Source organism: Desmodus rotundus, chromosome 1 (assembly GCF_022682495.2).
Source record: "Desmodus rotundus isolate HL8 chromosome 1, HLdesRot8A.1, whole genome shotgun sequence".
Taxonomy (NCBI): Eukaryota; Metazoa; Chordata; class Mammalia; order Chiroptera; family Phyllostomidae; genus Desmodus; species Desmodus rotundus.
In genome coordinates this window covers 145,247,861-145,319,949 of record NC_071387.1, presented here as the reverse complement: position 1 = coordinate 145,319,949, position 72,089 = coordinate 145,247,861, and the positions used below count along the sequence as shown (strand labels likewise).

The following is a 72,089-nucleotide window of genomic DNA, read 5'->3' as shown; positions in this document are numbered from 1 at the left end:
TGACTTCCATGCAAACATTTGTATTTATAACACAATAGCACATTAGGAGCATATAGGAAGTTTAGGTAGTAGAAGAAGCAGGACTACAACACAGGGGGGAAACAAAAGAGAAAAAGTTTAAAGGAATTGTAGTATAGAATCAATTACCTTAGGGTAAAAGATCTTCTTCAACATCGGTCAGTCCCACATAGGATTTACCAATGATAATGCCACACGTCTCCCAGGAAATGTTAGAGTAGATGTAGTATTCCTATTGACAAAGGTATGGAATTATATAATCCATTTCCAAAGACTTTTGTATTTCATTTTTAGAAAGCTCAAGGCTTACACAGTTTAGTTTCCCATTTTTATGGTCTTATATAAATAGAAGTTTACTTCAGTCATATTTGCTGAAATTAAGTTTACCTGTCTTTCAAAATACAGCTCCACCAAAAGAAAAAACATACACTTTTGCAACCATTATAACTCTAATATTTATGTCAAAATAACCAATCTACATCATTGAATTTATAGAGAAAACTGCATAATTATCAAATTAATTCTTAATTAATAGTATAAAGTCCCAAATAATAACAATGTATGAGAGCTACAAATTAAATGATTTTTCTGTTCTTTGCAAATTTGGTGGGTGTTCCTATCAGTTTTTACTTTCTGCACTTTCTACACACCTCTTTGTTCTTCTCTTAGCTAAGGTCTACTTTGCTTCTTCCATAAATGTACTTAACCGAATTGTCCAAAATATGCCTCACACTACTACACTTCTTTTCCTAAGAAACCCAATTTTTCTAAAGAGGATAAAATCCCAGCCTCATCAGGGCCTGTGCAGTCAGAACGCTGTTTTGACTGTTGAGGCCGTTACTGGCCCTCTTGTTTCAATTACCTTTTTTGGTGGACTCATTTCATTTGAAGATAAAAGTGGCATAATTTCATATTCATTTGACATCTGAGACACTGCAACCCAGAGCCCTACCCTGCTGGTCTTCCCAGTTTAGCTGCAGAGACTCTAAGAGCTCCAGCAAGATTATCAGCTTTATATTTAGCATCAGAAAGTGCATATTTAAGTGACAGACTCCATAAATTCAAGGGAAGACAGCCCCTGTAGAACATGATACCTCTAAGATCTGGGCTCTTGCTCAAATCATCTCTCTCTCTCTCTCTCTCTCTCTCTCTCTCTGTGTCTGTCTAAATTCTAGCAGATATAGACCTGATCCTAAAATGGTAACACTTTTTACAGTATAACAATTGGCACAGTCTTTCTCTACCTAATTTTAAACTGTAAGCAAAAAATGCAATTTCAAGAAGGTCAAATGTCACAGTATGAATACAAGCTATATACAGGCAATAAGCTTTTCCATATTTTTTCGTGGGCACCTGGCACATAATAGGTCCTCAATAAATAGGTATTTGTTGGACAGATGAAATACTGAATCTCTGTTTACTTCTCTAATCTGTTTCACAGTCTATGTGTATTTGCCACAAGTATCTTTTTCTTTAATTAATTAATTAATTTTTGTGGACACTGAGCTGTGTCTTCTTGTCTCTTTGTTGAACAGGCTTTCCTAAGCCCCCACTATCCATCTGAGCAGTACAGACCCCACTGGTTCTTCATGTTTCCCTTCTATTACCTGTTTTTACAGTGGGGATAGCAAACCCCTAATCACAGTTTGGCAGTTGTTTAGTGGTTTTGTGCCAGGGGAAACTATCTCTGGAGTGTGATGTTAAGCTTATTGAGAGCAGGGAAAATACCACAGACCCCTTTGCTGTGCCTATAGTTCATATCAAACTATTAGTCAGTAGGTGGTTTATATTCTGAATGTTTGATAGACTAAGTCAAGTGAGCCATCATTTAGCAGTTATTTCTTCATTTACCAAGCCAGATGGTGACACCAGTGTGGGCTTCGAGTAGGTGTTTCTTTCAAAGTACTTCCCTTTGCCATGACTGTCCTTGTGACCTGCAACTCACAATGTGATGAAAAATAAGAATCATGTGACCAAACAGCAGATCTGAGTCTGGTCTTGGCTCTGCTCTCTCGGCTCAGTGACATTGGGATTCCAATTAATGCAGTGGTTGCGGTGAACAGAATACATGCCCCTCAAAGTTGTTCACACATAATTCCCAGAGCTTGTGAATGTGTTGCCTCACACAGCAAATGGACTTTGCACATGCAATCACCTTAAGGTTTTAAGATGGGGAGATTATCCTGGATTGTCCAGGTGGGCTTGGTGTAATCACAAAGGTCCTTAAAAGATGGAAGAAGGAGGTAGAAAGAACAGTCAGAGAAGGAGGTGTGATGACAGAAGCTAGAGGTGAGAGAATAAGAGAAGAAAGAGGGAGGGTGGATGGGGGAGAGAAGGAGAAAGGGAGAGAAAGGGAGAAAGAGAGAGAGAGAGATTTGAAGATTTTTTTTGCTACTTTGAAGATGGAGGAAGGAGCCATGAGCTAAGGAATGTACTTGACTTCTTAAAGCTGGAAAAGGCATTGAAATGTTCTTCCTTAGAGCTTCCAGATGGAGCATAGTGCTGTGAGTATCTTGCTTTTAGCCCAACGAAAGCCACTCCACTTCTGAACTCCAGAAGTGCAAGATAATAATACATTTGTATGGTTTTAAGTTTGTGGTAATTTGTTACAGCAGCGACAGGAGACGAATTGAGGTTTTATTGTTCAAAAACCTGACTTTGCATCAGTTCTTCTATCTCCAAATGGGAATGATGAAAGCACATTCCTCTTAAAATGATTGCTTACGTATGTTTCAGTTTTAATTAATACTTCTCTGAACCAAGCATTCTATACATTTTCAATCGATTTTAAAATATCAATTATAACTGTCATTTATATATTTTTGGCCCATTTAATTTGCTGTTCCTAGAAAAATTAGCCAAATTTTACCAAAGCAATATATTCTCAAAGTACTTAGTATATTTCAATGCATAAATAATTTCTTAAACAAAAAATATAAATGACTGGATTTCAGAGTTAAATGATAGGAATTATTTTATTCAAATATTAATCACAATAGTAAAAGAAATTTTACACCTGTAGAGTTTGGTTAAAAGTTTCTTAGATTAAAGATTAAAAATTTCTTAAAAATCAGAGTCTATAAAGTGGAGCCGAAGCCAAATCAAGCAACTGTGGAAGAGCGTTGATGTCAAGAGAAATGGTTCAGAAAATTCAGATTGATAGTCTACACAGCTTGAATTGGCCTAATGAAGGCCAAGTTTCCACTACATTCCACTGTGCAGGGCTTCCTTGTGAAGCAGCATCAGCAAAATCATCTTGAACTTTCCTACAGGAATCAGCAGTCTTGAGTAGAAGATGGCCAGCTCCATCTCTGCCTGCTGACATCTTCAGCTTGTTTATTCCTGTGTATTCATTTAGTAATTGCCCATCTGTGCTTCCCCATCTATTTACACAAAATAGAAAGATTAAAGGAGAGCGAACTGACGATACAGTAGGGTAGAATGTGAATGTCTACTTATAAAGTCATGATAACGCTACTGGGATCAAAGATACGTAAACAAGCCAACTCTTTTAAGACAAAACAATTCAATTACACTTTTGTATTGAATTCCGAATAGAAACACTTACTAATTTCTTTTCTGTTTGTTAAAGAGACTGTCAATTGCACTGGGACTTGAGAAAGTTTTTACAATAGACACTCACTCATCAACTTTCCTTATCACTCATCAGGTGTAAAACAACGCAAGAGAGTGAGGAGGGTTCCTAAAACCTAACACTTCTCAAAGTCAAAAAAAAAAAGGTAATTCAGTTGGGAAATGCCCACATTTCACTTGAGTTCACAGCACCCACTTGACTGAGGGGCTTGTGGAGAGCTCTGGCATTTGACGTGCCTGGTTATAATTTTCAATCAGTACAACACATCCCCTTCCAAGGCCCATTTGTATCTTTTTTATAGTGGTGTCCAACTTTGAAGAGCTAGAAAAACTAGAAATAATAAAGAAGCGAATAATAAGAAACATCATCATAAAGGAATTTTCACATCCTGCTGTGGTTTGACTTTGTGCCAGTTTAGACAGTTGCCAACCACACCACAAATGACACGCGCATAAAACAAAGCTATGGTTGAATCACCAGCAGAACTAGCTTTTGTTTGTTCATTTCACTGAATAAGGTTTTGCTATTTTTCTATTTTTTCCCTCTCCCTTCTCTTTTCTTTTATTTTTCTGTCTTCTTTCTCTCATTATCAGATGCTATAAAATTGCCAAATGCTTTTTCCTACTGGTTCTGTCACATCTATTCATCTTCCTTTCCAGTGTATGGTAGATATTATTTATAAGCAAAATGTCTAGGAGAAAACCGTGCTTTGAAGAGTAGGAGTAGCATCCAGTTGTTATCTGACTTACTAAGACCACATCCTTTTCTTGGGATATCAGGCCATTTATTTTTGGTTGTACACTTAAGTTTAATCTGCACAATCTTTATAGTACCTTTCTTTTAATTTTAAGATGTTGGTAACAAGATAAATATTGTCTTTCCCCAAAATATCATAAAATTGAGTTAGTTGGTTATTTAATTGTGGCCTATGTCATTCTGTACAGGATATATAGGGCAGTGTATGAGACTCTCAACAAGACACCACAAATTAAAAAATCAGAAATTTGGCAAAGAGAATGAGCCTGTCAGGGTGGCAGGCTGTAAAGGCTTATACGATTATAAAATCCGGGCCATGAAATGGGCTCTAAACTATCAACTAAATGGGAATTTCTTACTGTCAATTCATTTTAAAATTATGTATTTGTTTGTTCAGAGAAACAAGTAGTTTCTTCATACCTGGGTCCAAAGCAAGTTTTTATGGGAAAATAATAATAATTTCATCTCTCTCTCTCTCTCTCTCTCTCTTTCACACACACACATATACACACACACACAATAAAGCATTGGAGCTGATGTGTATGTGGTGTCAGAATCTTTTCCTGCTGAGACCACTGAGGAACACCAGTGTCCAGTGAGGAGCGGCTGTGGGATCTTAAGCAGAGAACACCACCTATAGGGACTTGAAAGAAAGCGCAGTGAAGGAGTATCCCACAGGGTTGAGACTATGAGGCCCGGACATTTCGTAAGCCCACAGGTCTAGTGGTGTTGCTGGCTCCATGTGGTCCACTCCAATATACAAAAATCTGACCATTTCCCCCCTTAGGGGAGGTTAACATTACCAAATCTCTAAATATCCTAGTTCCCTGAAAGTGCTATCTCTAGATGCACCAGCATTCATTGTGTATACTATATTTATTATAATTTCTTCATATTGAGCTTTCAAGAACAGCATTGAATACCTTACATGTATTCAGAGGAGACTGACAAGAATGCAGGAGTTTTCTCAAATCTTCATATCCATGGATCATATTTGGAGAAGAAAATGAAAACACTTAGTGAGCCCATATTATCTTTAAATATTTAAAACAGTCATGTTGAAGATTTTTCTATACCACTTAGGAGGCCAGGAGGGTAACAGAAGGAGAACCAATAAATGGAATAAGCACCAAAGACAGATATCTAAACAAATAAAGAAAGGCCCCTCTAGCAATTAGAGTTGTTTGAAAAATCGAATGAGCTACTTTGATAACTGCATAAGCACCCTGTCATTGGAAGCCCGTGATCACACACTGAATGAAGATTAATGAAAGATAGGGGCTCTTTTAAAAGAAATTGGACAAGGTGACGTTCAATGCCATTTCTGACTCCTCACAAACTTAATAAAAAAATAGCAATTTATCCTTATTTCTCTCTCTAGCCTGTGCTCTCTCCCCCATCCTCCCTCTGCATCTCCTTCCTTCTCTCTATCCATCTCCTTCATATAGTTTCCATAACAAATATGGAGACTCAGAAAGACATGGGAGTGCTTTAGGCCTCGCTCCTGTCCCAAAGTTGCCTCTCTCATCCTCCTCGATTCCCATTCATTGCTATCGATAGTGGATGTTTTTTCCCAATCTAATAAAATGTGCTAGGCAAACACAATTTCAAGTCCTCTTTCTTCTCCCTTCCACCAACTCACCACCCCAAACCCCTTTTTATAAGTGAATTCTGGAATCACTACAGCATGCTCATATTTTTACCAACAGTAGCTACCCAAACTTGGAGTAATGATTACTCACTTGAAGACAGAAATGAATCATGTCTGAGTTCAGCATCTCTATGTTTCACAAAGCCATGCTTCTTGTTAATGAAGAAAATCATGATGGATATTTTGTGGTCCAAAGAGTATTAAAGGGAGAAATTAAGCAGAGATCCCAGTGATGAATTACTGTTGGGAACACTTGTTCTTTTTTCTCTCCAGGAAGACAGAACAGATTCTGGCCTACAGTTCATACACATATCTGATATTCCCTCTAGGCAAGTCATTCATAACTCTATAGCTCCAAGCCTGATAATGGCACCCCAGGTGCACTGGGAATGCACAACCCTTCCCTTGGCTGGGGCTATTTCCCCATGTCCCAGGTACACCCTACCTGACTTCGTGGAAAGTCATCTCATTCCCAGATAGCATTATTATATCTCACTTATAAATATAAGTGCAATGAGTGATGATTAAGTATCTTGAAAAATATAACTTTTTATTTAATTGCTGTCATTGAATATTGACTGCCCTAGATTTCTCAAACCCAGTCCTAGAATCTTCATACATAATTTGCTACCAAATAAGGTTTGGAAATGCTTTATGTTCTTGCATCCTTGAAGAGTCAAAATGTTTATTAATATATTAAGGGCTCTGCGAAGTCCTGCAGAAAAGAAACTTATTTAAATATATTTAAACTAACATTTCTCCAGCTTATTTTGTCCATAAAAACCCCTTTCCCCAAAAAACTATCAATGGGAAGGACTTCACTACTCTGCTGGACATAGTTTGAGAAATGCTACCCTATCACCAACCAAAGGTAGTACAGCATCTGTGTAGTCCAGGACCTGACCTAGAATGGGTGCTTAATAAATACAACTTTCTTTTCCTTTTTAAGGCTAAGATAACTAGCTAGCCACTAAAAACTCATGCTCCTCTTCTTTACTGTCGTTTTGCAGGGCAACAGCTACAGGAATAGAGACTATATTTCCAGCCTCCCTTACATCTGTGTGGGAGTATGCACAGAGTTTTGGCCAGTGAAATGTAGACAAAAATTAACTATAGGATATATATACCTAACCTGTAAAGACAGTCTATGACATGCTTTACTCCTTCCCCCAGCTCTTCGGCTCACTGTATTTTCTTGCATAGGATCGTATTAAATGTTACATGTTAAGGTTAGCAAACTTTCTATCAACTTGAGTTCCTGAATTATTTGTGGAGCAGAGTCCTCCCTTCTGTCATCTACCCTCCACAGCACATGCATATCAACTGGACTTTATATGAGATGTAAAAATAGTGCCTTATCCCAGATTTATGTTTGTCACACAGGTTACTGAGTTACCACTATTTATATAGGAAGATTTTATCCTTGCCAAACAGAAATATGAGGCCACACATACTGGATGTCTGGAGTCATTAATTCATTTATTCAGTCATTCAATGAACATTTATTGTTCATGTACACAAAGTGCCACAGTGCCAGGTTTAGGGACACAAAGATGAATAGGATAGTCTCCATTAAAAGTAGACAGATATTAATGCAAATGAAGTCACAAAGTTTGGAAATTTCTCAGATGGTTATATTAATAGAATGTAAAGGAAAACCATATGATCATTTTAATGATGTTTGTATACTTGACAAAATCCATTATCATTCAAGGTTAAAAAAATGTTCAGCAAACTGGGAATAGGAGGGACTTTCCTCACATGGATAAGAGCATCTGTATAAAAACAAACAAACTACAGTGAATGTCATACGTAAGTGCTGAAAGAGTCCCTCTGAGACCAGAAACAATGCAAGGGTGCCCGCTTTCATCATTTCTGTAAAACATAGTTTTAGATGTCCCATCCGGCGAATTAGGGCAATAAAATGATAGAAGATGCAGAAAGGTCAGAAAGAAAGATTTAAAACTATCCCTATCTGCAGATATGATTGTTATGGAAAATCCTAGGGAATTCTAATAACTAGAATCTAATTCTAATTATTAGAATTAGAACTAATAAATGAATTTATTAAAGTCTTAAGGTACAAGGTTAATATACAAAAAATCAATTGTATTTTATGCATTATCTGAAAACAATTAGAAAAACAAAATTAAAAATATCATTTATAGTAGGAATTTATTCCTAGGAATAACCCTACCCAAAAGTCTAATATCTAAACACTAAAAACTAGAAAACATCTAATAAATGGAACCATGTTCATCCACTAGGAGACTCAATATGTAATTCTAACCAAATTGATGTACAGACTTAATGTAATCCAACATCTTATTTTTGTGAACATAGACAAACTGATTCTAAATGCATAAGACCTGAATAAATAAAGCAATTTTTCTTTTATTTTTATTTATCTTACTTTTTACTTGTAATAAAGCAATTTTTTAAAGGATAAACAAAATTGGAAGACTTGCCCTACCAGATTTAAGGACATATTATAAAGTTGTAATAATAAAGACAATGTTGTATTGGTGAAAATATTGATATATAGATCAGTGAAACAGGTATAGAAATAGATCTGCCTGTATGTATGGCCACTGATGTTTGACAAAGATGCCAGGACAATTTGATGTAGAAACAAATGCCCATTCAACAAATTGTGTATGTCATCTTTATGGGAAAAAATGGACATTGATCTTTACCTTATTCTATGTGCAAAATTAAATCAAAGTACATCATAGACCTAAACCTAAAACCTAAAACTATAAAACTTCTAGAATAAAACATAGGAGAAAAATCTTTGTGACCTTAGAGTAAGCAAAGTTTGTTTAGATTGAATCCAAAAATTATAAATCATAATTGAAAAAAGAATAAATTGGACTTTACCAAAATAAAAATATTTTTATTCTTCATAAGACTCATAGACGGAGAGCAGGATGACAGCTACTGGTTTGGGATGGGGGCGTGTTAGGAGGTGGAGGGATTGAGTGAAAAGGAAAAAGGACTTGTGAACGTGGACAACCATGTGCTGATTGTGGGAGGGGGTAGATAGGGGTCTAAATGGTAATGAAAAAAAATGCAATAAGTCTTTTACCCATAATAAGAACACACAAAAATAAGTAAACAAAATAAAGTGGATAAAATAAAAGTAAAATAAAATAGAAAAAAGACAAAGACTGAAAGAAAATGTTTGTAACATATATCAGATAAAAATACTTGCTCTATATATTTAAATAACATTAACAACCCCAAAATAAGAAAACAATCTAGTAAGAAAATGGAATGAATGGAACAACATAGAGAGCCCAGAAATAAACCCATCCTATATGATCAATTAATATTTGACAAAAGAAGCAAGAACATACAGTAGGGTAAATGCAGTCTATTCAATAAGTGGTGATGGGAAAGTAAGATAGATACATACAAAAAAATGAAAGTAGACCAACTTCTTACACTAAATAAATGAATAAATTCAAAATGGGATGAAGACTTAAATGTAAGGCTTGAAAGCATAAAACTCTTGGAAGTAAAACAGTAAAGTCTCAGTCATTTCTCTGTCAGCAAAGGAAGCAAAAGAAAAAGTAAACTGATGGGATTACATTAAACTAAGAAGTTTTTGCACAGCACAGGAAATGATCAACAAAATGAAAAGACAACCTACTGAATGGGAGAACATTTTTGCCAGTGATACATTTGGTAAGGGGTTAATACCCAAAATTTATAAAGAACTCATCCAACAACACCAAAAAGACAAACAATCCAATTAAAAATGGGCAAAGGACCTGAACAGACACTTATCCTAAGAGGACATGCAGATAGACATGAAAAAATGTTCGAAGTAACTAATCAACAGGGAATGCAAATGAAAACCCAGTGCTGCCAAGGGTGTGGAGAAAAGGGAACTGTTGTGCGCTATTGGTGGGAATGCAGACTGGTGCAGCCACTGTGGAAAACAGTACAGAGGTTCCTTAAAAAATTAAAATTGGAACTGTCTTATGATCTAGTGATTCCACTTCTGTGTATGTATCTGAAGAAACCCAACCACTAATTTGAAAGAATATATGCACCCCTTTGTCAATTGCATCATTATTTGCAATAGCCAAGCTATAGAAGCAACCCCAGGGCCCACCAATAGATGAGTGGATAAAAAAGTGGTGGTGCCTATACACAAAGTGCTATTACTTGGCCATAAAGAAGCATGAAATCTTACTCTTCGTGGTAGCATAGATGAACCTAGAAGGTATTATGCTAAGTGAAATATGTCAGAGAAAGACAAATATCATATGACTTCAAATATCATATGACTATCTATGTGGAATCTAAAGAACAATATAAATGCACAAACAAAACAGAAACAGACTCATAGATACAAAGAACAGACTGACGGTTACCAAAGGGGATGGGCTTGGGGGTCTGGGTGATAAAGGTGTACTTTTCAATCAAAAAGTACAGATTGGTAGTTACAAAATAGTCATGGGGATGTAAAGTACAGTATAGGAAATACAGTCAATAACAGTGTAGTAACCATGTATGGTGCCAGTGGGCCTGGAAATATTGGAGAGAACACTTTGTAAAGTATATGATTGTCTAACCACTATGCTGTACACCTGAAACTAATAAAAATAATATCAAATGTAAATTGTAATAGAAATACTTTTAAAACTTTTTTAAAATTTTTAAAAAGGAAAGAAAAAAATACATCAAAAGATTTTAATAGACACATCACGAAAGAAGATACATGGATGATCAACAGGCATATGAAAAGCTGCTTAACATTATTAGTCATCAATGGCCTGCAAATACAGTGAGATACCACCACATACCCATTAGAATGACTAAAAATTTTTTTAAATCTGGTATTGCCAAGTATTGACAGGGATGTGGAGCAACTGGGGCCCTCCAACACTGCTGGTGGCAGTTTTTAGAGTTAAACTTACATCTACCATAGGACCCAGCACTTTTGATCCTTAGTATCTACCCAAAAGAAACAAAAGCATATGTCCACACAAATATTTGTAGACAAATATTCATAGCAGCTCTATTTGTAATTTCCCTAAACTGGAACCAACTCTAATGTCTACCAACAGGTAAATGAATAAACTAATTCTGTTTTATCTACATAATGAAATATTACTCAGTAATAAAAAGGAAAGAACTATATATATATATCCATGTATAATGATATGGACGAATTTCAAAATCATGCTAATTGAAAGAAGGCAGGCAGAAAGGAGTACATACTCCTTTCACATAAATACACTTTAAAAATCTAAACTTATTAGTGACAGAAAGGAGATCTGTGGTTGTCTGTGGATGGGATTAAGTGGGGAATCATTACAAAAGGTCATAAGTAAGTTTTCAGGAGTGATAGAAAAGCTTCTTATCCTGATGCTGGAGATGATTTTGTTGGTATATACGTATGTCAAAGTAGATCAAATTGCACACTTTAAATGTTTGCAGTTTCATGTTCTTTAATTATGTCATGATAGAGTTGAAAATAACTAAACATAAAAATTTGACTTGGTTATTTTCCACCTTATTTTACCTCATGAATTTCAAAATCAATTTGTTAGGGTATGTGAAAAATCTGCTGGAATTTGGACACATTGAGACGTCTTTTGAGTAAAATCGGTTTCATGATGTATAGATTTAATGCAATTCCTATTAAAATACCAATGGCATATTTCACAGATATAGAACAAATATTTCAAAAATTTATATGGAACCACAAATGATCCCAAATGACCTCAGCAATCTTAAGAAAGAAGAACACAGTTAGAGGGATCACAATACCTGATATCAAACTTATTATAAGGTCACTGTATCAGAACAGTCTGGTACTGGCATAAAAACAGACACATAGGACAATGGAACAGAACAGAGAATCCAAAAATAAGCTCATGTCTCTGCGGTCAATTAATATTAGACAAAGGGTTGCCCTGCCTGTTCTGGCTCAGTGGATTGAGCACCAGTCTGTGAACCAAAGGGTCACGGGTTTGATTCCCAGTCAGGGCACATGCCTGGGTTGCAGGCCAGGTGTCCAGTAGGGGGTGCTCAAGAGGCTACCACACATTAATGTTTTTCTCCCTCTCTTTCTCCCTCCCTTCCCATCTCTAAAAATAAATAAATAAAATATTTTAAAAATATTTGTAAAATGGGGCATGAGCGTAAAATGGGGCATGATCATAAAATGGAGTAAAGATACCTTCTCCAATAAATGGTGTTGGGAGAACTAGACTGGTACATGCCTAAAAATGAAACTAGACCACCACCTTACACCATACACCAGAATAAACTCAAAATGGATAAAAGACTTTAATATAAGTCATGATACCATAAAACTCCTGGAGGGAAACAGGAAAATTTCAGGTATCCCACATACCAATATTTTTGCCAATATATCTCCTAGGGTAGGGGAAATAAAAGAAAAAATAAACAAATGGGACTACATCGAACTAAAAAGCTTCTGCATGGCTAAAGAAACCATCATCAAAATGAAAAGGGAACTGACTGTATGGAAGAACATATTTGCCAATGATTCATCAGACAAGGGTTTAATCTTCAAAATATACAAAGAACTCATATGACTCAACACCAGGAAAACAAACAATCCAATTAAAAAATGGGAAAGGACCTGAACAGACACTTCTCCAAGGAAGACATACAGAGGGCCCAGAGGCACATGAAGGGATGCTCGGCATCACTAGCCATCAGACATCTTAACCAATTCTTTCATTTTGTTACCTCCACCTGGCTGGTAATATGAGAGAGAACAATAACAAATTGAATTGAATATTTGAGCCAAATGATCTCCTCTTGCATATTTCCCCCAACATGTAGCATATAAGAGCTAATCTTAGGAAGATTTTTAACTTTTTAAGAAAGTTAAAATGTCAAATTATAAGACAGTAAAACAGGAATTCACATAGAGCATCTGAGCTACCTCAGGGAGTCAGTGCATCTTCCCTGCTCCATCTCTCCTGGGAGCAGTCAGCATAGAGACTTTAACAAGAGATACTGTCACCAATATTGTAGTAGTTAAGTCTGCTGAAAGTGTCAGCTATAGTTTAGGGGTTGTTTCCTGATGATTTTGTGGTACAACTAGGCCTTCCTACCATGAGTTCACCCAAAGCTTTTAAAAAGTGTCTATTAAAAAGGCTGTGTGTTGGGGGAGGGGGTGGTGAGGATGGGCAGGGTAGAGGAGAGCAATGGGGAAAACATTAGGACAACTGTAATAGAACAGTTTAAAAAATTCCATGTGGTTCTTTGTTTTTTTCTACACCCACTTTCTTGAATTTTCCACTTATTGTATATATTATGGGAACTTTCTGGTTTTTCTCTGCTTTACTCATTTAGATCTATCAGATGCCCAGAGAATCTATTTTCTGCTTTATTTTACAGAAGAGTTAAAAGTTTCATGTAGTCAAGTATAAATGAAACTAAGCACTCAAAATGTAAGAGACTAATTTGAAATACAGATTCTCCAAGTTATAAATATGTTCCAAGGTTGGCAGAATTTATGATTGCATCTCTAAGGATTGCCATTTATATTCCAACGCAGGCAGAGATGAATCAATGCCTTTTTAGGCTGGTAGCTAACAAATTGCGCTAGGTTGGGGCATTCTGAGTGAGTTCCATTTTATGGAGAGCTTACGAGTAGCACTGATAAGCTGACATTTCCATATACTACAGAATTTCTTGTCCTTTCCACATGGGAATTCCAGGGACACAGCCATGGAAATAGGAATGCAGAATTTAGGGATATGGATTAGCATGTTAGAATAAATATTTGGAGCACCATAATAATTGCAGCTATCATTTTTAAGTGTTATACACTGTGTTAAACATATTATTAATAATAATAGCTAACATTTATAAAGTGTTTATTCTGTACAAAACACTAAACACTTCAAGTGCATTTTATTTATTAATTCTCACAATTATAAACATGGATTAGCCTCACTTATAGATAAAGAAACTGAGGGGGAAAAGGAGTAATTTTCCAGTCACATGGTTAGTAAATAACTGAATCTGGAGGAAAAATATTTTTTTAAAGATTTGTATTTATTTTATTTTTAGAGAGAGGGGAAGGGAGGGAGAAAGAGAGAGAGAAAAACATCAATGTGTGGTTGCCTCTCCTGCAACCCAGGCATGTGCCTGACTTGGAATCAAACCAGCGACCCTTTGGTTCACAGGCCAGTGCTCACTACACTGAGCCACACCAGCCAGAGCTGGAGGAATTCTTTAGTGTGTCGAGCCACTTGCTTTCTCCTTGACCTCTGCCTGAAAGTCCCACTTCTGTCTTAGTCTGTTCGGGCTGTCATAACACAATACCATAGACTCGGTAGCTTATCAACAATAGGAATTCATTTCTTACAGTCCTGGAGGCTGGAAGTCTGAGATCATGATGGCAACATGGGATCCTCTTCTGGATCACAGACTTGTCTTTTTCCTATGGTGGGGCAGGGGGTAGGGGCTAGGGATCTCTCTGGAGCCTCTTTCATAAGGCCCTAATCCCCTTCATTAAGGATCCACTTGTGACTTAAGCACCTCCCAAAGGCCCCACCAACTAATACCATCAACTTTAGAGATTATATTGCAACATATGAATTTTGTAGGGACTCCACATTCAGATCACAGCACCTCTCATCCTTCTCTGCCCAGGAAGCTTTTGTGTTTCAGACTACAGAACTCTTGAATTGCAAAGAATAATAGTACTTGAGATCTAACAAGTACCATGAGAACAGATGCGATCCAATTCTTTAAGCCTCAAATAGAATTAGTTTGAATTTCACAATGTTCCTAATTATTTCTGTAGATACTGGAAATGAGGATATATTATTTATCAATTACAGCATAATTTTCCCAAAACTCAGTGGTTAAAACAATAATAATTATTGATTACTTTTCACGGTTTCCTTGAGTCAGTGAGGATAAGGTAGAGAAGGACTGCCCATGCTGTACAGTGTGCGGGCTCTCAGCTGGAAAACGAGAAGAATGAGACCAGGAATCCTAAGAAGATTTGTTTGCTCAGTTTTTGGGAGTTGATGCTGTCTGGGTGCTTAGCTGGGACTATTGGCCAGAATATACATACATGGCCTTTCCATGACTCATAGCTTCCTCACATAATGGTGGTGTGGTTCCAAGGTTACGCATGCTAAGAGAAAGCAGGAGTCAGGTGGAAGCCCTATTGTCTGGTTTGACCTAGAAGTGATGAAGTCATGCATCACCACTTCTACCCATTCTGTGGGCTGAGGCATTTATAAAGATCCACCACGTTCAAGGAGAAGAAACATAGACTCCATTTCCTGATGGAGCTGTGTCAACGCACATTACACAAAGAGCATGAGGTATGGGGGTTTACATTGGTGTGGACTTCTTTGTAAGGTAAAGGTTGCTACAGGAATCAAATTAAAATTTTTTCCAAGTTGCTACTAATGACCCTTAGCTCCTTCTTTTGCTGAGTTATTTCATGAATGAATTGTGTAGCTATTTTATCTCTTCCTATCCTCTACATGTAATAAGACTTGAATCTAGCCTCCTCCCATAATTTACACAAAGAAATACACCCCTGCCAAACAAACACTCACAAACAAAAATACTCATTAAAGTCTTTTCTTTATAGCAGACTTGATTGAGGCTTGTAGCTCTGGGTAGGATTTACACTGTAGCTAAATAATTAAAAATAGAATATTAGAAACTCCTAATTTGAAAAGTCAGTGAACTCTTCCCTACTTTCCAGGGCTTATTTTTCTTTCCGTTCCCCTCTCTTTTCTTATCTGCCTCTTCTCCATCAGGAGTAAAAACTTGAAATACCTTCTGTTTTCTCATAAAAATAATTTTGCTTCAGCTCCCCATACTTGGTGCATGGGCTCTCTTTGTATGTACAAAGACCCGCTAATGTATTCTGCTAAACCATAGGCCATCCAAAGCTAAGCCTCACCATTTCTCCCTCTTTCACCTCTTTCTGCAAGGGCAAGGATCAGTGAAAAGAGTAGTCCTTCAGTTGTATAAATTATTCCCTATTTCCACCCCTGTCTTCTCCATGGGAAAGGAAGAAGTTGCTACATTCAGTTGTGGTTTGAAATAACATTTCCCCCTCTGCATTGCATTGGCCTGCCTGCATTGAATTGCAGCCAGCACTATCCACTTAAGTTTTCCATCTCTGATTTCCAAAACATTCAGGGAAAGCTTCAGCTCTGACATTATGTGTATGCCGAAGATCAGAGCTTCTGAGGCAAAAATTGCCCTCAATCAAAGGAGAGCCTCCAAGTCCCCATTTATATCTAAACCAAATAGGTAAACCCCACTTTTGTCCTCTGTCCTCTAGCACAATTCTGGGTCTGTTTGGTTCCCTTTCCAAGGCCTATTCTTAAATCCTATGAACTTTTAGAAATAAATTGACTCAGGAGAGCCCTTTATGGAAATATCTAAATATAATAGAGATGCTCTCTGAGTAGTCTCTATATAATCAGGTTCTGGAAAAATACTGCTTCCCACATGGCAGCTATAGCACTAATTCCAACTATTTTCTCCACAGTCATGTCTTCACTACTCCCCTAGCCCTCTTCTTGGCAAGTCTGCCCAGACCCTGTCCTCTCCATTCTGGCCCTGCTGAGAGGGAGTGCACCCCCCTACAGCTGAGTGGATTGTAGGGGACGACTTGCTCAAACCAATCCAATCACATAGTTTTCCTAGGACAAAGGGATAGGACTTAAAAACAGTAGGTACGAGAGCCTGAGCAAAGCAGAGCAAACCTCTCAGCAGAGGCTGCAGCACAAAGTAGATGCTAAGAGACTTGACATGAATGCAAACCATCTGGCTTTCAGGGCTGGAGAAAGAAATCTAGTTCCCAGATGCTATCTACTTCCTGCTTCCAGGCCCTTGAGAAGTCTGATGACTCCTCTTACCCCTGGGCTTGGCTGAGAGATCCCGTCAATGAAACAATATGCTGACCTTATTGCCTCAGCTACTTTGCAACCAAGTGAACAGAGATTATTCTGCACAGAACATGAGAAAGAAAATGGAAAGTATTTTTACTTTCTTTAATTTACTTACCTACCATTTTCTGGGTATATGTGGTCTGTCCAGAAGGTATCCATCCACGCACTATGAAAAAGAGAGACATTTATTGAAGAAGATACAAGATACAAGAAATATTGTACATAAGACAATGATGCCTCAGTCCTCTTCAAAGTGGACACCTTGGGACCTCACACAGTTCTCCCAATTGCCCTATGAACTGCCCCATCATATCTCATTGATGGTCTGAAATCTCATCCCTTTCCAGGGTGACTTTAGTTTTGGGAAAAGCCAGAAGTCGCAGGGTGCCAAATCTGTGCTGTGGGGGAGCTGAGCCCTCTGGGTAATTTGATGTTTTGCCAAAAAACTCTGCACAAGACATGATGCATGAGCTGGTTCATTGTCATGATGAAGCTACCAATCACCAGCTGCCCATAGCTGTGGTCTTCTGAATCATCTGAATAGTTTCTGTGGAGGAATGTTCAAGCTTAATGCAAGATTTGATGCAGATTCATTGCTCTACTTGCTCATTCATTTTGAATGCAATGGCCACACAGTACACATGTTCACTCAACGGTGTCTACCACCCCCACTGACTAGTACAGTGAAGTCCTCATTGTTCATGCATGTACATTCCAGTCTACTCTCCTTGACTGTCAGGTTACATCAATGTCACACAAACCATTCTTGTTATATTAACAAGGCTCAACTTCTTCTGGACAGACTTTGTATATGTTGTAAGTAGTACAGAATTATAAATCAAGGAGTTTAAATAAGGTATGACTGATGTTCTTCTCTGATATTCTAGGACCACTAAAAGGATAAAATATACTTTAATACTGAATGAAATGTTGTCATTGTGAACTTATCCTAAGTAATCTAAGGACTTTCTCAAGAAATGGTATGCTATTAAAGTGTCTCTGAAGGTATTTTCCATGTATTAACCCTTGAATAGTGAACTTTGTATGAGGGAGCTCCAGAGCAGGGCTTTGTAAGATGCTAAAGAATATACTATTTGTCAATGTTTTTACAAGAAATCTCTATCTGCTCCTTAGGATGAGTGTACCAGCAAAACAAACAAGCAAACAACTAAAAACAAACTTGCAAAGTATTTCTGAGAAATTTGTGCCCATTTCAAGAAATGGGGTAAAACGTATTAGCAAAATTTTTGGTTTTTTCCATTATGACTGGAAAAAATCTACATCACAATTAAGTAAATATGGAGTTGAACTGTGTATAAAGCTGCATGTGTAGTTCTTTACATAAGGAAGTCATTCCACTGACTGACAATGGGCCACGTAATGCACAAGCAGGGCATCAGAAGGAAGGAAGCAGGCTCCACACTCACTCTTTGTTAAGCCAGCTCCTTGATGTCCTCACTGGTAACACGAGGATACCAGCACTATTTACTGCAATGGGATGTTGTGAGGGTGTAACAGTATGGCTCATGTGAAGCACTTGGCACGTGCACTGATGTGCTCAATAATCTCATGATCCTTGTGTGACAGTTGTTATCTTCATTATTACAAACATATCTGGAAATTCTGGTGCAGCCCTCCTGGTATGTGAAGAGTCTGATGTGCAGCCTGGAAACCGGCACACCTGCCTCTGCTCACGAAGACCATTCCCATTCCTCTGTGTAAGTGTGTGTGTTGCAAACACTAAACTGATCTGTATTAAATCTTACGGTTTTGGCTATCAGGCTTCAATTTCTTTGGCTGTTTAAAAAAATCCTTGCCCACCAGCAAAACAGAGAAGCTAGGTTGCTGCCCAACCTAGCAAAACAGTCAGATTCCTGGACCTCCCCTACCCTAGTTATCTCAGTCTTCAACCTATTTCACCTGAGGCACCACCCAGGCAATTGGGTGACGACTGGACTAGATGGAGGAAAAAGTGACCCAACTGGCCGGAACAGTAGAGTGTTATTGGAAACCTGCCATACTTTATGCTCCTGACAAATTTCCCTTTTTCCCTCCACACCTACAATTTGTGGAACTTGGATAGGCTTAAGTCATTTACCCTGCCCTCAGAAATTTTGCTTTTTCTTTCTTAGGTTCCTCAAAGTTAGTATAAATAGCATTTTGGACTTAAACATTAAGCTCACGTCATTTTTGTTCTAAAGACCACTAGCATACGTACCTTGGTTAATGCGCAGTCTCATGGACGCACCGCTGCTGTTCCTCCGGAGCATCCCACCCCTCCTCCACTCCCACAGCCCGGGTTGACACATGCACACAGGACGCCCTTCAAGTGGTACACCCGGTTCCCTCGCCAGAGACAATCACTGTTAGTTTCTTGTGATAAGTTTAATTTATATACTTACATGCTTTAAGTATATATTTATATGCTTAAAAAAACAACACAAAATGTCCACAAATAAATATGCTCAGCTTGGATTTCCGGAGAGAATTAAGCTCTCATATGCTAAGGGACCCATGGTATGTAGTAAAATAACATTTCGCCTGGGCATCAGGAATGGTGTTACGTACCATTGTTGGGAGAATTGAGGAAATAGTTACACATAATTTTCTGTGTGCTGTGCCTCAGATGAGGAACTCTAGTTGAGAAATATTTTTATTTCATCTAGCTTGCAGATTACACGCATGGTACAGAGGGTCTGCTCTTCTCCTCTTAGCCATCCTCATTCTTTTTCCTGTGCTTCCTCTTTTACTTCTTATTGAGGAATAACATAAATTAGGAGGTGTGTAAAGTGCATCGATCTTAAGTACACAGCACAAAGAATTTTGTAGCTGTTTATACCCACGTGATCACCATTTGATTATGATACAGAACATTTCCATCACTGCAGAATATTTCCTCTTGCCCCCCAGAGGCAACATATAATCTCACTTCTGTCATTACAATGATCTTTGCCTGTTTTGAAATTTCCTATAAATGAAACCATATTTGTATCTCCCTTCCTGCCCTCACCATGTCACAGAGATTTTCCATGTCATTGTATGTATCCAGTTATTTTTATTGCTGAGCATTATTCCATTATATGAATAGATCACTATTTATTTACTCATTCTCCTGTTGATGGATATCTGAATTGTTTCCCTTTGGAGGCTATTTTGAATGAAGCTACTATGGCCAGGCTAGACTTACAAATATCTTCTAACGGAGATAAGTACTCATCACTCTTGGGTGTGCACCTAGGAGCAGACTGGTTCATGAGGTAGGCATATGTTTAGCTTTAGTGAACGTCACCAGTTTTCCAAAACGGTTATCCCAGTTTGCTTATTCTTTGTAACAGCTGTGCGGTGTTATATGGATTTTTCATGGTTTATTTAAACTAGGCTACTATTAATAGAAATTCAACTTGTTTCCAAACATTTGCTATTATAAAATATGTTCCAAATATTACCCTTTTACATAAATCACTTGGCACATGTACAAGTTTACCTACAGGAAACACTGTAAGAAGTGAATTTGCTGAACCTAAGGATATGTGCATTTTTTATTTCAGTAGATTTGAAAAAATTGTCTCTGTTGTGTTTCAACCAGTGCATACACGCACAGGTGCTGATTCCGTCAGTATCTGACCTTGTTTCACCTCTTACCTATGCATGCTGTAAGTCATTGGGTATTTTAAACTCGTCTGTCCCATAAGTATAAATAATGTTTCCTTGTAGTTTTAATGCAAAGTCTCTTATTATAAGTAATATTGAGTATGTTTTCATAAGTTTAAAAGCATTGGTATTTCCTTTTTCTGGGACTTCTCTTTAATATACTTTACCCACTATCCTATTGAGTTGTTGGTCTTTTATTGGCTCGGGGGAGCTCTTTTATAGTAAAAAACATTAGTGCTTTCTCTGTGATATGAATTATAAATGTTTTCCCCAGATTGTTGCTTGTCTTCTGTATCTGTTAATAATTGAGGAATAACTTGGAATATTTCCTTTACCTCAGATGTCTAAAGCATATTTTCCAGAGCTCTGGCCCACCCTTTTTCTGCACTCACAAGATGCATCTTGATCATTATTCATGAATAAAAATAAATCATACTTTGCTATCTCTGAATTATTAAGAATAATCTTGCCCTAATGCACACTTCAGAGAATTGAAAGGAAGCCTGCATATAAAAAAGCGATTAGCAGACACAGAACATGAATATGGCTACTATCTTAACGATTTTTTCAAGGATGCAAAAGGCAAGTTGCATTCTTAGCAAGATACTGTGTTAGGGTCACGTGTTCAACTCTGAAAGACGTTTGTATGTGGTCATGAGATGCCTCACAGTAAGTACCCTGGGACAGCCCCCAGGTCACGAAGAGGTTGGTAGGCACTGCGCACTGCCGCCAAATGTGTGGCGGACTTGGAACGTCTCATAAAATGAGAGGTAGCTCTCAAAATGAGGATAGGGATAGAGAGGGACCTAAGGCATTATTCTAAATGGTGAGATTACTGTGAGATACTTAAAACTATCAGTATCAATCTTCCTGGAAGATATCTCTGCACCCACTGACCTCTCCTGTTCAAATCACAGTGTTACAACCTGACATTCACTCATTTTCTCCTCCGTTAGATTCTTTGCAGCCAGGGACCATTTATTATTTTGTATCACTTTTCTACTGCTACCATTACAAATTACCACAAATTTAGCAGTTAAAACAGCACGCATTTTTTATCTCACAGTTCTGCAAGTTAGAAGTCCGGGTCATCATGGCTCAGTGGGATCCTCTGCTTAGATTCTTAAGACAGAAACCAGAGGGTCAGCAGGCTGCTTTCTGAAGCCTCTGGGGTGGGGGTAGGGGGTGAATCCATCTCCAAGCTCATTGGGGTTGTTGGCAGAATTTGGTTCCCTGAGACTGTGGAGCTGGAATCCCCGTTCCCTTGTTGGCTGTCAGTGAGGAACTTCTGTTTGCTCCCTAAATCCACCTGCACGTCTGCCTCACTGAGCCTTCCATTTTCAAGCCCACAGCAGAGTGTTGATTCATTCTCAGTTTTTGAATCTCTCTGAATTCTCCTGTCTGTGGTATCTCTTCCTCTCCATGTTGCAGCTGGAAGAGGTTCTCTGCTTTTAGAGGACCATGGAATTTCATAGGCACAACTGAACAGTTCAGGATAATCTTACTGTCTTAAGGTATACAACTTTAATCACAGACGCAAAGTTCCTTTTACCATGTAAGGTAACGTACTCAGAGGTTGTAGGGAGAGGACATAGACATCTTGGGGGGCCATTGATCTATCTACCATATTATTTTTTTCTTTCCTCCTCCCCCCTCCTCCTTCTCCTCCTCCTCTTCCTCCTCCCCCTCCTCCTCCCCTCCTCCTCCCCACCCTCCTTCTCTCTCCTCACCAGCTCAATGCTGGACATGTAATGTAAGGAGAGCTAATGAATTTTGGTTACTTGAATGAAATTTGTAGAGTTCTTCATCTTGAGGCTTCAGTCTAACTTCTGGGAATATATATTGAATTAAGAATTTCTCAGCTGGTTTATAAACTCTCAGAAAATCAAAGTAAAAAAATACACAAGGAGCTTCTCCTCCCCTTTACCCTGCAGCCTGGGGTGAGGGCCCTTCCTGGCCCATGGTGTGGTTCTGTGTCTCTGGTCTAAGCTCACCTTTGGGGTGACCCTAAGCCCCTTGAGGTTGCTGCATCATGCAGGGCTCCGGGAACAGAACAGTTAGAACTCTGTGATGACACATACCAAATTTGGACTTATCAGGGTTTTAGAAAAACAGACAAGAATATTTGGCACTCTAGAGAAAGCAATATATTTTTGAACAAAGAAATATTCCATGTGGTAGGATAAGAACCCTAGATCATTTGAAATCTTATCTTTGGTTCTGGGGTCTTCTTAGTGGAGAGCAAAGAGACATCTTGCAAGAGAATTTTAATCACAATCTACCCAGAGGAAAATTCTTACTGATCTTTGTTGAACAACTAAAGAAGATGGATTCTGAGCCTTCCCAGACAAGTTTCACTGAAGATAAATCCCCATTGTGAAATATTCTCAGTGGAATAAATAATCATCTCCAAATTTCTTGAGCAAAGAAATTTGCTCCCACTCTTTGTTTGGAGTAAAATATAAGCACCATATCATTTTTTTCAGTGGTCAGGACTAATAATAACCTATGAAAACTATTCATTATATTTGTTTTAGAGAAATAGGTATCTACTAGGATTTTGATACATGCTTATAATTCTATCTCTCCCCTAGATTGTAGTTTCCTTGAGCAACGGATTCATCTAAGGACACAGTACACACTCTGTGGGGTACATGGTGATTTCTTAGAATTTTTTTTAAATAAGTAAAGGCTCAGAAAACTGAATGAAAGTTATATGTACTGTAACTTGCACACTTTACTGTCATACAGGTGATGTGTAAATATACTTAATGGTTGAAAGACAGTGTGTTTACATATAGTAAACTTCTGGACCTATCGCTACCATACTGACTTCAGGTGAATACAGATAAACATGGACCCTAAAATAGATATCTGAACATCATCACCTGCTGCTTAAGAGAAACTAAGCAGCAGTAACCATTAGTAACAAGATAACATTACTTAACCCAAAACTATCATGCCTTGAAATTCCTCATCATTTATATGAAACCTCTATGATTAATAATCTGTAATAAGGAAGATTCTTGAAAAAGAGCAGTTCAAGAAAATAGCATCTTCCAGGTGTTATTTCTAAAGCAATTGTAGTTACGATCTTCATGGGAGACCTACCTACCTTTTGCCTCCCCCCGCCCCCGCCATGCTCCCTGCCCGAGGCCGTGATGACAGGTCCCATAAAGAGCCCGAGGCATCCATGCCAATGTGTTTGGTAAGGAGCTGGAGGAGATGAGTCAGCTGTGCAGCTCTGAGGCCGTACACCTTTTCCTCTATGGGGGCCAGACTAAGTATGCTCACCAAGTGCATAAGAAGTTCCCCTAAATCGAATGATGATTTGCTTATTGCGCCTGAACCTCCAGACATTCAGAAACTGGAATGTTTCTTAGGTGGAAATGTAACTGCCCTTTTTTAAAATATTTGCATCTTAAAGATGAAAATCTCAGAGTCATTTCTAAAATTTAGTGAAGCAAGCACTAACAAAAATGACAACAGAATTATATTTCAAAACTACTGAAGAACTAAAAATAAAAATAAAACCTTCCATTCTGCCACTTCTGATTGTTTATCGGGTGTGCAAAAGTGAGACCCTTGACCACACAGAGTGTGACTGAGATAATAATTTTACAAATCATCACAGTTTAACAGCAACTAAAGAAATGCATTGGAGCAGAAGACTTCACTTGTAGATTTGTATACAACAGTTCCATTTCAAGCTTTAAAGTCACAGGATTTTAGGGGGTTATAACTGGAAGGGATTTGGAGGAACCTCCTCTTCTTATGGATCATGGAATTCCCAATAATTCCATTTCCTCTAAAACATTTCCTCCTGACAGTATTTTACGGTGACATTTATAACAACCTGTCAGCTATATAATTTTAACAGCAGATATATTTTTAAAAATTATTCTGTAACCAAAGTTCCTTTGCTTCATTTTTTTAGCCAAAACTGAAGTCATACAGCATGTTCTTAGGGACTTTGGCGCGATTTTTGGTTTATATCAGGCTAGGGAAATACTAAATTTTGATGGCACCATAAAATTCTGCTTCTAAATTTTCTATTGGAACAGATGTGTATATTATGTTAAAATGCATATGCTCGATAGTTTTATACACAGGTATATTTTAACACATACATGTAAAAGAGCACAAAGCCTCCAGTCAGGCAGTCCTGCTTTCCAACCCTATCTCCATCCTTTAAAACCACATATGATATAAGGCAAATTATTTACTCAGTAATCCTGGACCTGCTCTGAGTTAAATGAGTTAACTAATACCTAACTCAAAGTATTCAATGAATTTCGAGGCAGATCACATAGGTGAACATGCTGAACACAGCACCTCTCCAAACACGTCAGCTCAGTGCCTGCTCCTTTCATGTCTTCCTCCCGGCACTCATTCATCTTTACATACGACTTAAACACGTTCTGCATCATTTCACTATTTCTAAATGGTGTATCAGTGCTATTCTTCTAAAGGCTTTTAGGGGAAAAATTAAACATACTAACATGAATGGAAAAAATAAGTTTGAACACTTTTGTTCTTTGGGTGAAATCACAATATTGTGTTTTAAATGTTTCTTTTCTGGGAGAAATAAAGGTTCCAAGAATAAGCATTAGAATTTGAAAGAAACAAACAAGCACCTCATTCATATCAAGCTATAGTATTTTTCTCTCTTGCTTGCCCAGGGAGAGGGGTTTGGAAATAATTCATTATTTATTCTTCCTGAAGTCTAGTCAAATTAGCACCAACTTCATTTCAACTTTGGCACTACATCAAACTTGAGCTTGGTGTGGTTAAGTTTGAAGATAAATAATTCTAGCACTTCAAATGCATTCCAAAGTTAACGTTAAGAAGCTGCCTTTACAGCCCAAAGAGAAACACTATAGTTTGCTTTCATAATTCTCCACATTCTGTGTATCTTTAAAATTGAATATTAGTGATTTATTAAACATTTAGCAAAACTTCATTATCTTGAATCAATTTAGCCACTCCAAACTTTGTTTTTGAAGAAAAACATGTGTTCTTTCCTATTTGTACATTAAACCGATATTTCAGCTACTTAGTGCCAGGTTCTGTGTCAGACACTAGGGATTTAAAAATCAAAAGTAATGATTCCCAAAGTCTGGTGACAAGTAACACAAACAATGAAAGTCTTCCAAGGTCTGAGCTCATCTTTATCACTCTTTTCTTCTGCTCACTACACTCCAGCCACATTATTTCAATCACACTCTTCCTATTCCTTGAATGCCCCCACCAATTCATGCCTCGGTGCCTTTGCACTTGCTTTCCCCCTTCTGATAGGAAGGCCTATGCCCCATATTTTAATTGCTGGCTCCATCTCATTATTCAGGTCTTAGCTCAAGTATCAACTCCTGGAGACCTTTTCCAAACACCACTTCCCTCACCTGGTCCCCAGCCATTCTTTGCCATGTGACTTTTTAAAAACACCATTGTTTATCTGAAAGTGCCTTGCTTACTAATGTGTTTACTTGTGTCTTGAATTTGTTATTGTAATTGTAGAATTAAGTTCCATTAGGATAGAAACTTAATTCTAGGTCTATCTTCTTTACTGCTCTATCTCCAATGTTTAGCACTTTGCCTTGAACATAGTAAGCAAATACTCAATTAATATTTATTTAGTCAAGTGAATGGTGTCATGAGGAAAAACCAGGGCCATCCAGGAAGCTTCACACAGCAGGTAACGCTTGACCTGATGCTTGAAAGACCCTGTTGAAGGTAAAGGATTAACACCAACTGGGGACCCATTGGAAGACCAAGTTAAGAAAGGTTCTCACCTTGTGTTGAGTATGTGGCAGTGTGACCATTTGCATAAGAGCAAAAGATATTCCCAGCCTTCCAGGGGAGGTGCCTTGTGCCGTTTAGGACAAGGTGAGTTTATGAGGAGAGCCATTCAGGTGAGGACGTGCCTCGGACACTTACACAAAGGACAATAGGTCCGTGTTGGAGACAGGGATTCCTGCAAGAGTTGCCAGTGAACTGCTTGTAAACATGGATTTTTCAGGGAGTGCTTTAATAAACAAGCTTCTTTTTCTAATTTGCAGCACATTTTGTGAAAATTACTGAAAGTGTGCTGACGCTAGACTTTAAAATATAAAGCTAGACTTTGAAAAGCTTAAGTCTTATTTGTTTCATTAATTTGTCACATAAAATCTATCTTCATGTATGTTCCAAAAACACAGTTCCATCTCATCTCCGTTTAGCGTGCCTCAGCTGAAGTGTCAGAAGTCTTGACTGCTTGGATTCCTGAAGACAAGGATGTGTTTACATATCACAGACTGAGGCTCTGTTCATGTGTGTCCTTAAATCCCTGGGGTGGTGTTGATGTTAAAGGAAATTGCAACTTATGAAAAGTAGACAAAATAACTCAGGACATTTAAAACTGCAAAACTGAAAATAGTAAATTTGTTGACAGAGAAACCAAGAAGTTTCTGAACTTAGCAATCAGTGAAGAATTAGCACCTATTTAATTTATGTCAAAGAAAATTTTCCCCCTTGTCAAACTCTTCCAAGAAGAAAGCCCTCACCCACCCATCTCCTGGGCCTTGGCCCCTTTCTCCCACCACAATTGGAAGGACGCCAACCCCCATAGAGGAGAAATTCAATGGATTGCTAGTTTGAACTCCAGTTTGTGTGGAGGAAGCAACAGAACTCCCTGGAGATGAGAAGAGAAAGAGAGGAAGAGACAACGCTCTGGGGGGAGGGAGACCTAAGAAGGGAGGTGTCAGATGTTCTTCCCGGGTGGGCTCAGTATGTGGGAGGCAACTTGAGATGGACAACAGAGACCCACCTTGCACCACCCTCCACCCTTGTGTTCTTGATGGTGAAACCCTAAGACTTCACACTTTCAACTCTTCAGGGCGTAGTTAAGGGATTACAGCTGGATGCTTTAAGGCACTGACTTTTTGGTGCAAAATGAGGCAAATACATGCAAATAAAAACCTGGCAACTTTTCTTGGAACTGTCCCGATTTCAGCTTCTCAAAGTGCTCATTCTCAGAATCCTTAGGAAAGTCTCATGAGTCTTCCCAATCCAGAGTCAAATTCTCACTGTTGTATTATGATGCCTTTGAGGATCAACAAAAAGGAAACTACAGTTTTTAAAAAATGATTAAGACACACTTTTTAACTTCAGCAAGGTGTTTAATTTAGAAGGTCAGGGCTACATACAACACCAAAACCAGTTAAACCTGAAGTTATGAAATCTGTGCACCTTACCAGGAGCTGTAGTGATGGATATGCAAATGAATGTGTGTGCGTGGAGTGGGAGAAGACCTTGGTTTTGCAGTTTTGTTTTCTGACAATATGTCATTACCAGTGTTTAGTGAAATAATTGGCACATTCTGTCATTCAAAACCATAAATTAATCATCTCAAAGAATCACAAGCTGTTTTAGGGATAGCTTAGTTGCCATTTTTACAAATTGTTTCGCCTGCAGAACCAACTTGTTCCTATAAATTTCCAGAATTTGTGGGGTAGAAGACAGAAGATGAGTCTGTGAAAAAGTCAAAGAAGACGCCAGAGAGTAAGGTCAAGACATTAAAGGGAGTCAAGGAGTGAAGGACTAAGCAGTGTCCATTTGGGTGTTTCTAGCCCTGAAGGCACAGCGGGGGAGGAGCAAGAGCGAGGAGGGAGGAGCCTGGATGCTGGAGCAGCAGCTCCACAGTTCACTGGTGTTGACCAATGGGATGGCTGAACTGCTCCCCCTCAGTTTTCCGTCTGCGAGGTGAAGACACTGATATAGCAGAACTGATGAAAAGACTACATAATGTAACTGCCTGCTCATGGGGAATGCTTGTTTCAGATGCTATCTCTGGGAAATTGAGGGATTTGGGTAGAAAAGAATACAGTCTAGCGATGCTTTAGGTAGTCCAATCAGGGAGATCCCTACTCCATTTTCCCATCTGATTCTTGTGGCTAATGACATTTGTTTATTCATTCATTCATTTATTTAAATAAAAACAAATAGTTTACAAGTTAAAAATAAAGTAAAACAAACGTGTGAGATTATCATTGTTAAACCCACACACCTTCATTATTCTTTCATGTATATTTTCATGAATTCCAGGGGACCACATCACCTATGTCTAAAGTTTCTGGCAACGGTTTACGTTTTGGAATATCTTCACAAGGACAGGAGGTAAATTGCCCCCAACTTCTGAAAGGAACAACACCATTCTAAAGGCAAAGAGTCTTCTGTCTTCCACCCAGCTGTTTCTCTGTTTGGTCAGCCTCCTTCCATGTCTACTGTCCACTGAGTGGTCAGGTGAGGAAGGTGCCTAAGTGAAGGTGCCCCAAACTATAACCCTGGATATCTCAGCACCTACTGAACCCTAAAGTCTGAGGATGACCAACCCCACTGCGATGGGGCAGAAGTTTCCTCAGTCAAGATTCTTGAATGAATTGTAAAATTAGATGTATAGCCTTTTGCTATACACAGTATCAAGTATCAACACAGTATCAAGGGATATTTAAGTTCAGAGACCCTTTGGTTACTCCACCTCTTGAATGAGAAGCGCTACCTTCATATAGCAGAGTGGCTTATATTCTGTCAGCTTCTTAGAACACATTTTTGCCTTCCCCAGTGTTATGGAGAATATCCAGTGATTACTTTAATCAACTGAAAAATTCTGAGTTTCCCATAGGAAAAAAAATTATTTTTTAAGGCTAATTAGCTAACACACACAGGCACACACACACTGGGATTTGAAAATAATTTCCTTTTACTTTTTTGGAAAGCATTAACCACCAGTATTATTTTTTAAGTTTTGTATCACCAATCAGATCAGTTTTAAGGCAAGCAGAGGCTAATTTTTAAATGTGTTTCATATGGTCTGCCTTGCGTGGTGGGATATTCTGGATAATTCTTCCTCTGAGACATTCTTTCCATTTATCTCTGTTTCTGCAACAGCTAGCTTGCTCTCCACCTCCAGGAGCGCCGGCTTGACTTTTCCAGGGATTTTTAATTATTTCCAGATGTTGGACAAATACAACATTGAGAGCACCATGATTTCTGCAAGATTTCACCTCTTACAATTGTCCTTCATTATCTTTTAAATGCTAAGTTCATCCTTATGTTTTATAGAGTGATACAGGTGACAAGTCACCCAATATTCACATTTACACTCAGGCTTCACATTTTGCTAAATTTACAGCAATCTTCCTTCCTTTCATTGCCAATGCCCCCAATGTCAGTGGCTCAGTTCTTGCTGCTTTGTGTCCTGCCTGTCACTGAATTCTCAAATCTGAAGGCACTTTCCTGAACCTGTTCTCAGTGTGGGTTTCTCAGTGGTGACGTGGAGAATCCTCTCATCTGCGCTGCCTTCAGCAGCTGAGTAAATACAGCTGGACACTTACTTGCAAGGGGACAGGGCCGACTGTAAGGAGGTTTCCTTATGTGCTTTGGAATGCCGTTCCGAGAACCACCAGCCTTGGATTCCAGATGAGCCTCCATGACTGCAGCTTTCCTCCACACACGGAATGTGACTTTCTGGCTTTGGACAAAGCCTTTCCATTGGTGGACACGTTACTTCTGGCGTATGTTGGTGGACATAGCTTCAGGCTCCTTCTTGGACTTTCCATTTTTTATATCCTAAAACTCATGGCCAACAGGAATATTACCAATTCTTTAGTCTTCTGAATGTGTGCTATAAGGGAGGTATATTAGTTTGCTGGTCTGCCATAACAAAGTAACACAGACTGGGAGATTTAAACAGCAGAAATGTACTCTCTTACAGTTCTGGAGATCAGAGTTGGTGTCTTTGGAGGCTGTTTTCCTTGGCTGATAGATGGCCATCTTCTCCTTGTGTCTTCCCTTGGCCTCCTGTGCGTGCCTGTGTCCTAATTGCCTCTTTTTATTGGGACTTATTAGATTAGGGCCCATCCTCATGACCTTATTGGACCTTAATTACCACTTTAAAGATCCTCTATCCAAATACAGTCATCTTCTGAGGTACTGGGGTTTAGGACTTCAACATACGAATTTTGGAGTGGATTATAGGAAGAAAGCAAGAGGAAAAGGGAAATGGTGATAAGAAAATTACTCAGGGCTTGCTGTTGAAATACTGAGTATGTGAGTTCTACACTCAGCAGATACAAAACTAAACTCATTATCACCCCTTCTCCCAAATCCACACTATTCTTTCTGCACTTTCTGTTTCAGGAAAGACCAACATCACAGAAGCAGGCTTTTTTCCCCAGCTACTCTCCAGTACTCTGTCAAGTCCCTGCTGCGTAGTGCAATTCTAGCTCCAGGATGTAACTTGACCCCTTCCCTCCTCTCTGGTACAATGGTCTCTACCTTATTTGGGGCCGTTTTTATTTACTCACCTGGATTACTATAGAAGTCTCTTAATGATCTATCTCACTTCCTCAATTCTGCCCCTTCTCTCCTCCCCAATCCATCCTCCAAATTGCACTAAGAATAATCTTTCTAGGAAAAAAAAGTCATTTTCAGGTTAAATCTCTTCAGCAGTTCTGTATTGCTTTAAGTATAGAATTCAATTTCTTAGCTCAAGCATGCGGTAAAATTATTTCCCTTCAGTCTGACTGGTTGAACTTAGGTTACATGCTCATCTCTAGCCCATTATCAGAGCCAAACAATTCAATACACTGACTGGATAAAATAATTAGAACCTACTTCTTGGGGTCACTTTCCCTGGAACTTTCGGATTATATGGGGGAAGGATGGAGACCGGGAAAAAGTCAGGGTTTAATTAAGAAAGAGTAGGAGGAAGGAGACAATGCGTGTTTGGCCGGTGACCAATAGAGTCTACTACAGTCTGCTCCTTCGCGGAATGTACAGTCCGGTGGTGAAGACAGAGAAGTAAAGCCAGAGTTACAGTGCAGTGTGGTGAGGACAATTGGGAGTTCTGCACAGGGCGTACTGTGACCACAAGGATTCTTCCAGAAACCAGACCCGCGGTTCAGGGAGAGTTTCCTACAGGAAGTGATACATAACTGAAATTTATAAAGAATTAGCGAGAGAGGACATACTGAAGGGCAAAGGAGTGTTCTGGCAGCAGGAATAGCATGTGAAAAGCTCCAAGAGTCATACAACAGAGTGACTCAGTGCAAAGCTGCCCCTCAATCAGGCTGACCAAAGAGGGACTAAGGATGAGGCTAGAGTGAGAGGCGGAGTAGATAATGATCGTCATACAAGTTTTATTCTATAAGTACCCGTAATAGCTCTTGCTATAGTTATGTAACGCTAACTAAAATGCCAAACACTATCCATAATTTTACATGACGTGGCACTCTGGCACCATGGAATAAAGCCCACTTGACTGAGACTAAAAGGTAAACTAACTTCTCCAGGGTCACACAGACCGGGATCTAACCACTTTTATACGCAACCTTTCACCTGGAACTCACTTATGGAACTTGTCACTCCAAGCAGCGACACAGACTGAAAAGAAACACAATTGTAGGAATATGTACTTGAGATGTAGCTGGACATGTGAAGACACACTTGAGAATGAAATGTGTTAGGAAGCGTGAAGGAAAAGCCTATATCTAACAGAACGCGCATCCTCTCCTTTCCACCACGCCCTCTGATGGGCTACGGTACACATGTCAGGGACTCGTGATCTGTCCCTGCCTCTGCCCAGAATGTTTCATTCTCCTTTCTCCAATTTTTCTGACTTCTGTTTATTCTCCACAAAATTAGTTTAAGCATCACCTCCTTTAGGAAACTTTCTTTGAACTGTGGGTTCGATTTAGAGAGGAGCCTTGGGGCTCACGGTGTGCCTTGCGCGGAGCCGGACAGTTGCCTTTATCACCCTGCACCGTCATTGGGCTTCGATAGTTTCCATCCCCTCGCCCAGACTATAAATTTCATGAAGATAAGGATATTGCCTACTTCCTTTTCCTCTCCCCTAAGAAAACTTTGCTTTTGCTCAGGTCTCTGTCTCTCCTGCATTCAGTCCACGTGGCTCAAGGGAGGTCACTTCTTTCCCATCTCAAGGAATGGATCTGATTATTTAAGTCAGTGGTTCTCAGCCAGGGGTGTTTGCTCTCCAGGGAACTTTTGACAATGTCAGGACACACATGTGGTTGTCACAGCTGGGGTTTCCTGTGGGCATTCAGTTGGTAGAGGCTGGAGATGCTGCTAAACATCCTACAGTGAACAGGACAGTCCTGCCCCTCCACATTCCTTTCAGCCCACCCTGTGGCCGCATCCGAGAATTATCGTTCCAGCCCCAAACATCAAGAGTGCTGAGGTTGAGACACTCTGGTTTAAGTCAGTCTTTCCATGACTTGGCTTCCTGACTGTTAATGGTGTGGGAATGAATGTATGCCCTACGTAATCATTCAGAATGAAGCTCAGGATGACATTCCATGATTGGGACAGGGATTAAAGAAATGGACAATAAAGCTGGAAAGGAAAATCGTGGCCACGTTGTGGCAAGTTCGGAGTGGAAGCCTAAGCACGGTCTCTGTCCTGTAATAAAGTAGCAGGCACCATGGCTAGGAAGGTATTTCAGGCCCGTGGGTATCCCACACAACCTACAGGACAGATGGGAGGGGCAGAGCATGGTAACTAGGCGCCCTATGAGGTAGCTATTGCTACAGTTCCTGAGTGAGGTGACGTGGCCTGAAGTTCCCTCATGTCCCTAGCAGCCAGCGGTCTCCTACAAGCAGGTAGACTCAAGAGTGGTTCTTGAATAGTCGGATTGTGACTGTTTTTCGGAACACAGTAGTAAATAGACTGTGATTCTGACCCTGTATTCTTATTTCTTAAAAAATATATCTATGTCACCTGTATGTCTGTGGTTACAATGAAGAAATTTAACACACAATACATCTCAAATTTCCCTTTTTGAAAGAACATCTTACGTTAGGTAAGTTTTACATAAACCCTGAAGGAAGTGTGTGTATATATATGTATGTTGTGTATGTCTTATTGTAGAAGCAACTTTTGAACATGTCTTCCTGGGATGGACTTTCGGTTGGCGTGGTGGTGCCCTCTTGGGTTTCTTTTCAAGTCTGACTGAGGTGAATGACCAAGTTCTCCATGTTGAGGTGCCCTTGACCAGTTTGCTGAAGCAGCCCCCCAGTGTCTGCCCTCTCCCAGCACCCTCCTTACTGCCCAGACCTTCCTTCATCAGTTCCCTGGTGGGTGACCTCTGGCCTTGAAGGCATTAGGGAAGTTTAAGTTTTATTTCTCCCCTTTGTTCCTAGCAATGGCTCCAAGTTAAGATGTTTTTTTGCTTGCTTTTTTGTTTCGTGTGTAAACATGCGCACGCACAGGAAAATGACTGCTATGTTTTAGATTAATTCGGGGAAGCTCCCAGCGGGCCCCTTAAACATAACACCCACTGTCCGTCGAAGTATTTGCTGCAATGGCTTTATAGCCTGAAAGGGTTCTATATATTCCTAGCAACAAGCTTGTAGAGGATTTACTCTTTAGGATTAAGAGTGTAAAACATTGCTTTTTAATATGTGTTATTTCTGTGCACTCAAATTACTAACATCTAAAAAGTAAGATATTCTATAAACATGTTTTTATAAATTCCCCCCTTTTCTTTCAACCGTTGTAACAGAAAACATTGCTTTTAGTGACTAAAAGTAAAATGTGGATGGCAAATGTAGAAGACATCACGGTCCTTTATAAATTTTTATCTTGGCAAAGCAATTTAATTGGAAAATAACCTTCCTCTTTAACATCTGATACTATAAAATATCCTGTTTTGTTGGCAACAAAACCAGTTTGTTCGAGTTCATAGCAAAATCTTGGCCTATTACATTACTATGAAAAGATATTTTAAATAAGAGATGACTTTTTAAAAAATCAGAAATGCAAAGCACTTTTTAAAAAAGCACTCTCCAATTTTAAAAAGTACTATTTCAGGGGGGCAGGGACTGGGGGACGTGCTAAGTCCTTCAGGAAAGGAGAAGGGATTGCCAGGGAAGTGTGTGTTGGGCTGATCACACCAGTCCCAGCTCTTGCAGTCCATGCTTGAGTGTGTCCAAGTGTGTGCCCCAGTGTGCGCGCGCAGCCACAGGCTTCTGGGCCCGGCCTAGGGGCTGCTTCGCCCTGGGCTTCCTCGTGGGCGGGAGCGGGGCGCGCGTACCCGGTGGGACCCACACGGGGCCGTGCGCAAACGCGTGTGGCGCCGGATCTGTGTGTCTGTGTGTCGCTGCCGCCATCGGCACCATTTTCTGCTTTGCTCGGGACAGGAACATAAAAGGGAAGGCGGCTGCCGCCCGTCGCGTCCTCTTTCCCTCAGATGCCCTCTGCTGCAGGTTTATTATTACAGTACGGGCCGCGCCGCCTCTCCCCGCGGCCCTGGCTGGCCGCCGGGCTGTGCAGCGCCCTGGCCGCCTTCACGCTTGGCGTGCCCCCAAACCGCCTCCTCCACCTCCTTATTTGTCTGAAAAGCAACCGCACGTCGAGGCGGAGAAGCCCGCCGGGGGCGGGAGAGGCCGGGCCGGGTGTGTGAGCGCCTTGCTCCGGGGGCGGAGCCGGGGCGGTGCGTCGAGCTGCAGGGGCCCCTTTGTCCCCCAGGGGCCGGCGGGCTCCGAGGGGGTGACGCGGCGCGGGGTGCCGTGGGTGCGGGGGACCGGGGCGCGCGCACGTTGGCCGCTCGCCGACGGGGCCCCAAGTCGCCGATTCCTGCCGAGTAAGCAGTCTGGCTCCGCCGCGGCAGCACAGTGGCAGCAAGGCTGGGGCGCTGGCGCTGCGCCAGCCCCATCAGAATTAGCTCATTGTTCACTAGCACACTAGCAGCGGAGAGAGGGAGAGAAAGAGAGGTGGGAAGAGAGAGAGAGAGACTGTCTTAGAGACACACACACACTCTTGAAGAGAGAGCACGAGGCAGGGAGACCTTCCCCTCCTTCTTTTTCCAAGGCTGCACTTCTTGGAAGTGAAGGCGGTTTGGGTTTTGTTTCCCCTTCCCCCTCCTCCCTCCTCTTCCCCCACCCCTTCCCCCTCCCCCCTCCCCCCAGCTGTCTTTCTAGCATGATGCCCTTTTTCATCCACATTTGTGTTTCAGGTGTAGAGAGGAGAGAGTGAACAGGGAGCGGGGCTTTTGTCTGTAAGTATATGCCATTCCCATCCCCGGCCGGGAGCGCTGCTTTCTCTTTTGTGTCGATTTCTTGCCTTTGCTCTTAGCTGGACCCTTCAACCCTGCAGAGTTCATGCTTCTTCCCTCTAAATTTTAAAGAGCTGAAGCGTGTACCTTGGAGAAATTCTGGCATTTTGGTCCTGCTGCATTAAGGTTGGCATTTAACTTGGGCTTAAAAAAATGCACAAGTTAAGAGGGAGAATTCTTTGGGGAAGGGGGTGGGTTTTTTTTTTCTTGTTGGTGTGATTAATTTTTGTTCTTGCTGATAAAGCATTGTTTAGGAACTGTTTTGTTTCTTGGCATTAAATGCACTTTGGTGCATGCACCCCTCCCCCTTTATTAAATGGATTTGTGTCCCTCCATCCTTACACTTTATTACTCTTTCAATGCTGCTGTTGCCGCCAAGGGTCTTTTGGGGCATTCAATCTTTCAACACTTTCCCCCTGCATTTTATTATAAAGCAGTTGAACTTTGGGGGAAGGAAAGAGGGCTTAAAAACAAATGACTGCTTTTTGCTTGATGATGATAATAATCTGATTTGCATTTATATGTATGTATAATAACAGGAAAACTCTACGAGTTTATGATACCCTTTTGAGAACTTTTAGTTTCTCCATTCATGCTAATTTTTGTCATAACTTATGTGAACAAAAGAACTGTATTCTGATGACATGAAGGTTGAGAGGGAAATCACTGCAGCATGTACGTTAATGTTGATTTGGTTTAGGGAGAAGGGCATAATGGTGTATATTCCTGACTTTCCCCCCAGTGTAGTGTGTTTTTTTTTTTTTAAACACGGAAGGTTATGTAATGCAGTGCCATTTCCAAAAATATCCACTCTGAGGCATTACACTACACGGTGGAAGGCTGATTCCTATTCTGCTGTCTTGATTGCAAATATACTGCCAGTAGTATGTCTGGGAACAAAGAGCAGCCAGAAAACAATCTATTTTTATCACTTGGTTCTACTTTTAAGTTGCTAAACCTTTTGAACTGCAATTTAAAAATGAACCAAACACTAAGAATAGCCCAGGACTCTGCAAAGCCAGGTACCAAGGATTCCTTTGTCCCCTATTTCAGCCTATAAACCGGCTGGGAAGCTCTTTCAGGAGCCCCAGTAATAACAATAATTTGCATGCAACTTATATTAACCGCAGAAACAGTTATTTGTCTGTAACCTCTAAACAGGCATTTTTCCATTTGCTGACCTGTGGTGAGGCGATTTGTCCACTGTATTTAAACGTATTTTGCAGGTTGGTCTCCCTGGACTGAAGAGAGGGAGGGTGCTCAACGAAGACTGTTATGATTCTCAAAATGGTAAGAATTGGTCATGAGAGGAGATTATCAGTCTTATTCCACCTTCATTCCATATAAATACCAACCACTCACCTTCATCCCGCCTCAACCCTTCATTGTTCTACCCCATCTGACCTTTAAAAGGTTCTATCTCCAGCATGTGGGAGCTTTGCAGTACAGCAATTTGTATGAATTGGATGTGGGGTTAGATCTTTTGATTTTCAGTCATGTTGAATAGAATACTGAAATTCCTTTTTTAGAAGGGAAGACTTATCTCACTTGAACCCCAGAGACCATTCTGTTCTTTAAGCAGAGTGCTGTGCTGTGACATGCATGGAACAGGTGACCGCAGTAGGTCTCAGACAAAGCAGTGGTGCTCACGTGGGAGGGAGACAGAACTTACCCACAGACGAAGGGTCTGTGCCAGGCTATGAAATTATTATGGTATCTGCTATCCTTAATGGCAATAGATATGAAGAACATGGACTTTTCTTACTGATCCACACTGTCTACTGTATCTGAATTCTAATTAGCATTATTTTTTTTTTATGTATAACCTTCATTTGTGAGGGATATCTACTCAGTTTTAGAAATCAAGTATGTTACTCTCTAAATAGAAGTGTAACTATTTCTCACCAGCATCATAATCCACAGAGAAGGCAGCTGAGTGTTTGATGGCTGATTAAATAAAGAATTAGAGGAAATATATGTTAAATGCAGCTGAATAAGTATATCAATCTTGTATGAAAAATTTCCTTTGTGAAAAAAGTTGAACTGGAAAAAAATAGGGATAATATGAAACTTTTCAGAGATAATTCAGGCAGAAGGTATATTCACAGCATGTTCTGTTGCAGATGTTTATACTCTTTAAAACACCTCTTTGCCACTTAGAATGTGTGATTTCCAAATTTAGTTTTAGTTTTTCCTTTTAAACGAGGGTGGATTTTAATGAATCAAAATTGAATCTGATATACTTGATGTTTTCTTTGAGAACAACCCAAGTATAAACTTCCAAGGGGAAAAATGAATCAGAAGCAATGAAATGAGTTCAGTTTGAATACTGTTGTCAAATAGGCTCGCTCTGTCCTGTGTGTGCTTCACTTGTCTTTCAACAGGTGGGTTTCGAAGCACCCCATAAAACGGCTTCTGCTCGGACTTTGATAATGATCGAATTAGGAAACTTGAGGTGGAAGAGCAAAAGGGACGAACAGAAAATTGGCTGATGGCAGGTTTTGTGCAATGGTTCCTAACTGCATATCGCATTCCTAATTAGCCATTGTCCCAGAGTACCAGGATGGTGACACAGTGAACTGCCGCAAAGTATTTTTGTTTTTTCTTTAATTATCTTTTACTGTGACTTGCCACATCACCTTGCCTTTAGCTCTTTATCCCAGAACCTTACTCTCTGTGTCACCACAGATAGTTGTGCTATGTCAGGTGATCAGTTTGGTTAAACATAAGTTTGCCTGCTGACCCTGCCAAAGTAGCCCTATAGATCAAGTTCAAAGAGTAAAAATAACATGTTTTTGTAACAGTGAGTGGAAGGAGCTTTGTGGAAAGCAAGCATGTGTGCCAGAGCTGGGAATGAGAGTTGGAATGATTTGAATGCAGAAGAGCAAATTGGAATTACTATTACATGTTGTTAATTTCTTGCAGTTGTCATTTATGTATGGGGGCAGAATGGGAAATCACAGTTTGTTGCTCTTGGAAGGATTTTTACTCATGGAAAAATTCTCACAACTTTTTGGTGATCCTTTCATCAAGATGTCAGTCCCGTTTGGCGCAAGCCCATTGCCTGAAATGAAACCACCGACAGTTATTGTCTGTGGGTGATTCCAAGTAACTTTCTAGCAATTCTCTTACTCCGGGAGGTCTGAGCTCTTAAAACTCTTTGTACATGTAAGTGTGAAACAAATGTTTCAATTGTGTTTTTTAAAAACTCATATTAGAGGTGTTTTGTGCCTCCACTTTTTCCTTTTTGGCAAAATGAAGTTATTTTCTTTCCTTGATTAAAACTGAAATTACTTTGCTGATCTGTAACTGGCTTCCTTAAAGACTTTAGCCCACATTCAATAGAAACTGCTGCTAGAGAAACAGATTTAACACCTGGCCTCCTCTAGATAATGTATAAATGCCCTTTCTGTTAAACATGTTATTTCATTTACATAATTTAAAACACTAAAGAGGATCTAATGTCAGTGTATTTAGCCTATTTAGTAAAGTGTTTATTCCAAATACAAATTTATTTATTTATTGTTTTTATTGCTCAGTAATATATATTTTTTATTTTTGAAATTATATTTTATTGATTATGCTATTACAGTTGTCCCAATTTTCCCCCCTTAGCCCCCTCCCAAATACAAATTTATAATTGGCTCACTCATTCCAGTAAAAGAAATTAACTGGTAGATTCCAGAATTCAAAAACAGAGTGATTCAATATCTAGACATTTTACATAATCCTAAAATGATAATGTTTTACAACAGTAATTTGGAGATTCTCTCATGAACCCTAGAGTGCCTTTTGCATTATCAAAAAAATACAGCCACTTTGGTAACTCCAGGGGACACTGATCACACTATTCTGTGTCAGGGCCCTTTAAGCACAACTGCAGGAGGTGCCATTTACATAGATCACGGTGCACCTGGGATTGTGCGACTCAGGAGTCCTCTTAAAAGTTTTAATTTTGGTATCGTTTTCCATGTCTTGGTTGAACAGAATGTTTTTTTAAATAACTCATTCCCCAACTTTTAAAATTTTTTAGTAAACATGCCTTTTTCCTGTTGCCCTTTTTTTTTAAAAAAAGCAATTAACAGGATATTTTGAGTCTATAGAAGATCTGCAGCATTTCTTTATGTTTGGCATTTTGCTAAATTTTAATTTCTTAGGTTACATTTTGTATGGGTCCTTGGTATTTAGGTGTTTTATTTTAAAGGTACTTACTTTTTATACTCAGTGAGAAGAAAATACTTCAGAATACACAGATGGTCTTATTGAATAGTTGGAAAAATTAATTATTTAATCCAATGTCAAGGTTAGGTTCTGATTTTCAACATGCCTACCCTCTGTGCAGTGAACTTGGCTCTGAGTACGTGTGTGCCAAGGACTCACAGTGGCAGAAAGCATGGGCTCAGTATGCTTTAACAGAGACCTAGGAATTGGAACAATGTAAGTTCTCTTTAAGGGTGATGCTGAGCTGTTAAAAAAGATGAGTTGACTCCATTGTATGGTTCATAGAGCTCAGCTTTCTGCAGTCTGTGAAGTGGCATTCATGGGTTTACAAGGAGACTCTTTGAATAATCTCGCCATTAACATACGGTTTTCCTGTTGAAAGAAAAAGACAAAGATTGAGGAGGGATGTGGTCCTGTTGGTTGCTGTACCATTGGGTTTTAGAATGTAAATTTGCAACTTGCTCACAGTGATTCTTGACTGGAGATGCTGAAGAATACCTAGGAGGGTAATTTTATATGGTACTATTTTCTCTTTCACCAGGCCTTTCAGCACACTGTGAGGGGAGAACTGGGGATTGTGTGGGGGAATTAGGACAGTAAGGATGGTCTGTCTGGGTTTAACCTCAGTCCAGCTTCCTTTTGAGCTACGTATATAATTCAGGCAGAAGGTATATTAGCAGAAATCTTGGAATAAATACCTTTTCAAGGTATCATTCTATTTTAACCCAATAGAGTTCCTAAAAACTTGTATGTAAATCAGATCATGATAAATACACTGAAGGAGTTCACTTTATTTTACATCCTAGGATGAATACTTTTCAAGTAGGAAAAAAAGACTTTTAAAACAGGAATATTTTACTAAAAAAGTGAGGAACCTCCATATTTCTAGTTTTGTACATTAAATGTCCATCTACCCTGGACTGACTTGGGAGCCTTGGAGTGAAATACTATGACTTCCTTCAATTTGCAGATATTTACTTAGTGCTGTTTCTGACTGGAAAGTCTTTTAAGGTCTTATCCTCACAAGCAAAGTGAAATGGAGGGTTGAGATAGTTATCTGAATAATTATGTTAAAAAAAAAACACTTGATTTCATCTGATTCATTTTGGTTGTTTAAAATGTTGCTGGAGTGATATAGGAGTGGGAAGGACTTGTCTGAATTATTTGAATAATTCCTTTGTTATACAGGAAAAGACTAGGGACCAAGAAATTTTATCAGCAAATCCAATTAGAATATATCAGAGGAAAATGTATTGAATGCACTTGGACTATGTCATCTTGGTTGGTAAAGATATGTTAAAAGATTCCAATGTTAAACTTCTCCTTTGCATTGAACTGGAAAACAGGCTAACCATAAATCTTAGCTCACATCTGTAGAAATTATGACTGCTAAAAATATTATTTATTGGGTGTAAATTTATCTGAAATGGGTATTTCCAGACATATTTTGCATGTAGGGATAGCTTCAAGAATTTCTCATCTCGGTGGTTTAAAGAATAGCAGTGACTCTGAAATTGATCTATTAGTGTATGACAAGTATTAGCAGCTCTAACAATTTAGGATTTAAGCATTAACATGGCCCTCAAGTAAACTCTAGATACCAATTCAGTTATTAGTAGCAATGACTCGGTATTAACCTGGGTATACCATTAGATTATACTCTTTTGCATTTGTTGGTTGGATCATATGCATTTCTTTCCTTGTCCAACTAAATTATAGGCACCCAGAGGGTTATAAAGTTTGTATATAGTAGTTAATCAAGTATTCAGTGTATGGTAGAAGGCCAGTAACTATTTGCTCTATGCAAACTAATATATGTTAAGTTGGACTTTTATTTGTTGTTAATGGCTTAAGCATGTTTAGTTTGGGTGAACTAGAAGTCATGTGTATCCTTACCTTCTTCTAAGAATCTAGGAAGTTGACCTGAATGCGTTTTAGTTTTCACAACAAATCATTTTCTATAACTTATTAACAGGAGGAAAAAGTGCATTGAACCATAAAGCGACTTACCAAAAAAGAGTGGCTTTCAATTGCTCTCCTTTACCAGTTTTAATTGCCACTCTCTGAGCAACCTGGTGAGATGCTAGCTCTCGAGGTTTGGTCGGGTTGGGGTTCTTAAAGCTCACTGCAACTTCTCCTGGGCCATAAAAATCAATTCCAGGATCTGGGAGGATCTTTGCTCCCAGTGTTGGGAATGTAAAGCCCTCACTGATTTCCAATGTAATCTGATTCTGTGATGTTTCGAAGGTGATCCCAAGAACACAAAGATGTCAGGTCTGGAAGTATTGAAGAGACTGAGAAGAGTTAGCAGTAGGATTATGCATCTACTCCCATGTCAACTGAACAAGGTTTTTGTTTACTTTTTGAGCATTTTATTTGTGCTTAGTTCTTTACCTTATAGAACGTGCACACTTGCAATATACCTGACTGAATTTATGTTTTAGTTGTGGAAGGAAGACTTAACATAACGAGAAACTTAACAGTGTAATGCAGTACAATTTAGAAGAGTGCTTGAGGACCAGGGACTGGGGATTGTAGGGGAGTACTTTTTATTAAGGAGGTATAAATTAAGCTAGACCCAGAGATGGCAAATATATGGCATACATGTCAACACTGACTCCTGCCACAGCTGTGGCAGACATTGCTAATCAACCTCAACAGTCATTATTATTATTCAGCCTGACTATGATCTCAAAATCTCCAGTATGGTGTACCATTAACAACCGGTTAGAGTTGGCAGGAATATTGAAACCTAGATGTGCACTATTTGGTCCTTGAGAGCAGGTACTATGTCTTCTCAAACTTTTTGTCCCTAGGGCTTAGCACTGTCCTTAATAAATACTGAGTGAATGAAGAATTGAGAATATTTGGGTAGATTTAGATAAGAGAGAAGCACATTCCAGAAAAAGGGAATACATTAGGTATGCTTACGAGAGTGATCATTTTTACTGCAGTAGGGAGTGCCCTTGTCCACTTAGGGCCCATTTGCTATCAAGGACAGAGCTCACAAACTAGACCCAGAAGTCAAGGACTTGATGTGCTAAGCCATAGGCTGCCATTGAGCAGGCGTCTCAGAGATGGCCTGAGGCTCTTACTCAGGTTCCAGCCTGGGTCAGGTCCTTTGCTTTTTGGTTGTGCCCAAGAGAATATAGCACACACACCCACGAACATTTTCTGGCTCAATGTAAGCTCACTCTATTGCTGCCTCTCACTCTCCTTGGGCTTGGGTGGAGTAGTGGAGAGAAAGAAGGTCCCTAGCAAGAAGGACTTGGGAAGGAAGAAAGGAGCACACTTGACCTCTTTTTTCTTTTTTGAGAAAGTGGTAGTACTGCCATCGGCAAGTCCCAGCAGTTCAGAGGTGTCCACTTGGCCAGAGAGGGAGTTGCTCTGTGCCAACTGCCCAAAAGGAGGCACCATGCTCCCCTCTGTGAGGCCGGCTGGGTGTAGCCATGTGCTAATCAGTTGTAACCACATGTACCCAGCTGGTTCTCTCTCCCTCCACTTCTTCCTGATTAGCCAGATACACTTTTTCAGAATTCAAGCCAACACTTACATCATCATCATAAAATTGTTTACAATTTGAGGCCTACAGGCTGTTACTAATTTAGTCCATAGTCCAGCGGCCATCTAAAGAGAATCTCATCACATGATATACAAAAGTTGGGGAAAGCCAAGAGCAAGAGGATTTTCTGGAATTTCTTGATAATAGCACCAACTCCTACCTTAGAATTCCTCAGTGGCAGGATTGTCGACATGAAATGATGCTGCTGGCTCTGTCAGCCCCATCACACGAGGTTGACTTATCCTTGAGTCTCTCAATAAAAGTGATGTAGGTAAGCATTTCTTTGAATTCTTTCTACCTACTCCCACGTCATACTTTAAAATAATTTTTGTCCAACTGCTGTGTTTAGACCTTCATGAATTTAATTTTTGTGGCTGGGCAGCCATGCCATGGGCTGTGTGAACTAATACTGGATTTCTAGCCTCGATGGACCACATTTTCTTGGAGGAAGCAGGCCGCTTGTTATTCTAATAGGTTCTAGAAGTCCCTCCTTCCACTAAGAAGTCCCTCCTTACTCACTTACTCTGAGTAAGCAGAGTAAGCCTCTGCTTACTCAGTCCTGGAAAGAATGCTCCTCTTGACAGAATAAAGCCGCTCTTCCAGACTGGGATTAAATACTAACTCTTTTATGAAACTTACCCCAGTACATCCAGCAGGAGTCATCTCATGCTCCTCTGCACTCATCATACAACATTCTACCTGTAGCTGCCTTTCTTCTGTAGCTCTTTTCTACCCTCCAAGATTGGAGACTTGAAACAAGAAAATTGACCCCTTCTAACTCAGTGTCATCCCCCTCATCTTTGGTAGCAGGTGAGGCTGTGAAGCCTCATTTTTTTTCCTTTTCCTCTATCGTCAGGATGGTGAATTTAGATGTGGAAAAGTTTCATCATTGATAGGGAACTCAAGAACAGCTAGTGAAGTTGTTTGGCCTTTTCTTCCTACAAAGTGGAAGGAAACTATAGCCTTCATTGACGTGCTCTCATGGGACCTTGGAACAGATCCCGTGTCCAGGAACCGGTCTGATAGCTGCTCCAGTGCCCGTCCAGGATCTGGCACATCCTTAGTGATCAATAATTGTCTGTGACATGAATGTGTGACATGAATGGATGCATGGAAATCTGGGTGTTTTCTGAGCAGAACCAGGTGACTCACCTTGGGATTTATAACTAGTAACCTCTCAACACTTTGCAGAGTTGTGATAGTTCAGATTATAAAATATATAAAAACACACAGATGATGAATTTGCTGCTGAAAAGCTCCTCTCACTGAACATTTTAGAAGACTCAGTGTTAGGGAGGTAAGGGTGGGGGGAGAGTTAAATGAAATCTAAGCACTCTACAAAAACAACTTTCAAATTCTGGGCTTCCTTCCTTTACACTTGTTTAGACAGCAGAGATCCTGAGAGAGTAGGCTCACACACCCGAAACCTTGGCTGGGGAGCGCCATTATTCACGACGTTATTAATGGCGTTTTTTCCAGCATCTCTGTAGTTTGTCTCTCAGAAATCTGAATGAGGTATTCGTGACAGTAGAGCATAATTTGCTCTGGTTTCACAAGGTAATGAAATCTTCATAAATAAAATTACTGCCTGTTATTACCTTAGAATGGTTTCCAATCTAAGCTTTTTTGCTTTAGAAGAGTTACAATTGTCTAGCTGGAGATAGTTTTAAATCCTTGATTTTAGACTGCTTTTTCAGGGTTCATCCTTACTTTCAAAGACTAAAATACAAATGTAACACGTGTTTAGAAAGGAGAAGGAGGAGATACATAAGAAAGTGTGGCCAATGAAAGGAAGGTCTGTTTGCCCCTTTTAAGCTGAAATGGGGAACCAGAGCCATTGATTGGAAAGAAAGGGAGAATAGCTGAATAGTCGTTGCCAGTAAAAAAACGAGCCAAAGACTCATACCAATAAGTAATTAAAACAAGAGGGAGATTCATAACGGGCACGGAAGCTTTGGCATGGCTGCCCTGGTCTAGCGTTTCTCCCTTCTCCTCTCCAGCCCTTACTCAGATCACCATCACACGCCACTGTCCTTTGATGACTGGGGCAGGTAACAGCCTTCCTGTCCGAGTTGGGTTTGATACCATTCCAGCAGGGAAAAGTACTGCGGTCCAGCGCTGATGGGGGAGAAACTGACACAAGCTGTGCTTAAAATGGGTCCAGGCATTTTGAGGACGTTTTTATTGGATAAAGTCAGTGTCAGACACAGAACCTCCTCTTGAACAGGAAAGAGTAGAAGTGAGGAGAAGATACTGCATCTTTGGCAGTCAACGTTCAGAACTGTCAAGGAAAAACTAGAGTCAGTAGTTAGATGGATAAAATGTATTCACTAAGATACTTATAAACATGACCCCAAGTAAGGGAATATTACTAGGTACTTTCCTAAGACATCCTGTTTCATTCCCTTCACGATGTCCTGTTAGAAAAGTTACCCCAAACACTTAGTGGGACCGTGACCTCAAGTCTGTTCTGTGCAAGTTTGCCAGGCAGTTGCTGAATCTCAGTGTCGGTGTCGGTGTGGCTGTGGCTGTGGCTGTGGCGGCACAAAGTTGAACACCTAGCCTAGTGCCTGGTGCATTTTGGGGATATAATACTGGCTGAAAGAATGAATACCGTGCAGGAAGTGGACCCACTCTTTGAAACAGGCAATATCAGGGACTTTAGTTGTGTAGGTAAGAGAATTAGAATTTGGAAAGATGAATTACTTAACTAGCCCTCTGATTTCTTGAATAGATGTCCCAGGCTCTGGTGGCTTAGTTCTAAAAGGACCTTGTGAAAAAAACATGTCTTCTTTGCTACTTTAACACTGCTAGCTCAAACTAATGGGACATACTCTTTTCTAAGATGTTCATTCTATAAGATTGAAAACTGCCTACCAAAAACTCAATATGTCACAGAAAGTAAGTACTTAGTAAATATTTCTTAATCAATTGATTGGATAATTGGGTTTATATACCCAACCAATTGAGTTAATTCTGTCCACATCGTCACTGAGCCTTTCTCATCTTTATAATTTTGATCCTCAGTTGCCAGGATCTGACTTTCTGAAGCCTGGATGCTCAGATTGGACCATAACTGAGTCTCCTTTTCATGCTGCCCTGTGGAGACTTGGGTCTAATTATACATCATGAAATGCCTCTGGCCATGGATATTTTGCTCACTTCTTGATAATAGAATCTTAAAATTGTTCTGATCTTGTTACTGAGGTCTAGGAGCCAAGTCTCCACATCTTTTCATTTTATCTTCATTAAGTCTATTCCTTTTTCTTTTTCTTTTTTTTAAATTAGGACTGCTTTTTAAACTTTAATTTTATTATATGAAGCTTAACTGTCTACACTGTCACAATCAATTCAATCAGAAATTCAATTAAATTTGCTCTTTGGCATCATAGGAATAATTCATCTGATAATTAATGTGAATTTTTACAAAATCGACCAGGTGTTCTTACATTGTTTAGACAAAGCAAGAGGGACTCCGCAACTTAGCCTGTGACGGGTGCAGTGATCTGCCTGTAATCTGAGGATCAAATACGGTCGCCCGTGTTTTTCTCTATACGGCACCTCCACGATAGAAATAACTAACTACTGGCTTGTTACCCCATCTTCATTTTTCCATTTTTCTGTCTTTACAACCATCTGCAATTCTTCCACATTCATTAAAAGTTTCCAAATGGAGTCAGGTTAAATTTTGTTTTCCATTCTGAATTACCATTCTTAGTTTACCCACTTCCTCTCTGGTCTAATAAGTTTTTATATTCCTCTTCAACGTGGACCGTTTTATATTTTGATGTAGTGTATGGCTTGAATATCTGCAGATCATTGGTAAATATGAGATTTTAGTTGTCCTTTAATTAAGCAGTTTGTTTTTAAGTTGACTGAACTTTTGAAAAGCATACTTACAGTGAACGTGATCGCAAATGCACCTGATGGAAGAAGAGGTATTCTGAATTAGACTGTCCATTGCTAGGCCATCTGAGAGGTTGTCTGAGAGTTCATCTGGGGGTTATATTAAGACAATTTAGTTTCTTAGCACACGCCCTTTATAATTAGCTGCAATGATTGCTAGATATATGTATTGTGCTGAACATTTCCTTTTGGGGAAAATTGAAAAAAGACAAAGCTGTGATCCCGAGTTTACTTCGATCCAAAGTCCTAATGTAGCCAAGCCGAAGTTGCTGCTCCTTCCTCAATGGCTGTGGAGACACAGACACTGCAGAGCAAACTCTCTGTGCCTGCAAACAGTGCTGTTTTTTTAAGGTAAGTTATTTTTGAAGGGGGCTATTTATCAGAAACACAGGCAGCACAGAGCAATATATGTTCTTGAGAAAATTACTCTTGACAGTAGGTGTCAGAAATGCACCTAAGTTTCATCACAAGGGCACTAAACAAAGATGCTCCCCATCTACTTTGGGGATTGAAAACAGGCCCCATCACTCAGGGGGCCTCGTGGCATCACTCTAGGTGGCTTAGGGAAAATAGCAGAGAAGATCGGTACTGATGGACTGTTCTATGAGAGGAGAGGCTGGGTGTGCATCCTGGCTTGCCCATTTCTTGGTTTTGTGACCTTGGGCAGGCCCCCTGACTTGCTGTCCTGCAGTGTTCTCTTCTACAGAGTGGTGAGGATGATGGTAGTGGTAGTTAGTCCACATGCACTTACGTGTCCGACCCTGTTGCTAGCATTTTACATGTATTGATGCATTTCATCCTTGAAAGAGCACCGTGAAGATTAAATGAGTATGCCTGGAAAACATGCCTAAAATTAAAAAAAACACATTATAATGAATGCTACATGCATTTCCACAGAAAACTTAGTTCCGAAATTTATATACTCTGCCTACCTGGGTTCCAGCAAGTCCCACGGAATGTTCACAGTTCTCTTCCTTTGGAGACGTATAGTTTTGATGATTGGTTTACAAGGGAAGAAAGAAAGATGAGTTCAAAGTGCTCTTCTGTTGGAGAACGTGGTCAGGACTTGGAACGAAGGTCTGAGTTTCCATTGCCATCTTTTTCATGTGGATTCAAGTGTGCGAGCCCCTGTCCAGGGGACTTAGCCTCCCAATTTGTCATGCCTTTTGCAGTTATCTTCCCAACTCTTGAGGTACTTGTTTCTTCCGTTACCGCCAGCCCTGAAACAGCTTACTGATTTACAGTTTACAGCTTACTGAAACAGCTTACAGCTACCACTTAGGTCATCTCTGCTTCCCAGGGTATTGCGTGGCTGAGCCTTCATCAGAGAGAAAGAAGCCTTCTACTGAATTGGGCTACACTCCACCCAGTGGGGTTGGAAATCCAGGTGTGCACAGGAGCACATCTATCCTAATCTTTTCCTGTTCCTCTCCTCCTTTTAGTTTTTGCTGGTTTTCTTAGAGGACATGTTATTGGAAGCCTTCTGGTAGCCTCTTTGTGGCCTGAGTTCTTACAGCATAGGGGTATAGATCTGGTCATAGTTTTCCTTTTTTTAAAGGCAAACTTCTTAGGAGATAATCAGCTAGAGTCTGATTTAAACCCATTTTAAATACACCCCCGCCCCCACAATCGAAACCACTTTCCCTCCCAATTTGGTTATCTGTTGTGATGCTGTTTGTTGTTGAAGAGAGATCAGTCTTTCAATGACCAAGACAGTGCAAGAGAAGCAGGTGGCCTCTGCTTGGGAGGTGCGCAGCTGCTGGCCCCAGGAGGGGGTGCTGATGGAAGGAGGGAAGAGCCTCCTCTACAGTGAGCGCTCTGGGAGAAAAGGCACACTTTCTGGAAAGCTCAGCCTTGTACCTGTCAGCAAGGGGAATGTTTTGCAATGTCCTCAACCTTCTCAAAAGTAACTGGCTACTGCATCATTCACTCAGACCAAGAAAAATCCAAAATCCCTATGTCTAGATAAATAAATACATACCTCACTAGCCTTTGATTGAGGGCTTTAACAAAAGAAATCTGATTTTTGAAGACTTACTCTTCCATGTTGGTGGTGAAAAATTTCATAAGATTTAAATGGATAGCACAGTAATTTTAGGATAAGAGGAATGAAAAAATAGTATTCTCAGTGAGTAGAAATAAGATTTCTTATAGTTATTTGCAGGTGAAACCCAGCATACCTAAAATTATTCAAACCAGCTAATGAAAGCAAGTCTAGATGTTTCCTATTAACCTTGGAATGTGCTTGGAAAAAGTCCTGCTAGCTCCAGATGTCTAGTATTGGAAAGCATAGCAACAGCACTACTCATTTGTGGCGAAGAATACGTACGGTTCGGAAATTCAAAGTGCAGTTTGGTGTATGGGGGCACAGTATATATATTTTTTCTTCCTTTTACCTTAAAAAATTGTAGAAAACACAAAATGTAGTGTTTTTCATTTCTTGATTACAAATGAAAACCAATTTATATAAAGGAATAAGGTGGTCCAGACTTAGAACTCAGATGTGTTAAGTAAATATTTACTCTGGTTCCACTCCAGGGAGGTTGAAGATTTTATTAACATATTTGTTGAGGTCAGGGAGGCCAGGAAAAGCTTATGCTGTGCGTAAATGCCTGAGGAGCCTTTTTCTTTTCTTTTCCTTTTGCTGCTAGTTAACAAAGGCCGGTATTTTTTTCCTGCTGAAAAAGAGCAAATACCTTGTTTTGTGGCTTTTACTTTTTATTGTTCATTCACAAACTGCTTAATCTCAAACCAGAGCTTTAAAAACTGCTGGGTTTTTTTTTTCTGTTTGAAAAATCTCTTCTTAGATATCCCTTATGAGATTTGCTTCCAAGCTTTATTCTTGTACTTTTCTTCTAGTTTACTTTGGGCTGTTATCAGCTCTTTGTACTTTGTTTTGTCTTCATCGCTGAAAAGAAAAGTCTCCCATTAAAAGTCAAGATTTGAAGTGTTGAACTTGATTCCTTGAGTCCAGTCCACAATTTGGCTCTGATTACTGTACCAGGCTGACCTCCAGCCCAGGGGAGGGTGTCTTGGCAGAAATCTGAGAATTCCTCGATCAGTAACTCCCTTTTTTGGATTTATGGAGTCTTTAGGTGGATTGCTTTGTGCTAAGCGTGTTCTTCTTGGAAAGGAGCGGGCCTGGGCTGGGATGAGAGGAGGAGTTTGCCCAACAGAAATGCTTGCCCCTCCCCACTGAGTTCACTGTGTTCAACGGCCCGGCCGTGCCTGCGCCTGCCTGGAACCACACACCATCAAGGCTCTGAACACTCACTCACCCAACGAACTGTTTTAAATAGTGTTGAAAAAACAAAGTTGGATAGTGTTGTTAACCTTTTGTGGCTTGCTCCTGACTTGATTCATTGCTCCTCTTGAAAGTCTTTGCTCTTATTCTTAGAAATCAAATTTTAAAAGACTCAGTAGCCAAACAAGCCGAGTATTATATCGTGGAACAGAGCGACTCTGAAAGCTCTTTGTGCTGACGATTAATTTCACGTGTAAACACTTTCATTTCGTTGCCAGGAGATTTCCTTTTCCGTTCCCTGCCTAGTTGAAATGTAGAAATAAAATTCCCCAGCTGTCCGGTCCCCACATAGTCATCAGGGGCCTCTCAACATGGCCTCACAACGAGCAGCGTGAACTCAGAGGATTCGCTTTCAAGTCTGCACAGCTCGTGTCAGGCGCCCACGGCCGGCGTGTACTGTGTTCTGCTGTGTATAACGTGCACCCATGCAGCCTTTCGTTTTAATGTTTTCATTCAATTGTTTATTTATTTATATTTAGATACTTGGTTTTGTATTACAAAGGAATGTTAGCATTTGTTTTTGAACATATTACGCTACAAGAGATTTTAACAAACAACTACAAAACACAAGAACAGATACAAGGTACTTCAGGTACTATCCATGTATAATGCACATCCTTTTTTTCCCTCAAAAAATTTGGTCAAAAAAGTGGGGAGTAACATAATCTGCTGTGTTATATTTATAAAACACGGCCATTTTCTGTGCTCATGGTGGACATAGGCACCCAATGGGCTTAACCAATTTGTGAGCTCTCATGTCTTCCTCAATGAACCTTCTTGTCTCCCTAGCCCCGTTTCTCCAGCTTCAGACCCTGTCAGACCACAGAAGGGCAGGGAGTGTCAGCACGTGTAGTAAGACAGCTCTGCCCAGAAAGGCCCTCCTCTCCTTTCTGGCAGGAGGACATTCGTGGCTGAGAATGTTTTGTAATGCTTTCTCTGTAGTTATGCATTGTCACCACAGCCAGCTCCTGTGCGTGTGCTTTTTGTGAGTGCGTGTGCACGTTGTGTACATAAATTAGGTCTCTGCATGTTTCACTTAATTCCCAAACCAGAATGTTTGCTAATGTAGCCACCAACTGACACTTTATTCTGATTTCCAGAATGTCCAGAGTGGCTCCACGTTCTGCCTGCTTATCCTTTGTTCTCCAGTTGCAATGCATTCCCTCCACTGTGCGCTTCCTCTGCAGCGGCGTTCCCAGGGTTAGGCAGGTCTCAAGACTCGTCTCTAGAGAGACAGTGCATCATCTTTTGGCACCATCTAATCATTGATGTAATGCTGTTCAGAGAAAATGATCCTTGTAACTCATTTACGGTCTCACTTTACATCCTGCACTCTCACATGACCAGTAGCACCTGGGAGCAGAGTGGCTTTTGAGGGAGATGCTTAATAGCTCCACTTCAAAGGGTATTTGCAGAAATGAAGTGTTCATATATGCAAGTAACTTCCCCTTGTATTACAGTACTAGGTTCCACAGCTTTCCTACCAATTAGGCAGAATGGAACATGTATACATGCAGACACGCGCACACTGTTTAATTGGCAGAGAGATTATGAAATATAGTTCTTTGCTGCTCCAAGAATTAATTATGCAAGTTGGACACCTGCTGCCCCAGCCCCCTTTCCTAGTTACATGGGGTGGGCACCTATCCTTGTTAAGACATAAAGAGGCCATGTGTGCGCATTCTTAAGTACATAGAACTCCATCGAGGACAGGAAATATAATTATGGTCGTTAACCAGGCCATGCCACATCTTCATAGCGGGTTTCTGAGACTGTGTCAGCCAATTAAGTAAGCAACAAACTTGTATGTGGTGTATTTAAGCTCTGGATAAAGCCGTGCTCTCCCCTAGGGGATCAATCTCATATAACAGTCTCCCCAAAGAAATAGTGATGAAGACAGTAAATAGAGGAAAAGACAAATTTAAAGATAGGCAATAAGTAAATATAATTCAAATTGTACATGCAGTATAGAAGCGATAGGAAATATTGCTTAGATTGATTCTGTATGTGGACCATACTATTGGAAAATAAAGAGCAGATTTTGAAATGAAAAGCTTAAAAGATTTAAAAAAAGAATTTAAGGGATAATCTAGTTTGCATATTTTTAGGACTTATAGGAGTGGTCTCTGATTTTTCCCACATTTTATTTTTCTGATTGAAATACCAAGTAATAATCATTGCCTAGCTAATTGCCTTATAGGCTTTAAAAAAAAATGAAGTCATTTTTCATGCTGCATTGTCCACAGAGTAAAACGACTCTTCAAAGAGAGATTTAAAAAGCAAAAAACCTTCAGCATTATATTCTCAAATTATATGCTGTGGTAGACAGTTGAAACTTAAATACCGAGCCATCAAATACATGTAAAGAATTAGTAAGAAATAGTACATTTTCACCATTAAACTGTATTTAAATATATTGTGGGTTTAAATATGTTAAGTATACCTGAAAGCAAAAAATTGCTTTTACCTAAGAGTTGCTCGAGGATATGTAAATGAACATCTATCGTGATTAGCATATTTAAGTCAACATGGCTTTTCAGTTATTTTTAGTGTAGTCATCAGTGACATAAATGTAGCATTGTAGAAAAAGATGCATTAACTAACACATTCAGTGACAAGCATAAACTCTTAACCTTTCCCAGCATTTAAACAAAACCTTTGCATGTTCTGCAATTTAAGACAACAAAGTTTTCCTCTTCCTTTATATTTTCACAATGTTTTCTCAACTGTTGAAGATAGAGCTTGCCTTTCTGATTTCCAAGTTCTGGAAGAACAGTCTTCTAGAGCAGCGATTTCCAACCTTTTCCATACATGGTACACATAAACTAATTATGAAAGTTCTGCGGCACACCAAAAAAAGATATATATATATTTTTTTTGCGGATCTGACAAAAAATAGGTGTAATTTTGATTCAGCCACACTGGACAGCTATTGTTGTGTCGGCTATTCTCATTTTTTTGGACAATCGAATGGAAAAGAGGTCAGTGCCCCTGACTGTAGAGTTGGGTATTGCATGTTTAAAAATCCTTGCAGCACACAGTTGGAAATGGCTGTTCTAGAGAGTTTTGAGGATTTTACTTGAGCAAGAGCAAACAATTGCTCATTTTACACATGGAAGACACTTCTAAGAGGACACGTACCTCTCTTGTCAAGATCAAGGTGCACTTGGCTTAGGTATGTAATAACACAACGGTTTTCAGGTGTTCCCGTGGGGATCGCCCAGGTCACTTACGTTTCTGAGATGCACACCACCACCATAGAGAGAGGGGGTTCAGCAAAGTTAAAAAACTGAAACAGTTTAATTGATGTTCATGAGAAACACACACTTGAATCCAGAAAAGTGAATGAATGCGATACAGTTCAAGCCACATGTCCACCTTCAGGACATCAATTGACCAGTGCCACGAAGACCAAACTGCTCTAGGATCCAGCAAGAACAGGACTCCTTGTCCCTGTTTTCTGACCCATGTATTATCAGTATTCAACAGCCTCAATGACAGGGTCATTGTCAGCTCCTAATGTTCTGGCCTAGGTAAAAAACAGCACACAACAGCCCGTGGAGTCGCTTCAGATCTGCTCGCTGCCGCCCACGTTTCCTCTGTTGACTGTGCTACTGGGTGTTTTGCTAAATGTTGGTTTGTTTGTTTGTTTTTACTCTGTTGATATATGTTCTAAAAGCTATTACATTTGCCATGAACTATACTTTTTTTAAAAAATTGCACTTAAAGTATTGTATTCATTTGCTGGAGCTGTCAAAGTCCCGCAGACCAGCTGGTTTACACAACAGGAGGTCATTTCTCACAATTCTGGAGTCTGGAAGTCTGAGGGCAAGGTGTCGGTCGGGTCAGTTTCTTCCGAGACTTCACCCCTTGGCTTGTAGACATTCCTCTGCTCCCTGATTCTTCACATCACCTTCCCTCTGTGTGTCTGTGTCCCTATGGCTTCCTTTAGAAGGACACCAGTCTTATTGGATTAGGGCTCACCCTCATGACCTCTTTAAAGACTGTCTTCAAGTATAGGCTCATTCTGAGGTATTGGGAGTTAGGACTTCAGCATGTGGATTTGGGGGGGAGGAGGACATGGTGCAGCTCCTAGCACCCACTTTTAAAGTGATCTTTTAGAAGGTCTACACACCTCTTCTGCCCCCCACCCCCGGCCCATTTGAGCTCCTAGAAGGTGGGAACTCTGTTCCCTTCCTGCAGTCCCCAGAATCTAACAGTGTCCGGCACTGCAGGTGACTCACAGACTCGTGGAGAATGCACATGAGTGAAGGTGTTTCGAGTTACGTGAGAGGAAGGGTAACAATTGTCATAGATTCTTTTCTCTTAAGTCCTTCATTTAAGACTCGCAAAACCCTGCAGGTATAAGAAAAAGGTTGTAATGTAGGTAGCATTACATTAATATTTCCAATAATCTACCACCTTTTTCCAAAATCACGAAAGGAAGTTTAAGTGTCTCCTTTAGATACCATGCAGAAGGTAACAGGCCCCTCTCTCCCTGCCATGTGGGGCTTACGTTCTGATTCTGGAAGAGACAAAGAATTTACCACAAGGCCAAAGCGTCACTTATTTTTCCTAAAGTATGCAATGATTGCCTTATGAATCAAATGCTAAAAAAATGCCTAGTTAGAAATACCCTTTCAAATCTGTGACTAAATTAATGTTTCAAAAGAGCAAATTTGAGGTAGGTGGGGAAGTTTCCTCATTTGTGGGTTTTGCCATAAGATGCTTGTGTTCCTGAGTTCTTTGGCAAAAAGTCACTGACAGTTTTTCTTTTTTTAAAAAAGGAAAGTTAAGTTCTTGGGAAAATAAATTGCAAGAATAAGTATAATAATTTCTGAGAGGCAAACTATTTTTTCACTACGAATCAGACTTGGGTGAACCTAGAAGTTAAATGCTAGAACAATGTGATTTTGTTAAGATAGAACATCACAGAAAATCACAAGAACACAAACTTAACAGTGTTTACTTGATTTTCCTTTTCATTGTGTCCATGTGCCTACGAAGTTTTTATGTGTATTTTTATCAATGTTTTGGGCTTACAAGGAAACTTTATATCTCATTAATATGTGTAATATTTTTAATGGTACTTAAAGTGTGCTTTTAAAAGTAGTAACTGGAGACTGTTATGCTAAGTGAACTAACCCAGTTGTTGAAAGCCAAATACCATATAATCTCACTTTTAAGTGAAATCTAATGAACAAAATAAACTAATGAGCAAAATAGATTCAGAGGCATAGAAACATGGAACAGACTGGCAGCTGTAAAAGGGGAGGGGGCAGTGGGGACTGACTGAAAGAAGGTGAAGGGATTAGTCAAAGAACATATATGAAGGACCCATGGTCATAGACAGCAGTGTAGGAATTGACTATGGAAGTGAGGGGTGGGCTGGGTGGAGGGGGGGCAAAGGGGGAAAAATTGGGACAACTACAATAGCATAAACAATAAAATACTTAAATTAAAAAATAAAAGTAGTAATGTAGAAATGTAATCATTATTATTGATTTATAATTTTTTTTTTGACTTATGGCCTTACCTTTGATCCCAATGTAGGGCCTCCTAAAGTTCAGCCCAAACTGGGATTTTTTTGTTTTCTTCACCCCTTCCTAGTTAAAGGGCATATCAGGGTGGCTCTTTGTCCCAGATAAGTCAGATGGTGGAATTCTCCCAGAAGGAGCTGGTCAAAGGAGGGGAAAGCTGAGCAAGAGGAAGGAGACTGGTTTTGGGGGAGGCAAATGGCCTGGAAAGCAGACTCGGTACAAGTCAGAAAATATGTGCAGTTCCTTCTGGATGAGCTCGCAAATATTTAAGACCTAAATGTGTGTGTTGGCTGTGGACGCTCTAGTTTTTGAGAGGTGGTAGGCAATTTGCATTCTGGGATAATTCAAGAACATTGGGGTTGCTGGAAGAACTGAAGTTTAGAGTCTGGAAACTGGGTTTAAGTTCTATCCTACACTGACCTTGTAGCTTTGGGCAAGTCTGGTGACCTCTTGGAGTTTCATTTTTTCTCACCTCTGTAATGTTAAGACCTATCACAGGGTTATTGTCAGGATGAGTTAGGTAATTTATGCAAAATTGCTCTGTGAACCGGGATGTGCCATAAATGTTACTGGAGTAGAGCGAAGTCACCGTTAGACTGTCCCAAGGAACCAAGGCAGCCATCCACATTCCATAGCTCAGACCTCCCACGCAAATGGATTGATTGGGACATTGCAAGCATCTCAGTTAGCCCAGGGGTTAGGCTACCACATCTGGGCTTCCAAAATCAAAAACAACATGTAAGTCTGTTTGTTAACCTATTAATGAGGTGTGATTCTTAATATTATTTATTAAACATGAGACTTATTTACAGTATTTAGAGAAGCAGATCTGGAGGAAATCTTACTGAATTTCCTCCCTCCCTTCAAGAAGGACCTGTATGAAATGTGAATTAGTCTTGAATTAGGTTGTTAAATTCTGTTTCTAATTTCTTAAAGTAGATTTCACATTTTTCCTCTCTGAATTCTTTCAGCAATTTAACAATTCTTTTGCCAAGTGCTTTCTTATGGCTGACCTGAATCTGCTGTAGTTTAAGTCCTGATCCCCGACCCCAGTCTTTCTGGGAGCTGGTCAACAAACTTCTTACGATAATAACCCTTTGTCTAGATAGGTAAAGGAGAGTTACTCAGTTCGACTCACTCTCTCCACCTCACCCCTAAATCCATCAGCTAGTATTCTCGGAATCATCCATAGCGATGCTGCCCATTTCCCTGCCCCTCGCTCAGACACTTTGCTGCCTTCAAGGCAGCTGGGCAGTGTGTTGTCAGGGGCTACACGGACCTGGGAGAATGCAGGCTGCTGCTTCCGTTCCTCCTCATGCTTTGTGCATAATCTTGAGCCTTCTACAAAGTGATAGGATAACCCCTAACAGTGTGTGATGGGTGCATGGCACATTTATCTCACAAACATGGGACTTTGCAACAATTCTTGTCATAGGCTGCTTTGAAAGTTAGGCATTCCCAGTGCCTTTCTTTGCTTAGCCAGTCAAGCCATGAGGCTGCCCCTTGGCATGCCAAAGATAACATTGATTGATATCTCCGCTCTATTGGACTTAGTCTCGGAAGACATAGAGCTGAACTCTCCTGAGTGCAGCCAACATTCAGAAGCACATTAACAGTCTGAAAGAGCAGATGGGCTTCCCCAACACTCTAGAGTTGCAGTTGGGAAGTAAGTGATTGCTGAGGACGATTGAGCACATTAAGCTGATCACAGGTGGTTTCAAAGCGGATGCTGTTTTTAATCTAAATGTGTGTACTCTCGTGTCTCTTACAGGTTTATTACCCAGATCTCTCTGTCTGGGTCAGCCAAGAGCCATTTCCAAATAAGGAAATGGAGGGAAGGCTTCCTAAGGTAAGATCCTTAGCTGCTATTTTGTTAATTGTTTTAAATTTAGGAGCAATTTAAAAAAAATCAGAGTTACTCATTTTTATTTTTAATATTCATTATAGTCTACAATCTTAATTCATTTATCTAATACTATTTTGACCTTGGAAATAACATATACTACAAAAAGAATCATATCCTAAAGTCCTGTGACAAAGTTCACATTGCCTTCCTTTCTTGACAAGTCCAAAGCAGATTTTCATTTAATAATCGTGGAGCCAATGTACATTTTACAGGTTTTTAATTTTTTGTTCTGTTCCTGGGTAGAGAAAGTCAAATACGATGCTCGAGCTGGAATATATCTTAAGGGGATAAGGTGATGACAGTGTTGTCTGAAAATAATGCCTGAATGTTTGATAAAATTACCCATGAAACAAAACAGAAAGAACATTAAAATAACTGTTATATTTCTTTCTTTTAATTTTTAGGCCTAAAATATTTTCTGTAAACATGCTTTCATTGTGCTGACATCTTAGATGTCATAATTCTCTGCCTTAAAAAAATTGTAAACTTTACATTTTAGATTTTAGCACCATTTCTGGAAAAAAAATCCAACAAAAACATTTCAAAATCTTTTGTCAGTTTTTAGTATAGATACCTTTGGACTTTGCTTGTTAGGGTAAATATCATATGACCACTATGTAGGAGGATTGTACTTTTACCACTGACCTCCTGATTTTGCAGGTAATAAAAACAAATAGAGTTCACTGAAAATAAAAATAAACATTTAAAAGTTTCATATGTATAACTGACCAGTGAGGAGGCCTACCCAGGTATTACTGATATTTCAATGTTTGAAAACTCTATTATTTATACTAAATGATTTCAGCAATTCTCTTATCTTTTACTGGCAGGCAGAATTTGAAGAAATTGTGTCAACTGGCAGTTTGCACTCAAAGAAAGCAATTCTAAATCACTTTTAATTGTTCAGACAATTTCTGAAGGTCAAGGTTGAAATCATTGTCAGGAAAGAAGGTGAACAAAATGATTTTGTCCCTGTCTGAGCTAGGTGTGTGCTGATCCTGTAGAGTTGGGGAGGAAGTGAACTTAAAACACACCTGCACCCCCCTGACCCTCGTATCACCAGCATCAGCTGTATAATGGTAGACATTCTTTGCAGGGCTGGCTCAGGGCAAAATTCCCCTGAGCCGCTGAGGGTAAGACATGATAATAGAAGGAGCAAGAGAGAGTATAGTCTTTTCATTAGTTCTTGCCCCATACAGGCACCCAGGCATCCTCTCTGTGGTACTAATGAGAGGATCACAAGAGAGACAAGACTAGGCAAGTCCCTCTGTGAGTCAGTAGTGTCTCCTTTTCCTCTGGGAAGGCTGGTCCAGGTCCCAGGCCTTGCCTGCAGTTGGCACAGTGGATCCTGCGATCCAGGCCTTCTGTTATTTTAAGTTCTTTCCCCTCTAAATAGGTGAATAGTATCTTAAGCATAATATATTTGTCCTATTCCCAGCAGTTTCCTTCTGGAAAAGCACATCTTTGTATAATCATAAGAAAAATAAACTTGGCTGACTTGGTCCATGGCATGTGATTGAGTACCTGGGGGATTCATATACTAACAGTCGTCATCCCAGAGGGCCATCCAACCCCAGGTAGCTCAGCTGCAGGGGCATCCAGGGAGCCCGTCTGTGTGAGCCACTGGACACATCATTCCCTCCTAGATTATTCAAGTTCCCCAGTCCTCTAGGGACCATATGTGCTGGATGATGGAAGAAAGTAGGATTATTTTTGCCTGAATTTTTAAAAGGGCTGACTTCTGGAGAAATAAGACACCATTGTATTCCCTCTTGAAAATGCCTCTTTCCCTTGCTACATAAGCCTAAAATTCCTTTAGTGGGGGCAGGAAGACAATTCTTTATTTTCTTCTTTAATGAAGGACAGGAAGTAACGATTGAAATCTAGTAAATTCCGGCCTCCAGTAGGAGGCCGTGCAGAATTCGATCTGCCCACGAGCTCCTCTCCCCCACAGACTGTCGGGTTGTGGCCCCTCCGCTGCAGCGGACCTCCTGTGTGGCTTACACGGTTCCTCGCCATTGTGCAGCTGTACTTGGCTGTCTCCCTGCAGCAAGTTAATGAAGAGCAGGGTGGGCAGGGACTGCTTTTTGTTTCTGTTTTAATCTCTGTAGGTTTAAAATCTAATAGCGTACTCAAGCCATAATAGGCACTCAGAACATGAATAATAAATGAAGACGTAAATGTTTGGGAGCCTCACAGGAGAGAAAAGTAGTAAAAATGTAGGTTCCCATCTGAAATAATCTCCTTCACATTTTTTTCCCCTGGATAGAACCTCTTTCCAAATTATCCAGATGCCACTCAGCTCTTTATTTCCTTGTCTTGTGTATTTTCAGTGGAGGTACAAGATTAGTAAGACTTGAGATTTATAGAGACAGATGAATGCTCTTTATATTCACTTTTGAACAGCGTAAGCCTGAGCTGAAGTTAGCAATTTGAGCCCAGTCATGTACAGAGGGTAGTCATTGAGTGAAATGATGTTTGTGAACTTTTGATTTTCCTTCCTGGCCTATGACAATTTCGAACCATTGAATTCTTCACTCTCTAAAAGCTAAGTTTTTTGTATCTGGAACCACACATGCTAACTGCTTGATGGGGGATGAGGAACAAATATTTTAAAGGCACCAGAATTACGGTGTACTTCTTTTCTATTTTTAGTCTTGGGATTGCATGCCGAAATTTCAAGATTGAACTTATTTTCACAATTCAAAGGAAGGGCCCAATATAATGCTTTTGGAAATTTATCTAGATCTTTGAGTATGTGTGAGTGGTGAATTATATTTTAATTTAATTTTCTGGTTTGGTTCTGTTGATACTTAATTATCCCAAAACAACATCTAAATCACAAGCTAAGACTGGAATAAAGTACATACTGAGTGGATTTGATATACATCTTAAAAATGTTGTATAATCTCAATGTCTGAGATTTTTAAATACAACATTCAGGCATACCAGGTGTTTAATATGAACAATCTATACAGCAAATAAGACTTTTCAAAGTTGAATTATTTGTGGCAGTTACTTCACCCTGGGGCTGCTGAAAACATTCATTCAGTTTCAAGTTGTTAGGAAGTTCCTGATGTCTGAATTCTTGTTAAAAAGAAATTCAAATGTGATCATTTACAGATTACAAAGCAAGATTATCACTTTAATCAAAGTTATTATGTCCAGTCAAATTAGTTTATTATACATGTCCTGTTAAAATATGTGACCCTATCAAAAAAGGAAAAAAAATGATCTTTTAAAACCACAATGGGTAATTTTTTTCCCTAAGAAACTCCAGTAGTTAATAGTTTTTCTAAAGGAGGAACTTGTCAAATCACTATTTTCATATCTGTTCAGAGCATCCAGTCTATTTGCAGTAAAGTAAGACCTCTCTTATATCATCCAATGCCAAATGGGGCTCACTGTCCTGTCTTCTTCCTGCTCTGTTACTATGGAGAGCTTCTTTCCATTGGTGCTCAGCGGGTCATCAGTCACATTGTGGTTGGATTATTTTAGTCAGAAACACAAAAACCTCACCCAGTCAGTCCAAACTAGCTGAATCTCTCTCTTCTGGCCTCGGTTTCACACTGTTCTCTTATTTCCTGCACGCCTCCCACCCCCGGCCCCACACTGTCTCCCTCCCAAACACTCCCACCTTTGGTTCCCACTTCTGATTCTGACCAGGACTGTGCCAGTGCTGACAGAATAAGCCACAGATAAATTGCATTTGTGCAAGTTCTCATATGCTTTTAAATATTTTTATTATATGTTAGAAAATAGACAATTCCCCTACTCCATCACAGCCATTGAATTCTCTTTTAAAAAATGTATCCATACTCCAGTGAGCTGCACCTCTCACCCAGCTCCGGGTCGGGCCCGTCTGATGCTGACCTCAGACACCCGACTCTCGGGGAATGCTGCCTCCCACAGGGCTGGGCTCAGCCCTTAGAGGAGCACTTGATTCTGCTGAAGCCAAGGCGGCTAGTGTTTAATTATTATACTTCATGCCCCCGCAGACCTAATATTTACATTCAGGTGAACTGTGTTTAATATGTAAACTCTGTTTGCAAAACATCGGGAGTTCAAGGATAAAAAAATTTCAGATGGTTTCAGAGCATGACTAAGTGTGTCTCTCTTTTGTGTGTGTTCGTCTGTTCGTGTCTGGGTCCACCCGCTTCTCAGGGAAGACTTCGTGCCCCGAAGGGAGTGGGCCGAGAGAAGAATGGCGAGACCGAGGCTGCCTCCCTGACTCCACTGGGCAGCAGTGAACTCCACTCCCCGAGAATCAGTTACCTCCACTCTTTTTAATCATAACACCTCCATTTGTATTACGTATGGTGTATGGGTATTGATGAGGTCATGGTATCATATATGGGATTTTTTTCTGTGTAAATCATCAAGTATAAGAAGAAACTATGGGACTCTGAGCCTTGCTTTAGAGAATTTACAGTGGTCAAATAGGTATCATCAAATCCGTTTTTAATCATTCTGACTCCAGTGAAAACGCTCAGAATTTCACACTGTGAATCCACGTTTACAACCCTTACAGGTGGGCCCTCAGGCCTGGTTCGCTACGACGACGTCTTCCACAACTCACACTCCCACTGCTCTCACACAACCGGTCCACTCCCGCCTCGGCACTCACACAGCTCCCACTGCTTCCCGCAGAGGCTGAGAGTCCCCATTTTTTTTTCATTTAGATGTAACAAGCCTAGTAGTTTATGTTCATCAATTGTCTGTATATCTCTATATTTTATCCATGTACTCTTTTGATGTATAGAAGTAGTTTGAAACTCATTGTTTCCTTGTGGTAAGTGACCGAGATGCTGCCACAGGACCTGAGACACTGATGAATGGTGCTATTTTGGACTTTCAACATGCTCCTTGGCGAGGTAGCTCTGATGGAGTTATTTTTTATTTCCATGTTCTAAGAAGGTGTTGGTACTCTGTTTCCCTGAATGTTGTTCTCTAGACTGGATTGACTTGTTTTCCTTGTGTCTTCAGTGTGGCTTTCTTCTTCAGCGTTGTAGGGTGAGTGAATGCTACCGGAGAGAGTGTGAGAGACCACGTCTCATGGGCTGGCACTCATGGACCCGCAGCTGCCGTAGTGGGAGCAATCACAAAACTGTAATTTACTTACCAAATCTCTTTCTTTGGGTAGCCTTGCCCGCCTAACTTAGAGAAAGAAAAGCAATAATTGGGCAGGCGTTTTTAGGTGTCTCTCTTGGTTCTTTTTGTTTGGAAGAATATTTGGGGGGAAAGGGAAAACTCCATTTTTAATAAATGCCCTCTAAAAAACCCCCAAAACACTGGCGTCTGAGTCAGAATAGCAAAATTACACCTTTCTCAAAAATTAGGTTGGAAAAAGTGTCCACAAATTTTTTTTTTAAAAGGCAGAACATTCTTTTTCTGCAGATCTGATAAGCAAGGTGTAGATTTTACATTTTTGTCCTTGCTCCCAATGGAACGGATTAACAAACAAAAAAATCAGAAATACCATCTTCTCACGGAATGTTGTTGCATTAGCCAGTCTGAAAGCCCACCTTAATTTTTATATAACTGTCTTTTAGCTCTTCCTTTGACAGGGCAGGCTCTGTTCTGAACTGCTCTGCTTCTGACTGTTCCACATCGATGATGCATGCGCTGCACTTCTTCGTTCTCTTCTTGCTCCCCCATTGGCCTGAGTTTCCCTTCTTTGTTAGAATAGGTACATCAGCCGTGTAAATAGAGCAAGAACAGTATTCCGCATCTGTGGCATTTATGTAGAGTTGCAGTTGTGTGCCGCTGAAAATGCAGGCTTTTGTAACGATGTGATCTTTACCGATGCACTCATGACAAGTACCCAATGTATTTTAGCTATTTTAGTAGTATTTGTTCAATAAATATACAAGCTGTAAGGTACCTGGCTTGGCTCGTCATTGGAAAGGCCTACTTTGGAACCCTTTCAGGGGTTCATATAATTCGTGTGTTCTCAGAGCCCCCAAAGTAGGCCCAAGGGCAGATATCAAAAAGGATCGAATCATTTCTGCCTTTCATGCATTTTCCTTTTGGAGGGTTTTATGAGATTAGGGGCCAGGCACTGGCTCCTTAGGGTGGGATTTGCAGAGCAGCCTCTGGATACAAAGAAGAATTAAACCAAAACCCTTTTATTTCTACATGGTTTCTTCCCCTTTCAGGGCACTCCCACACTCTTACTATTTACGATTAGGACCTTCTCTGTGGTGTTCCTTATCCGTGCCAAAAGATGCCTGACCTCACTTATAAACAGACACAAGGTTTATGCTTGTAAGATGATAAAAAATTTGAGATAAGATTCATATGTGTCCAGCTACCTGGAATCTACAGATGATAAGGTGGCATCACCAGAACCTTCTGGAGGTCTCATGTGACCCCCAAACCCTGCAATTCAGGGGACTCATGCTCTCCCTGTGCATGAGAAATGCCTGCCGCGCTCTTCTCATCCATTGTGAGAGTGTAACGTCGTGTGGAATTACACATAAGCTGCTCTATTGGCTGCTTGGGTTCAGATACTGGAGTTTCACCCGACCAAAGGCTCAGGAACAGGCCCTGAGATAAGAGACCAAGAGAGAAGGCACAGGAGCAGCAGTTGTGCTGCCCCAGGCTGGGAGCTCAGCCTCCGGAGAGTGGGGATCCCACGCTGGCTGAGAAAGCTTCGGTCTTGACCCCTCTGTGGTCAGGAGGGACATCTACACTGGGGAGTTACTTTTGAAATTAATGCACATCTCGCATTTGGGTTAAGTTTCCTATTTATCCTGAACTTTTAACCTAATTAAGAGAAAGAAACTTTAGGGCAGAATTAAATCCCAACTGCTACCAAATAGTCAGAATTTGTTCAATCTGCAAGGTAGTTCTTAAAATGGAGGGACCGCCGCCTCTTTCGGTAATCCCACGCAGAGGGTAGTGCTTGCGGTGTAGAAGTCCTCCTTAAACTTAATTACCTTTCATTTTATAACAATCGCTGTTTTCTTCCCCAAACCGGCTCCCGTCACCTGCATGTTTTCACAGCTGTGAGGGCATACATCTTGCCTTCTGTTTCCCCTCACAGCTGGCACAACAGAGAAGGGTGACATGGGGTGGCATGGCCTGGCTTGCTTGCTCTATGCCCATCTCTGTTAGTCATCTATTGGCACGTGACACATTACAACCACACTGAATTTTGAAACAACAAACTTTCCTTATCTCATGTATTCCAGGCAGGAATTCAGGAGCAGTTTAGCGGTTGGTTCTGACTCAGGGTCTCTTATGAGCTTGTAATCAAGAGTTCAGAAGGCTGCACTCATTTGAAGGCTTAACCTGGACTGCAGAATCGGCTCCCACTATGGCTCACTCACATGGCTGTTGGCAGGAGAACTCAGTTCCTCCACTTGTGGGCCTCTCTGTAGGGCTACTTAAGTGTCCTCATGACCTCTGGCTTCCCTCAGAGCAAGTAATTCAAGAGAAAGCTGGGCCCAAGCCACACTCACTGCCTGTGACCTATTCTCAGAAGTCACCGTCATCCATCATATTCTATTCATTAGAAGCAAGTCACTAAGTATAGCCCACACTCACAGGGAGGAAATGAAGCTCACCTCCTGAAGGGGGAGCATCAAAGAACTTCTGGACACATTTTAAAAACAGCACACCATCTGAAGTTAAAGTGCTTAGGGTAACTGTAGCCCAGGAAGTGAGAAGGGCTGAAACCAGAATCATAGGTACTTTTTTCCTTGAAGAAGTTTTTGGGGTCCTCGAAGCCCCAGATTGAAGGTGTATGAGGAGAGCATCCAGACACCATAATATTGGGGCTGCAGAGCCTTCATTTACAAATATGAGGGCTATTAGCCCCCAAAAGGAATATTTAGAGAATGTTATTGGAAGACATTCAACAAGCAAAGCCGGAGTGAATGATGCTTGAAGTGCTATCTAGCTCTTTGAACTTGGCCTCCATGAAGTTTGACCCTACACTTCACTCTAAACTGGCAGGACCCACGTGTGAAAGGTCAGCTAAAGTCAACATTAAAGAATAACTGCTGAGGGGGAGCTAAGAAATTGGAGCTCTAGATGGAGTCAGAGCGGGAGACCCACACTTTGCTTAAACACTGCTTTATTCCCTCTCTGGAGGCAGAAATACCACCATGGTGCCTCTGGGCAGAGATCGCCAACCAATAGCCATAGACCGGATGTGACCCATAAACTTGTTTTGTTTTGCCCACTGTATATTTTATAAAAATGTCTATTTAATAAAATATTTTATTAAATATTTTGTAGATGTTTTGCCAACATCTACAAATTGAAAGATTTCACATGAAATGCAGGTTTTGGCTTCTCTTGAAGAGTAGGAGCTCTAGTAATAGTTGGGGGTGTAGCTGAGTAGCAGCCCCCACTGTGGGTGAGGCGTGCCCCCTCCAAGACCCAATCCTTTACCTTTTATTTTCTTTTAAAATGTCAGCTTCATTCGTTTACATCACCTGCCTTCTTCCTCTGGCATGTGACTTTGCAACACTAGTCTTCTGGTTTCAGGGGATAGTGATGTGCATATTCCCTGAGAAGGGTCTGGGCACAGGACCCTTACATTTGAGAGCAGGAAGCACATGCAGGCCTAGGAATAAGACTGGAGACAGGATCTCATTACTGTTCCCAAACGGGCTGCTGCAGGCCTGGCTCTACTTCCTGGCCCTCAATGGTAAAAAAAATATTGAACCGCATCCGATTAGGCTATACAGGAGTCTGATAAATTCATCGTTTTACAACCTGGGCACGTGTACCTCAGGGTTACAGGGAATCTTTCCAGGTCCTCTCTACTGTTTCCTAAAGTTGATCTGCTGAGAATGAGTCTGTCCATGATAGTCCTTTCTCCAAATTATAAAAGTATACAGATGCGTTTCACCTATCCTAAATCTTATGATACATTGCCCTTAATAATACACTAAACCCCCAGATGTGGCAAACAAAGAGAAAGGTTCCTTTAGTGATTAGCTATAAATACATAGAACTTTGGGCATTTCCTTCTTATAAACACAGTAAAAGCGATATATTAGAACACACAGAAAGGAAGTGTTTGAGTTCATATATGGATTTTCAGAATTCAGATATATGGTAGAGTGATGGAAATAATGAAAATTTTTACTTAATGCCTTTTCCTCTTCCATCCCCTAATGCTGGTCAAAGAATGCCCTGCTCTTGAAGGAGAATCCTGAGAGAACGAAGCAGAGGGAAAATCTGTAGGGCACATTAAGTACCAAAAATGTATTCATGTAATTGTAAACAATTATTTTCCACTCCACCCCTACGTATGTCTAGGATATATTTTAACTGGGAAGAAAAGTAACTTAGAAAAGCTAAAGCAATATTGGTTTGTAACACTGATTATTTTAAATGTAATTAAAATACCTTTTGAAAAAACCAACTTTTTACGAGATAAAATGAATAAAACCCAAGGATAAACTTCCACACGGTTTCTTCCAGATTCGATGTGCATTAGTTAACAGAGTTGTCAAAACCTGTTGTATCAACTCGTAACACGAAATATTTATCTCAAATATGTAAATCATCATCATAGTCTATCTTATAAAATCAGTATCTTTTCATAATAACAACAAAAAATATTAAGTGCTGGACCGACAAACAGCCTAGAACCTTTGTATTATTGGTGGCATTTCTGGCTTTTCCAGCCGCTCTCACTCTCCAGAGCCAGGCAGCAGCATTCGATTGCCTCGCCTGGCTTTACCAGATACTGACATGTTCTTTATTACCATTCACGTTCTTTTTTCCGTTTGTGCTACTTTCTATGAGAGTGTATTGATCATCTTTTATAACGTATTTAAGCAGGGAATAATTATATTAGATCTACATCATTTTAATTTTGATTGTGTTAGTGATCAATTTTCTGAGATGTGCTCTTAACTCTCAGGTTTTTGGCAATCAATTTCAGAAGATATGCTTTTAATTTTCATTGATTTTTATAATAATCCTCAAAATAGCTATTTGAATTGAAAAATGAAGTCAAAGATCTTTTTTGTGACAGAAAGTATGTCTAATTTGGCTAATTGGTTTGACGGCGAAGATTAGCCAATCTGAAATGAGGTTTGTGGTAGATGTCGTCCATCGATGAGTCAAATCTGCAGCTTCAGACTAATGGTAGTATATTTAAAACAAGAAATAAGCTCAAAGCATTTTACCAGAAAGCGTTATTTTGGTAAAATGCAATGAAATTAATATCTGTTTTTTCTATCACTTTTGAAGATCTGAGATGTAAAAAGCTGGGCCTAAGTGAAAGTGTTACAGCATCATTAACAGTGATTTGATAGGTCTTAGTAGAGCTTTTTTAATATACTTCCCAGAATTGAGAAACTGATTTATTCTAATGACGAGGATGAATCTCTTTGTAAGTCAGGTGCTTTCCAATTCCCCGCTTATAACAGAAGTGAAGAAGGACCAAATCCAGCTGTCAGGTGACAGAAGATTAAAAATATTTTTTGGTAAGAGTTCATTATATGAATTTTGGCATACAATATAGAAGGAGTTCAAAGAATTGATTTATATTGCTCTAATAAAATAGTTTCAATTCTTAGAGCTTACATCTATAAAAACAAAAAAAATTGGAAATAGAATTGATGCTGAGCCCTATCTCACTCTAGCAATAAGTAACATTCACCTACAGATATATGAGCTCACTGAAAAAGTATCATCTCATTAAAAGATGCATTTGCAGTACAGTTTCACTTCTTGCATTTAATAATTAGTATAATTTATTCACGTTGTTTTAATCAATGTATTGCCAATAATAATAATTCAGTCACACAGGGTTTTTTTTTTAATGTTTAGAGACTTATAGCGATAGAGAATAAAATTCTAAAATTTTAATTCAGGTATATTTTATTGAAAATAAATGTGATAATATAATCAATGAAGTCTTTTCAAGCAAAATTATATACATTCAGGTGAAATGTATACATTCTGTGCTGTCAGTGGAAAATACATACCAGATTCTTCAAAATTAAGTAGGTGACAAAAGGATGTAAAATACCTTACTAAATATTTTTAAAAGTATTAACTATATGTTGAAATGTTGCTATTTTTGGTTAAAGTGTATTGGGTTAAATAAAATGTAGTGGGTAAAATACAAAGAAAATTGAACTTCAAAGAAAAAAGAAAAGTCAAATTTCTGTAAGTTAAAGGTCTGTTTTTAAAAATCAAATTGACAGATTATCAATTGTTATAGTATTTAGATTCAATTGTATACAAGTATAAAGGAAACAACTTTCATTTTAAAATGGAAATATTTACAATATGATCTAAATTACATTCTTTGAAAATATTTAAACTTATGATTAAACACTTTGTTATTAACTTCAAAATTGCATGATCGGCTGGCTGGTGTGGCTCAGTGGATTGAACACCGGCCTGCAAACTGAAGGGTTCCCAGTTTGATTCCCAGTCAGGGCACCTGCCTGGATTGCAGCCCAGTCCCTGGTTGGGGGCCTGCGAGAAGCAACCATCAATGTTTCTCTCCCTCATCGATGTTTTTCTCTCCCTCTCTTTCTCCCTCCTTTCCCTTCTCTCTGAAAATAAATAAATAAAATCTTTTTAAAGAATTACGTGATAGTACATAATTTGTTAAGATTCCTTGTGAGGGTATAATACCCAAAAAGTTTGAAGACCTCTGAGCTACACAACCAGCTGTGGGCTGTGCCTTAAGGAACTCGCTCTTGGCCAGAAATACTTTCCACCCAGACACAATGCCTCAACTTCCCTTATTATTCTTCTGATTGAAGCCTTGCAGGTTACTGCCCACGAACTTATGGCACTGCAGGGGACGAGACTGAGAGAACACAGCACCCCTGAATTTTGATGGGGAAGTGAAAGAAAGATCCAGACTGCCTGACAGATGGTCCACGTGGGGGAAAGGCCCGCAGAAGATCCCCCAGCTCTGTCATCCCGGGCCGCAAGTTTGATGAGTCTGTAAAAGATTGCCAATTCTTCTCAGAGTCTACTTCATTGCCTTACAACAAATACCAACTCCCTTTAATGACAATATCCTTTTTCTCCAGATTCTTTCAAACCTTTCGTTTGTCTTTCAATCCAGCATATCCAAAAGGGCAGGTCAATGGCCACCGGAGGAGGGGGCTCAGGTCAGTGAGAGAAGTGGGATTATACAGCAGGCTCCAACTTTGTAGTCCTTGAGGCCCAGCGTCCCCCAGGAAAGCCCTCAGAGCAGCCAGCAGCTCGGGAATCAGCAGAAAAAGAGGGTCCTCTTGTTTTGCATGTGTCCATTAGGCTTACCTCTGAGCATAACTGCATAGAAGCAACACAAAATCAATCTGTTCCCTCACAACACACCCCATTAATGCACAGCTTAGCCATTTCCCTGAGAGACCCGTGTGGCTATGAGAAAGACTCATGGAATAGAGAATTTTAAGAATGCATTAATTTTCTGATTCCTTCAAGTTAAAGCAGCTTTAATTATTCGTTGGAATCTTTCTAAGCCCAATGCCTCTAGTACTTTCTACCCACCATTTGGTCTTGGCTGAGTTCTTAGAGCTGCAGACTAAGTGGACTTTTTCTCCCACTCCACAGCCTTGCACATCTGCTCCTCTTGCCTTTTCCTCCTCAAGGCCAGACTGCTTCAGTTCCCTTGGGCAGTTTCCCGTGAACCATTTTCTGGAAGTTTCGCCTCCCCTGTCGCCCTCCTACAAGAACCCTTGTTTGTGGCTGACCTGGCACACAATGCAACGCACAGCTGATGTAGCACAGAACAGTGCACGTGAGGCCTATGGGATTTTATTAACCAATGTCACCCCAATAAACTTAATTAAAAGAAAAAGGTAGCCGAGGTCTGGGAAGGATCAGTGTTAGAGGCTTCCCCGCAGGACACCCTGCACGGTGTACGAGCCTCAGAGTGACCCCTAATGTAGCTCAGCTGAGAGAGCGAGGGTTCTGGTTATTGTCTCAACAGCTGCTTAGAGCTCCATGTGCTCTGCCCCACAACACATCGGGCAGCCCTAGTGCTCAGTGAAGTCTCCCTATGCTCCTCACCATACTGCTGCTCCCAGGTCCCCTGAGAAGGAGGGAGACCATCACTTCTTTACTCAGAGGCCCTAGACCTCCTGCTGTTCTCTCCTTTCCCCAGGTTGCTTGTGCCAGAGGTGCCAGGTATTTAGCAGAGGGGAGCAGGCAAGGAGCCTTCTCAGGCATCTTTGTCTTCAGGGCTATCTCCCTGCTGGCTCCTTCCTTAAAATCCAAGGCCAGTTTCTGAAAAGCAAATGTTTCCTGCAGAGCTCGGGGGCCCTGCTAGGCTCTGCTCTGTCAGATTGTGATAATGAGGGAGCATTTGATGTGAGTTTTCCTGGAGGAGGATTCATAATAGCCCCCAAGTGGAAGCAAGTCAGATGTCTTTCTGTGGGTTGGTTACATCCACATCATGGAATACTACTCACCAACGAAAAGAGAGGAATTGTTGATACATAAAACAAGATGAATCTCCAGAAGATTTTACCGAGTGGAAAAAGGCCAATTCCGAAAGATTACACGCTGTCCCGTTCCATTTATATAACTTCCTTGAAGTGACGAACGCACACAGAGAGAGAACACACTGGTGGATGCGAGGGGCTAAAGTGGGCGTGTAGGCAGGAGGGGCGGACAAAAGCCAACACGAAGGACCCTCGTAGCGATGCGACTGTCCGCCTCTCGACAATACCAATGTCACCATCCCGATGGAAATATTGCGAGCGTTTTACCAGGGGTTATCACTAAGAAAACCAGGCAAAAATAAAAGGAATCCTTCTATATTATTTCTTACAACCGTACGTAACTCTATGATTATCTCAAAATAGAAAGTTTAATTTAAAAGATACAGGAAGAAATACATTGAAAGTCTGCAAAATATTCAATTATAGCAAACTTTCTTATCTAGTACTTACATTCGATGTTTAAGCTGTTTCTTATTTTTCACTAT

At 40.1% G+C, this 72,089-nt stretch overlaps 1 protein-coding gene across 5 annotated transcripts; it reads left to right on the top strand.

Moving 5' to 3' along the window:
* The first annotated feature begins 35,075 nt into the window (after nucleotides 1-35,075).
* On the top strand, nucleotides 35,076-64,039 carry NREP (neuronal regeneration related protein). Of its 5 annotated transcripts, none has more exons than XM_053911396.1 (5): nucleotides 35,076-35,096; nucleotides 35,619-35,660; nucleotides 36,944-37,007; nucleotides 58,022-58,099; nucleotides 62,321-64,039. In XM_053911396.1, the coding sequence occupies exons 3-5, from the start codon at nucleotides 36,993-36,995 to the stop codon at nucleotides 62,444-62,446; spliced, it is 219 nt and encodes a 72-aa protein (XP_053767371.1). In that variant the 5' UTR covers nucleotides 35,076-35,096; nucleotides 35,619-35,660; nucleotides 36,944-36,992; the 3' UTR covers nucleotides 62,447-64,039. The 5 variants fall into 5 exon arrangements, with proteins under 5 accessions (XP_053767371.1, XP_045053594.1, XP_024419070.1 ...); XM_045197659.3 differs by lacking the exon at nucleotides 35,076-35,096 and adding an exon at nucleotides 35,116-35,246; XM_024563302.4 differs by lacking the exon at nucleotides 35,076-35,096 and adding an exon at nucleotides 35,296-35,376.
* Nucleotides 64,040-72,089: the final 8,050 nt, after the last annotated feature.

Bases quoted from the DNA above. Each gene is read 5' to 3' on its own strand.
- NREP (XM_053911396.1), top strand. The intron at 58,100-62,320 runs GTAAGATCCTTA...CCCGCTTCTCAG, and splicing joins TGGAGGGAAGGCTTCCTAAG to GGAAGACTTCGTGCCCCGAA.